This window comes from Trachemys scripta, chromosome 2 (assembly GCF_013100865.1).
Source record: "Trachemys scripta elegans isolate TJP31775 chromosome 2, CAS_Tse_1.0, whole genome shotgun sequence".
In the NCBI taxonomy this organism is placed as follows: domain Eukaryota; kingdom Metazoa; phylum Chordata; order Testudines; family Emydidae; genus Trachemys; species Trachemys scripta.
The window spans coordinates 206,779,917-206,852,005 of record NC_048299.1 but is presented as its reverse complement, the minus strand read 5'-3'; the positions used below and the strand labels follow the sequence as shown (position 1 = coordinate 206,852,005).

The 72,089-nt window shown below is 40.7% G+C and overlaps 1 pseudogene; it reads left to right on the top strand.

The window, feature by feature from the left end:
* Positions 1–15,244: 15,244 nt before the first annotated feature.
* Positions 15,245–42,824, top strand: LOC117871810 (annotated as a pseudogene).
* Positions 42,825–72,089: the final 29,265 nt, after the last annotated feature.

Genomic DNA, 72,089 nt, shown 5'->3' with positions numbered 1-72,089 from the left:
TAATGTATGATTTTCTGTTGCCCAGAGTAGTTTAGACAAGAGCTGTGAAAGCTTGGTAAAAATCTATCTGGCAAGCAAGCCTGCTCTTACAAAAAATTAATAAAGTTTGCCAAGCTCATGAGCATAGGGAGAATATCATTTCATTCTCTCTGATGCCCAAGGAAAAAAGAAAAAGCCCCTATACATAAGTCCTGCTTTGGCACACCCTACATTTATTTTTTTCATTTCATTCCCCTCCATGCCCTCCCTTTCATTTTTCTTCCCCTTGGCATCTCTGCTGCTTCTCGGAAATAAAAACATTCACAAGTGTCCTTCTAGGGCTCCATCCCGATTCTTTCCTAATCTTCTTGCCTCAGTCACTGGTGCCCTAACCCTTCTTGTAAACAACCCCCACACTTAATAAATAATCATGTTCCAGCTCTAATCACAACATGGCAATCATGTGCAGATTACTGCCCTGTGATCTCAGCAGCTCTGCCAGCTCTCATGCTTGGAAGAGTTTGATTTCTCTCTCTCCCTCTCTGCAGCAGCTTGCTCTATGTACTTTTTCCATCCTTCATGAACTTACTGGCAAAACAACCATAAAGTCATGAGTTTGGAGGGGGTTGGTTCGTCACAGTTCAGATCTCTGGCCAACCACTAATTGCAGATTTATTGGAGGAGGAGGCTCTATTTTATTAGTTTTTATGTTTTATTCTTTATTGAACATTCTAGCACTTCAACATTTTCTTTTCTGTATGGGTTAAAAATAATCTATCTATAACTTTTAATTACTGTCTCTATGGCATTAATCCCCTAGACTCTGGAGACAGAACTGTACTCATCTGGTGACTAACTATTAACATGAAGTGTTTCATCAAAGACTAGACTGGTCAGGGATCACACTCATAAAACAAAAGGTAGAGCCTAATAGAATGACATTGATTCTCTGTCCTCTCCCAAGATAGGCTACAAATTAAAAGCAATAAAATATAAGTTGCTGCATGTGACGTTTCATTTCTGGCTAGCTGGGGAGAGTAATACATGAGCCGCAGGCGCGTACAATAATCTCCCTAGCTAGTCAGATCTGAAACAGCATGTATAGCAGCACCTTGTTCTTTATTGCATTTCCATTCAAGCTTTCCTATAAAAAATTTTCATTAAATTACAGAAATTAAAAGGAAATTTTAGTAGTTTCAAAATGTTTGGTCAGTAAAGCATGTAAGCATTCTTCACACTAAATTTAAACATGCATATTTTCCTGCCCATGGGCAAAATTCTTTAGAACTTGATTCTGAAATTCTGTTCTCCCTACATACAAACAAGTCACATGGATCAAGGGACTTCTGCACAAGTAAGTGTGATGCAGCAGAGAGTGGGGAGTATTGACCTGGGAATGTTGCAGGGGAGTTTTACTGGGACTCTGTGTGGGATGGGAGACTTTCCTTGAGGGAAGATACCTGAGCATGTAACATGAGAGCCCAGGATGGGGGTTGGAGCCAGGTGACACCTTCTGCCTGGGAAACTAGACAAAGGCTGGAGGAGGAACCAGGGGGAGGGGGTGTGAGACGGCTGGAGAGGGTTTCAGTTTGGAGCTGGCTGGGGAAATGGAGAGAGCCCCAGGACTGGGATCTAAGCTCCCCGCCCCCCAAAAGGACTTGACTGGGGGGTCCTGGTTGTACCTACAAGCTCTGTTTGGGACTGTGTTCCTGTCATCCAATAAACCTTCCATTTTACTGGCTGGCTGAGAGTCACGGTGAATTGCAGGAAGTGGGGGTGCAGGGCCCTGATTCCCCCACACTCCGTGACAATAGGGAAAGCCAAATATCAGAGACAAGGGCCCTGTCATACCCTTTATTCTTGCACATGGGATAGGTGACATCGAGCCCTCTTTATACTCCCTGTGTTCTGGGGTATCAGTGTCCTTCTAAGCCACCACCATCAATTAGTGAAGCCTCAGGATAGCTCTAATTTACATTCTGATTCCTGTGAGCCCTGGGAAGCAGAGAATAGACAGAACAGTGTGATTCGGCTGTACCCCACTCTGCTTTTGGCTCTGGCCTCCAGCCACTTCTCTTGACCCAACAGCCTCCAGTGGAGGCTGGGAGCAGAACTGGGATGGGCCTGCTCCAGCAGCCCAATGCTGGCAGGGGTGGCCCACTATGCAAGGGATATTCTCAGGGCTCTATTCCCCCCTTCAGGTTGGCAAAGTAGTATCAAAAGTGTTATTTAGAATTGAGCCTAAGATTTGCTGCATGACTGTGGCAGGAGAATCTTGATCTGTGTTTTGTTTGATTTACCACTTAGAATATGGTGCTGTAAACATAGTGTATCAATGGCAACATGTTGTTGTTTTGCCAGCCAGTCAGAAAGGCAAAGAGAGCCATGGCACAGATTCTGTGCTGCATTGTGATGCCTTTGTGCTGCACCATATGTGTAACTGGACCCAGCATAGGGATATAGTGCCCCCCCCCATAAATTCACACATGCTTCATACTGTTAGTGTAGAGTGTATGAACAAGTAGAATGGGGGTTGTCCTGGGGTTTTTACACTACAGCAATCTCTTTCTGCTTTATAGAACCTAGAACCCATCGGGGGTAGGTGTAACTTAGAGCAACTTCCAAGCTACCCTAAATTATGCTAGGACTAGTCTCATACACAGCTGGCCACAGTCTTGGGAGCGGATAGATAAATTGTCTGCACTACACCCCACCTTCCTAAGCTATACTCCCTGCTCCTCAGCATAGCATTTAGCCCTATTTAAGGTGTTGACTATGGTTTCTAATGTGTTTAACCAAAAGATCACACAGAAGATTCCAGATCAAATAGCATCTAACCCAATCACTGCAATTTCTCTCTCTAACTACTGATAGCACATTTCTTCTTTTTAACATTCTAAACATGAACAGTCAAATCAAGCGAACTGACAGACAGAGAGAGAGAAAATGAGGAACTCAAAATATAAAACCCTAGCATATTCTAATACAGACCCAAAAATAGCCCTTCCATAAATTCAGCCTGGTTCAGCAACCAGTAATGAAGCAGAGACACCAAGAGAACCACTCGGTTTAGTTTTATGAGAGATCTTGTTGGGCCTAATTGGAATGGAGTAATTGGATGGCTTAGTTCATCTGTGGGCTGTTTGAACCTACATTTATAAAAGCCTCCATCTGGGAGGTTTGAAACAGGGGCAAAAGGAATTTGGGGTGTGAGAGAGGCTTCTTAGTGGTAGGCTAGACATCATTCCTAACCTCAAGTATAGGGTATGATACACATTTTTTTTTATGAGTTTTGAGGTCTATTTTTTTCCTATGACTTTTTACACATTTTTTGGCATGAAATAAACTCTTCAGCATAGACTGGGGTAGTAGAGGAGCTGCCTAATTTACCCCACTCCATAGGCAGTAACAGTCTCATGGCTGCACAGCCAAGATATTTTTCCTGGAAAGTACTGGGCATTCAATAATGGCTCAAAGTGCTCCTGATGTAATATGTAATCATTATATTTTGCATTTATATGCTACATGTCATTTCAAAGGATCCCAAAGGGATTTTAAATATATGTATACTATTGTAATTGACCCTGCTGCCAGGTGTCAGTCACTGTGAGGGTTGTGGGACACCCATCCTATCTGATGTCTGGTACCATGTGTGGTGTATCTTGAGCTTGGGAAAACTCTGTGTAACAAGCACTAGACTCTTCAGATTTAAACCCTCTGTGGATTCACCAAAATGCTTACACGCCTCAAGTAACTCGGAATTCCTTTATTGGGGCTTCTGAAATTAAAAATGCAAATATCCTAAGTGCAATGGCTTTAAAGGACTCAGAAATAATTTGTAGATGACCATACAAAAGACAGACAATATATCTGAAATAACTGTCTTGTTCTCTAGAATCTCAGCTTGCATTAAAAAAAAGGGTATATCTCTAGTTGGTATGGATGCAAAGAAAATCTTGAAAATATGAATTGAATGTAATTGATTCAGAGATGTCTATTTGAGCATGCAGAGAGCCTGGAACAGTAGCTCTAAGAGGTGTGAATTGTCCCATTCATCTCAATAGGTGTTAACTCAGATGTCCAGTGATAATTTAAAAATCAGCATCAGTATTGCTAACTTAAAGCTTTAAAAAATCATGAGTCAGCCCTCCTTCCATCATAATAGTGGTTTAAAAATTAAAACCACCACTGACAAATGTGGTTCTTTCTTTGCCTTGTGTATTTTGAGGCTTTAAAGTTCACTTCCCTTCACATTTTCAAGCTTTGCTCTATAACTGTGAAGACTACAATCTTTAGAAACTTACCTTTTTAACACTAAAGCTGAGATTCTCTTGCATCTCTTGATTCCTGCAGCTGGGGAGTCAAGAAAAACACCAGATATTCCAAGCCTCATGAGAAAATCACAAGAAAAAGCAACATTGTGAAGGATTTTATTTTTCATGTAAGAAAAGAGAGGGAGGTTCCCAGATCTGCATGAATAACTGTGAGTGGTCTCGTTTGGTACCACAGGTGGGTGGCGTTTGTGAGCTGACACTGCTTATTTCCCTCCCCTACCCCCAATCAAGAAGGAGCCAAGCCCGTGTGATCTAACAGAGACTATGGGCATATTGAAGACTCTCAAAAGGTGAGCACAACGCCTAGAGGATCAAATGGTGCACACAATCATATGTTGAATATCTGCACAAGCCACTGTGAGTGGTGACTCATTTTGGCAACTCTTGTAGATGGAGCTTATCTTGTGGGAGGATCTTACAGGAGTACCACCCAATTCAACCCCTGGTTACACCCAAAAGATAAACTAATATTTCTTAATTCAGGCCTATGGGTAACAGAGTCTTGGTGTTATTCCTCCTTATCATCTTGCTGCCTGCAAACTGCTGTCCTCCAGTCTCCCACATACAGCTACTGCTGTTCTCCTGCCAACAACAGAATGAATCTTGGCCCAATTCTCAACCTTGCAGTCCCAGTTCTTAGGCTGCTGCCTAGCTAGGCTTTCTTTCCACTTCCAGAAGGTGCTTGTGGCCTGTTCTCTTTGGTTATACGTCCCTTGCTTGTTGAGGGTTGTGGAACCCTCTTCTGGCTGGATGTTGGACTGGAGGTTCAAGACGTTGCCTAGTAATGAGCCCGCAGGTTCATTAAATATTTGTGTCGGAATCATTTCAATACCTCTGATATGCAGAAACACCCTTTTCTGTGACAATGATAAAGAATCACAGTGCTACTTGCTTCTAAAACTGAACAAAAAGTTTTATTAGAATAAGGAAAACACAGAAATCCTACGCAACTGTTTGGGGCAAGAACTGAAAGTGAATATCATGTCCAATTGAAACTGCAGAGGCAATCTATATATTTTAGGTGTAGCATCAGAACACCTCACAATCTTGAATGCATTTCTCCTCCTCAGAACAGCCCAGTAAGGTAGGGAGGTATTATCATCCCATTTACAGATGGGGAACTGAAGCAAAGAGAGATTACATGATTTGCTCTAGATTACACAGGAAGACTGCAGAAGATCAGGGGCTTAAACCCAGATCTCCCAAGTGCTAGGTTAGTGCTCTAACCAAAAAGACATCCAGAAGGTAATTCACCTTAGAATCTTGTCCTCATTCTAAATTGGGTAATGTCCCTACAGTTGCCATGGGGTCTTTAATGATTGCCGGGAGTCAGGACCTCCGTTTTACATCTTACCTTATAGGGTAACACATCAATCTATATCTTTAGTTTAGTACTGATTCAAAGGGAAGAGTTGGACCTACATTTCTTCCTGAAGAATATGGACATTTCTGGGGGCTGTCCTGTCCAAATACTGAATCAGCCTAACTAACCCAGCTTTGCTGATTATATCTAACATGATCACATCCCAAGATGGTATGACTGTAGGCATCTGCACTGTGGGTACTTATACAATCCTGTTTTGTGTTAGGGCTTAAATTCTCTCCCTTTCAAAAAAAAATGGGGAAAAATGTTATACATGTGTAATATTAAGTCATGAGCTCTTCTCCAGCTGTAACTGTCACTTTCTAACTGAAGTGCATCGGCAGAATCCACTACACAGATGTCTTAAGAAATCCCCTGCCGCTGAAATGGCTAAATTTGACATGCCGAATCAAAAGCCTCAACAAAATCAATGAAGGTGAAGAAGGCCATGTTCTTCTTTTTTACATCCCTTTCCCTATGATATTCCCAGGGTTAAACTCATGATATTAAGCTTCCCTTTTCTTTTTTCCAACCCTCCAGTTCCTTAGTTAAACCCTTTTTTACTTTGCCTCTACAGGATGACTTTGGGGATCCCTGAACAATATATGTTAATGTAAGGGTTGCACTGCCTTGTGCACTGTTTCTCTGCTGATTCATCTGCCACATATCAAGGGGTTTGGGTCTCTATGCTGCAACATATTAAACCAGTTAGCAGTAAAAAGATATTCTCCGCTCAAAAGCTTTTAAATTATAGCACATGGTGGGTGGTTGATAAGATTTTTTTCCCCCTAAAATGGAAACTCTTTTCTTCTTGTTATCTGGTCTGCTGTTCTATTTATCAAGTCACAAGGTTTCTGGTGGCTATTAACATTTTTCTGTGCTGGGGAAATTGTTTCCGATTTAGAGAATCTCACATTTTCAAATTTATTTCACCTGCACCTGCTAACTATAGACAAGTCAGGGTTACTCTTTTCTTGTCACACCATCACATAGTGAGAAAAACATAGGCCCTAAGCTTAAATGCATTGGGAAGTAGGATGAGTGAGGAAGAGTTTTTGGTGTTATTGTGGCTAAGACCATTAAGGTTATTTCTTTCTCCTCATACTCTTCTTTGGTACTGTTTGGGGAGGGAGATGGCAGTCTAGAGTTTTCTAGACCTGATATTCTGTGGGCATATTCCTGGACCTACCACCCTTAAAATCAGTACTGTTTCTTTTATCTGAAGCCTTTGTCAGTGACTGTCCATTTTAACAATTCCTGTATTCAGTTCAGGCCATCTTAAATAAAAGAATATTTAGTCTTGGCAGTAATACAGAAAGAGATAATATGACATATTGTAAAAGTCTGTTAAAACCACACACACAAACCAGGCTATTATCATGAAGAATCCTGCTGAGTGGAAAATCAGTTTGCAAAGTAAGAATGTTACCCATTGAACATGGATGGCAGAAAAATCACTGTGCATTGTTTTTGACCCACAGCCCACTGCACCACAGTCCCAGCAATCATCCTTCCCCCCCTTTTATGTATTGATAGACAGAGTACTGATGCCACATTCCCTGACCCCAGCATGGACTGAAATGATAATTTCCTTTTACTTTCAGTTTCAGATCACTGCTGGTTCTTTCTCACCCTTCCCTTCATTTTAATGTCCACCAGCAGTTCTTAACATGTCCACTTGTTTTGTAGTAACAGTTTGTGAATGAGTTAATTGGCCCGTTATTCAACGGACTCTGAAAATTTGCATATAGTTGTCAATTAACTCATTCCTTTCTAGGGATAACAACTGTAAACAACATTACGGATATTTCAGAAGGCTATAAAGATATATCTTTAAGACACATACCTAAAGAACACCATGGCCCTGATTTTTAAAATGTTCACAGCTTTGTCGCTGATTTTAGACTTGCAAATAATTGTGGCTGACATTTTACAGGCACATTATACAGCACTTATATTCTCAGGCCTGAATTGAGGCCCTTTGGCAAATCAGTGTCTTTGCATTAAAATAATGAATATTTATACAAAGGGTAAAATTCATATCGGGCGTGCTACTCAGGGTCTTTCATATACCACATCAAGCTACTTCAGCTGGGAAATCATCAAGATTATTATATCTTTTTGATTGAATATCAAATTACCATTAGCGATCTCATAGACCTGGGGTCCAACCAACATTATAGCATTACATTCTGCTTAACTTAATTTTCTCTGTTACTTTAACTGGATTTCATATCTTCTCCAGTTCCTGTCCTCACAACTGCCATATCTTGTGGATGGCATAGTTATGATTTCCAAATCCCAGGCTAGAAGTAACTGCACTTCGGTGGTGGATAAAGTGAAATGTTTCTTTATACATACATAGTTTGTAATTCTGTAGAGTTTTGAAGTTTGCAAAAGATACTATGAAAATCCATAACAATGTACTACTTTTCACAGTTCTTACCATGATCCTCACCTTAGACCTTAGTTCCTCCTGTGGTGCTGACACATCAGGCAGTCCACTTCTTCCACTGATTACAGACTGCCTAGCTAGTTGTGATACTTCTTTTCAGGTGATGCCAGCACATTCAATATTCTCTGTCACTGTCTTCTGCCAGTTTTTACATGGCCTTCCTCTCTTTCTCTTACTACACTCATGCTTGCTTAGTATGTCTCCCACCTTCTATATGGTGCACATGTCCCAGTCACCTGAGACTTCTTTCTTTGGTGATATTTTCTAACATGTCCTGCTCTATCAGCTTTTGTTATTTTGTCTTTCCATTTAAATATGTAGTATCTTCCTCAGCCATATGTGATGGGATGCCTCCAATCTCTTTTTGTTAGTCACTGTCAACAGCCAAGTCTCTGCCTCAGACAGTAGCATTGTCAGTATAATCGCATGGTATCATCTGGCCTTTAGTTTGATGTGGAAACTTCTGTTTGACCAGATGTTTTTCATCCTTCCCAAAGTGGTATTTGCTTTTCCTAACCCTGTACGAATATTTTTATTGCAGCCACCTTCAAATCTCATCTCACTCCCCAGATAGCAGAACCCTTCTACCTAGTCAATTTCTTTACCATCCATGTACACCTTTGCACCTGTTATTTAGTTTCCTACCTTCATAATCTTAGTTTTCTCTGCATTTACTTTTAATCCAATTTTTACTGTTTCCTGTTCTATCTCTGATGAAAGGACAATCATTCCATTCCACATCATACTTAGTAAAGCAATGTCAAGGTCATATAACTAACGCAATTTACACTGTCCACAAGGCCTTTTGCTGCCTGCTTCATCATTCAATCTATTGCTAATGCAAAGAGGATTGGTGATAACACACACCCTTGTCTAACTCTAGTCACAACATTGAACCACTCATCCAGGCCTGTATCTGATCGTACTTCATTTCTCACCTTCAAACCCCAAGTCTCTTGGAGTATTTGCTTGATGGATCAAAGAAAAAACCATCTATTTGGAAAGAGGTGCTCATTAACACTGCTAGCCAAAGAGGGCAAGAAGCAATGTTAAGGCTATGAATACACTACAGACCTTACAGCTGCACAGCTTTACTGCTGTAGCTGTGCTTCTATAAGATCTCCAGTGTAGCCGCTCGATGCTGGCAGGAAAGAGCTCTCCCAACAGCATAATTAAACCACCCTGATGAGCAGCAGTAGCTATGTCGGCAGGAGAGCATCTCCCACCAACATATTGCTATCTACAGTGATGCATTTGTCGGTGGTTTTTCACACCTCTGACCAAGAAAAGTTTACCGACAAAAGTGCTAGTGTAGACAAAGCCTAAAACAAGGGTGTTTCTCTACAGAAAGACTTTCATTGACTAGATTCTTATATATTGGTTTATTTCCCCAAGTAGAATTTGCAACATTTTGCTGAAAAATTTCCTAGTTATCATGATGAATAGTCTTTATATATTAAGAAATTGCATAATAACATAAGAACAGCCACATTGAGTCTGACCAAAGGTCTATCTAGCCCAGTATCCTGTCTTCCAACAATGGCCAATGCCAGGTGCCCCAGGGGGAATGAACAAAACAGGTAATCATTAAGTGATCCACCCCCTGTCACCCATTGCCAGCCTCTGGCAAACACCGGCAAGGGACACCATCCATGTTCATCCTGACTAATAGCCATTGATGGACCTATCCAGTTCTCTTTTGAACCCTGTTATAGCCTTGGCCTTCAGAACATTATCTGGCAAGGAGTTCCACAGGTTGACTGTGCATTGTATGAAAAAATATTTCCTTTTGTTTGTTTTAAATCTGATGCCTATTAATTTAATTTGGGAACCTCTAGTTTTTGTGTTATGAGAAGGAGTAAATAACACTTGCTTATTTACTTTCTCCACACCAGTCATGATTTTATAGACCTCTATCAGATCTCACCTTAGTCATCTCTTTTCCATATTGAAAAATCCCAATGTTATTAATTTCCCCTCATATGGCAGCCGTTCCATACCCCTAGTTATATTTGTTGCCCTTTTCCAATTCCAATGTATCTTTTTTTGAGATGGGGCGACCACACCTGCAGTATTCAAGATGTGGGCATACCGTGGATTTATATAGAGGCAATATGATATTTTCTGTCTTATTATCTATCCCTTTCTTAATGATTCCCAACATTCAGTTCACTTTTTTGACTGCCGCTGCACATTGAATGGGTGTTTTCAGAGAACTATCACGGCTCCAAGCTCTCTTTCTTGAGTGGTAACAGCTAATTTAGACCCCGTCATTTTGTATGTATACTTGGGATTATGTTTTCCAATATGCATTACTTTACTTTGCATTTATAAACATTGAATTTCATCTTTCATTTTATTGCCCAGTCACCCAGTTTTGTGAGATCCCTTTGTAAGTCTTCACAGTCTGCTTTGGAATTAGCTTTAAGTAGTTTTGTATCATCTGCAAATTTTGCCACCTCACTGATTACCCTTTTTTCCAGATCATTTATGAATATGTTGAATAGAACTGGTCCCAGTACAGACTCCTGTATTGCTAATTTCACTGTTGTGTAATGCTGCACTGTAAGGTTAGGTTTTGAGTCTTTCTCTTAACAATTGACCAGAGTCCACTGAGGACTTCAGAAACCTTTCAGTTAAAAATATTGTTCAAATCCATATGTTTCCATGAAACATTTTGGTTTTCATGACAAAAATCATTTCATCTAAAAATGTTGTGATCAATTCTAATAGTATATTTGGATAAGCCTTCATGCTCAGTACCAGAAAGTAGAATAATACCTAGACTACATTAAATAAAATGAAAGAACGGAAAAACTTGGGTGAATATCAGAAAAAAACATTCTGACATCAATAAGACTGTGGGCTTATCTCCCAAGGGAAGAGATGGAATCCCCATTGCTTGGGACTTTTAAAACCAAACTGCACAAAATATTAGTGATTATCGAATAGGGAACATTCTTGTCCTGAGAGGGAGATGACTACAAAACCTAAGAAGCCTTTTTTCCTCTCTCATTTATTTCCCCATGTTGTGGATCTAAAAAGCTCATGATGTTTTTTTTAATTTGAGATATCATCCTTTGCTAATGTAGCTTACATGTTATCAGCTCATAGTGAGAGAGATTAATCCTCACAGTCTAAAACCATAATTCTTATATTTTTTTCATTATAAACTGGAGTTTAAAAAAACACATTTTCTTTGTAAAACAGTGCAAAAAGTGTAAGTGTGGTGACTCTGTCTTCAAGGAATTGTCCTGAATTTCAAAATGTGTGAGTGTGTAACAGTGTAAAAAGCAAATGACATCCTTTTCAGAGAGGTATGTGGCTCATTTTGAGCAAAAATACATTTTTCACGTACCAACTCCCCTCTAACCACTCCCCGCTCACCCTTATTCTTTGTATCTTGCTCTGGAAGAGAGCAATGCAAGTGACATTGCAATGCACGTGACACTGCAATGCAAGAATGAACCATGTGTCACAGATGTTAGCCAGGGACAGTTGCTCAATGCACTATTGAAATGTGCTCAGATACTATGGTGCTGAGAGTGGTATGGGAATCTATATAGAATAGAATAGAAAGTGAGGATTACACTCAATTTTGAAGAATCCATTAGCCCAATCATTCCCCCAATATTATCAACATAACTGAGTTCACTGTGTGTTTATCTCCCCCTCTCAAATGGAGGGATGGGTTCAGCAGCATCAAGGCCACTGTCCCTCTGGAACTGAGAGGCCTCTCACTGATGGGGATCTGTGGCTAGGGAATGGTGGGAGAGGGTGGGCATACAGGGATGCACACTATTCCCCTTCTTGCCTCACCTTCTCCCTCCCTAGTCCCAGAAAACTGATGAAAACTTGACTCCATTAACTTTTGCATAGTGCTTGTCTAAGCCTGAGAACTCAACTTTACAGACAGTTGCTTGAGAGCACTGCCAGGTGAGAAAGCCGTTTCAGTGTTGCTCCAATCAATCTGCATTATCCGGAAGCCAATGCAGGGGCATAGGGTTGCTCCATAGATGGGTCTGGTCTCCTGCTGAAGGACTGAATTCCACTGGGTTGGAGGGATAGAACTACCATCTATTTCAGGTAAAGAGTGGCACAAAATTTTGCAGGAAATTGGGTAAAGTTTGCATTTTTTTAAATGTACTATTATCATTGAATTTGACATTCACTGGATGTGAATAGTCAATGCTCCCGCCATGCATGTAGCTGACTATGTAATTCCACTGAAATTTAGTCTAGATTGACTTACTAATGATCATTTAATGCAATATGTTTCTGGAAATTACAAGAAAAATTCATACTAATCTAATCTGTATGTATTTTCTCTCACCTTTTGTATATCCACATTATAAACTCTTCGGGACAGGAACTGTCCTTATTAAGAGTTTGTGTAGCAACTACCATTATGAGACCCAGAGCAGCTGAGGCCGTAGACACAATGGTAATACAAATAATAAAAATAATATGTGGCCTTACTAGTGATTTGTCTCCTTTTTTTAAAGCAGTCTAGAGTCACCCTTATTAGTCAGTCAAGAACTAAATATTTAGCATCAGTTCATAAGAAAGTTGCTTTGATCTTTGTGTAAATAAACAGGCTCTCTTTCTCCCATTGGACTCTTGCTTGAAAATTATTTCTTTCATCAAGTAGTTTGTCATTTCTCTGTGAACATCAATGCTGTTTTCTTCAGAACTTCAAACAAATATTTCCTGCATGTTTACAGGAAACGTACTAAACATTATAAATGATAACCTCGCTCACACCGGATTCAACGGTGAGAGAAACTTGGGCAACTGAGTAACACAGCTTGTGACATCCTACCAACTAGGTGAAATACATTTAACATCTCTCCTGTAGCCATGTCAATAAGCATCCACTCATTCATACAAGCACATAAAAACGTCAATTTTTCCTTCAGTCTACATTTTTGGGAGATTTTTAGTATACATGTTGTAATAATATTTTACTGTTAGATAACAGCCTCCATCCCAGAGGATCCCAAAGCACTTTGCAAGCTGTATGCTTACTATTAAAATGCAGACACCTTAGGGGCAGAAAGGTGGCATACACTGTAGTACAACGAAGTGGGAAGGGGGAAGGCACCAGGGTAAAACCTTAGCTTTATGAAAAGTGCAATGGAATTTTTTAACATCCATCCAGAACCGACAGTAAGGCCTAGGCACTGAGCTCTCATCTGAAAGAACAAACTGCAGGAAGCTATGTGGAACTCCTTTTATTACCCAACTCAGAAGAATAAATGGCTGAGCATATCTTGCTGAGATTTGAACCTATAGATCCAAGGAGTCTAATAACCTGATTCTTCTCTTAACACCAGTTTTACTCCATTGTCTTGAGAGAGTTTACTCCTAATTTATATTACTGCCAGTGAACACAGACTCAGGTCCGTGCTATTTTGAACATGATTCTTTGGACTGGATGGGGTGGCTTAGCATACTAGAGCTGGTTGGAAAATGGAGGCCATTTCTGAGGATATTTTTGACTTTTTCCATGGAAAATGGACAATTTCCACACACAAAAATTCATTTTGTTGAAAACCCAATTTTTCATCAAAAAATACTGTTGATGGAAAATTCTCAAGCCCACCTTCCCCCACATACATTCAGGCATAGTAGTCTTTGAACCTGAAAGCATCCTGATCTCCCCACAAGTACTGTAATACAGATATTTGTCTGTTGTTCCATAAGGTTATTCTCCCAATTGTCCTTAAAGGTGTCGTTTCTCTGTAGTCATTCTTCTATTTTTGCCCTGACCAGTGGCAAGTTCTTTCCGGTGACTAAAGGACACATCCATTCCCTCCATTGGCATGGGAAGTTCTCTACATTATAGATCTGTGTTTGAGTTTATAAGTCAGGCAGAGGCAAATCTCTAGTTCGTGTGTTTAAAAATGGTTAGTTAACAGGGGCAGGAAGGACTTTATATAGGAAATAACACAAAGAAATGAATAAAAAGAAAGAATGCCCCCGGAGGCCATGAGACTATTGACAGACACATAGTTTGGGAAGTTGAGTGGAAATAATTATATAAGAGAACATACAGGTTGATGGTTTTTTGTTTGTTTTTGGGGGAGGAAGGGAAGGTTGGTTGTTTTGTTTTAATTTGTGTTGTTTACAGACAGACGTCCTGGCAGGAAAGAAGCCAAGTCCTACTGAAAGAATTCAGAAAACAGGCTGGGCCTGAGGGAGGGACCTACACATTAGAAGAAAGAAAGGGGGGCCATCTGAGCCCTCACGGAGAGAAAGGGAGGGAGCTCCAGCAGTAGCAGTGCCTTATGCAAACAGCTCTGACTCTGAAATTAGTTCAAGTAGAGTTTGAGGAACAGATGAAGGTTCAGACTGGCTCTAATTTTTCCCATGCAGTTCACCAACTCTTAATTTGTATGGCTGTGTTTTTCACTTCCTAGAGGGCACTGCAACTTTTGGATTCTTGGCATACCATACAAGTCATTTTTGGAAGTTTTTCTGTGGGCCTATTGATTTCTTGCTGAACCAACCAGCCAGATGTGAAGCCAGTTTTCATGGCTTCAGTGGCCTTGAATGCCTTTTTTTGTACTTAGGAAGCTGTGAAATAATTTTAATTGAATTGAGCTGATGCATTATAATGTCTGGGAAATGTTGCAATATAATCTTTTCTCTCTTTACAGTATATACATATTAACCTGATAGTCCTCTTCAGGAGTCTGGTGCTAGAGTCCCATTTTGATAATGCTATTTGTGTTCAAGTTGCATGCTTTACAATCAGTCAAGGTCCCACTATATAATTCTGGCTGGTAAAGAGGTATGAATATTGAATAGCTACGTTTTATTATCTTTGAATGAAGAAATCCTCTATTATTCCCGTTTTAAGACTCCATTAATATTCCAAATAAATACACAGCTACCAAATAGGTACACAATTGCCCTTTAGTTAATCTTTAACCAAAAAAATTAGAAAAACTCAAGTCTGTTTGACCCTGCCATGAACTAGAATCTACAAACACTTTAAGAATGTTTACAGCTTTGTCATGCTAAAAGCAGCTTTCCAACAGCCTTCCATTTGTCACTGTCCAAAATGAAACCCTAGAACAAACTCACAGACAGAGAGGGGGAGACAGTATGGGTTTGTCCACACTTACAACACTAAATGTAGCGCTTAGTGAAGATGTTACTTATGCTGAAGGGAGAGCTTCTGATACAGGTACTCCACCTCCCTGAGAAGCAGTAGCTATATGACTGGGAGAAGCCCTTCCGTTAACATAACGCTGTCTACACCGGAGTTTAGGTTGGTATAACTATGTCGCGCAGGGGTGTGGATTTTCCATGACCCTGAGTGATGCAGTTTTGCCAGCATTAGTTGGTAGTATAGACCAGGGCTACGTGTAATGTATTAAAGCATGTACATGCCTAACCAAGGGAGCTTATATAAACCTCTTCCTTTTTTCTCAACTGTTCAGTGTAACTAACACTTGTTGTGTTATGGCTACCGTAATGGGTTCAGTGCTGGGACTCTGTCCACTTTACTGCTCTGTAAAGCCCACTTACTGCTTGGGCACCAAATGAATAATGATACATACTAGCATGGATAGATGTGATACACAAGAGAGCTGATGAGAGACAATTAAACTTGATTTCCTGGTCCCAGACACCTGACCTGGGTCAGGGTCACCAAGGTAAAGTGTGTGGGGGAAGGGCATGCCAATGTGTCACTGTGTTCTGGATGATTCCTGCCTGACACTGGAACATTTACAGCTAATGTAACTAGATGAGTGTGGGAGCAGAAAACAGTGTTTTTTTCCCCAAAGGATTGAGGCCCTAAACTGTGTGTGCATGTACAGCTCTGAAAATTTGGCCTGTTAATATTACTTACATAGACACCTTCCTTGCAGCTCTGCTGGATTTGTAACTATTCACCTGCTGAACTGCTTGCATTTTGAAGTGTGGGTTATAGTTTAATTTACCTTCCTCTGAAACATCAGCTCTAGGCTGTATCAGAGATAGGATATAGTATTAGTGGGACCTTTGGTTTGTTCCAGTTTAGTAACTCCCATCCTCCTGAAGCAGCATGATGTATTGTGTAGGTCTGTTATAATATATCACATTCAGACTACATAGTTTTGACTATGCAATAGAATGAGGGATTTTGAATGACTTCCTAGAGTCCAACTCCAAGGTTTTACTGAAGGAAATACCAGATTTTCTAGCACCCTTTCTTGAATTTTGTAAGCATGATGATAAACCTAAGCACTTGTGAATGTGTCCATCTGAAGTACTTGCTTCTAGAACTGATTTATTAACATATTAATTTGACACGTTTCATATATTAACCTGAACATTTTAGATATGCTCTCTGTTCTTCAAAGGAATTGTATTAAAAACATAAAAACGGCCATACTGGGTCTGACCAAAGGTCCATCTAGCCCAGTATCCTGTCTTCCAACAGTGGCCAATGCCAAGTGCTTCAGAGGGAATGAACAGAACAGGTAATCATCAAGTGATCTATCGTCGTCACCCATTCCCAGCTTCTGGCAAATAGAGGCTAGGTACATCATCTCTGCCCATCCTGGTTAATAGCCATTGATGGACCTATCCTCCATGAACTTATTTAGTTCTTTTTTGAATCCTGTTATAGTGTTGGCCTTCACAACATCCTCTGGCAAAGAGTTCCACAGGTTGACTGCGTTGTATGAAAAAATACTTCCTTTTGTTTGTTTTAAACCTGCTGCCTATTAATTTCATTTGATAACTCCATGTTCTTGTGTTATGAGAAGGAGTAAATAATACTTCTTATCTACTTTCTCCACACCAGTCATTATTTTATACACCTCTATTATATCCGCCCTTAGCCATCTCTTTTTCAAGTTGAAAAATCCCAGTCTTATTAATCTCCCCTCATATGGCATTTGTTCCATACCCCTAATTCTTTTTGTTGCCCTTTTCTGAACCTTTTCCAATTCCAGTATATCTTTTTTGAGATGGGGCAACCACATCTGCACGCAGTATTCAAGATGTGGGCATGCCATGGATTTGTATTAAGGGAGTATGATATTTTCTGTCTTAAAAAGCATGTTTTCACTATTTGCTCACTTTGAGAGCTGTGTATTAACTCTGTGACTGGAAGTGCATGCCATTGATACTGCTGAAATGTACACAAAGTTATTGTCACTGTTTGGATTTAGGCCAGTTTAAATTTGAGGGAGTATTTGGCAAATATTATGACTTAATTGTACATTCTTGTTACCCAAATGAATAATGTTTGTTTTAATTTGTTTCTTGTGGATCCGCAACTCCCACGGTTTTTCCTGAGCTTGCCCCTTATCTTTTCCGTGTATACACTGTCTTCCTTCTTCCCACTTAGCCCTCTGTGATGTATTTGAATTGGTTGTGTTGATCGTTGAACATCAGAGATGTCTTGTACAGTCCACCAATAAAATCTCTTGAAGTCTGTTTTTGTTTTTATTATTTGTTTTATTACAGTAAGTATAGTCTGTTTTATTGTAAAAGTGCTTTTCTTTTTGCAAAGGGCCTTGTAAGGATCTGAACCTCCAATTAACCTGTCTGCTCAGACCTAGTTTACCCAGTCCAATTAAAATTGATAGGCCAAAGTGTCTCTGGTGTAACTCCATTAAAGTCAGTATACTTACACCAGAGAATGAGATAAATCTTGGCAGATGCATTTATGGTGGATGTGGGTGTCTCTGCCATAATCATGAAACAATGCATCTCTCTCAAACACTCAGGATTCAGGGAGTGCAGAATGTTAACCTTGCTAAGGAATGAAGTGTGAGTGAAAACAAATTTCCTTCCATCCAGCCTCCCCCCTCTTGTCCTCCTTTCTCCTCCTCCCCTTTTATTTCTCAACACCGGAAACAAACTGGGTCAAGCTAGTGGGTCAGTGACCGTGCAGTATATATCCAGCCATGTGGTCAGCTAGTAGAACAGGATTACATGATTAGGAGTCTAAAACCCTATTTTATAGGTCCTAATAGAAATCTGTTCTCAATGAGTTTGTGAAATGAAATATGAATATGTGCATATTTCAAAGGTGAATCCACTTTTTGAATTAGTGGGTCTAAACAAGGTATTTGCAATGCTTTTAAACACCGTTCTGTTAAAGGACTATCAAACTGAGCATCTTTTGTTCACTCCTATTTAAAGAGGGACAAAACCCCCAAGTCCAGCCGCATAAATTGTAGCATCTTTATGGTACTAGGAGAGGAGATCAAATCTTTTACACACCATTTGGTATCAGTCACATCCTATTACGCTATGTAACATGACTGCCTTGTCACAACATAATGCACTGGAGAGAAATGAAATAAAAAATGGCATTTTTCTCAGCTACGTTTAAAGAAACCACAACATTTCAAATGTGAAGCTTTAATTTATTTATTTTTCTTAAAGGACCTGCTATAAGAACAGATGGAAAATTCACTCTCCTCCAGAGTGTGGAGGTCCACATGTTCTTCAGCATTCGTGCATTATTCATATGGACATGGCAAAATGTTTATACAAGAAAAAGATGGTTATATGTATATACATATGTTTTACACATTCATATATATATATACGATCTCTGTCTATACAAGCACACATACATACAATAGTTATATAGTATTCAGTTTAAGTATATAGTTTGACAGGGTCCTGATTCAAATGTATTTGAGTTTCTGCAACTTACTTGGTTTGTAGTCACACTGGAAAGAAGTTATAAGCCAGTAAACTCCATCTTGCAAGCACTCTTGTCATTTCACAAGCCCCTTCCTGTCTCCCTCCAGATGCCAGTTGACCTCATTTTTGTACCTCTCAGAAGCCCTCTTCTGTTTGACTGACACCAAACCTTTTTGCCCCTCCCCCACCAACTCCCTTACCAGCCTCTTGTGTGGTTCTCAGCTCTAACTTGGGCTCTGTTCCAGGAATTTTAAAGGCCTCAGTTATGGCCTTTGTGTTAATCCTGGCCGATACTTAATGCACAAAAATAAGAAGTTAGTATCATTGCTACCCTTGAGCGCACCAAAGCTCCACTGATCTTGCAGCTCTGTGATGTTCAATGTAACGTAACCAGATTATCCACCCACTTATTTGGTTTTTGTCACCTCTGATTTACCATCCCAATAATATCCTGTCCTTTGCCATGCTGAATTGCCATGTCTAGAAATATCATCTTCTCAAACATAGCAATGGGGGGAGGGAGAGCTCAGTGGTTTGAGCATTGGCCTGCTAAACCCAGGGTTGTGAGTTCAATCCTTGAGGAGGCCATTTAGGAATCTGGGGCAAAAATCTGTCTGGGGATTGGTCTTGCTTCAAGTAGGGGGTTGGACTAGATGACCTCCTGAGGTCCCTTCCAATCCTGATATTCTATGAGTTAGGGAAATAACACACCAGTGCCAATAATGGTGATAATAATTCACTGGTACTTAAAAATGTCAGTTCTAGAAATACTTACTCTTTTTTCTAAAGCTTGGGGGATTGTTGTTCATGTTACTCCAGAAATGAAGGGAAGAAAGAGAAGAAAATCTAATACTGACTCTTTTATTATACATGTGTCCCATTGAAACAACTGGTGTTCCCATCTAAATTCCCTTGTCTAAGGCCAAGAGAGTCTGAGTTGATCAGTAAACCCAATTTTGTTAACTAGGACTCTAACGTAATGATTCTGCGGGAAATAGTGTATAACTGATGGGCCACTCTCATGCATAGTTTTGCAGAAAGGCCTAAGGACATTGCAGCACTTTTAGTTATGCCTGCTAAATTTGACATGGTAATATGAAATTAGCACCTGCAATAGACACTGAATACACTGGACCTGATTCTACTCTGACTAATAATAATTTTACACTGAAGTCACTCCTGATTGATACTGGTGTAAGAGGAAAACCAGCCCCATTATGTAACTATGAGGTTTTTAACTGTCTCACTGCAGAAAAATTCACCATGAACCTTATGCTACAGTGATATGTGAATTTACCATTCCAAGGCCAAAACTTATGTAAAAGACCTTAATGCACGTCTCCCAATTTGATAACCAGGCAGAAATACTTCATTGTTCTTTATTCCTGCTTGAAGCTGGAGATGAGGGTGGAGGAAAGAACTTGATGTGAATAACCTTGGTTAAATACTAAATTGTTCCTTGTTTCCTACAAGGAAGCGTAGTTAGGATAGTGGAGATATATTTATAAATGGGGCTTTTTTCAAGCACTGTTTTATTCCAGTGCCACAGGAACACAACCAGTTTCTGTTTGGAGGACTCAGAATGTACTGCTACTGAAAATTAGAAACAATTCATTGCAATCCTTGACCTAAAACGATACTGCTCATTTTAACAAAGAAAAAATAAAGCAACATTCAAGAAATCACTGTCCTTGACTCCATTTTCTTAGCTTTAAAACAAACAAACAAACAAACAAGGATGTGAAAGCACCTCGTACCATGAAGCACAGTTTGCACTTGAGGGTCTGAACAATGGGGAAAAAAAAGACCCTAATGTGATTTTATTTTTCTTCCCAGAAGTCATTCGATAGCACCGAGAGGTTGTTTACAGGACCAAAGCTCATTGCTGTTGAAATAAATGATCCTGATAATGCAAGGTAAAACCTGCCCATTTATTTTATGTATTTCAATCCATTTAAATTGAGCTTTGGATTTCTTTCCTGGATAAATATTTGACACACTTCCATATTAGAAAAAAATGTTAAAAAAACAAGATTTTGTCTATGCTCCATTTTTCAACCTAAAGTAGACTGGTAAAAGTAAAAATATGGTACAAAAGGATGCCTCCTTATTCTTTTCTTTAACTGAAGGAGTGCGTGTGGGGAGGGGGAGAGACGGACAACTAAGTCAATACTTGGCTGGAGTCATGAGCAGCTTGTTGACTGAGTTAATCAGTCAGGAACCCTGCTCAGCCTCACCTCACTGATAAATGTCACAACTCACTGCTGCCAATAAGAATTACCAACAAAGGTTTCATAGAAACTGGGAATAACTAGAGGAGCCCTTTCCTCTGAATGAATTATTTTGTCCAAAACGATTCCAGGACTGGGTCAGAGTGAGTTGCTCTAATTGAGTGAGCAGTTATACAAACACATTCTAAAGGTCAAGCAACCCATGGATATTCACACGTTCCAGATTATGGAACACAGAAAGTTTTTGCAGGGAGTGTGTGTGTGTGTGTGTGTGTGTGTGTGTGTGTGTGTGTGTGTGTGTGTGTGTGAATCTATCTAATTCAGATTTGAAATGTTACTATTAGGAGCTGATGTTACTAAGTTGCCAGTGAGTTTGTTTTTGTTTCCTGTGCTGGGTAGTGTATCTTAGGAGACATGAGCTTCCCAGTATAAATGAAAGCCGCAGAATAATGTTTGAAGTTACCCGGAAAAGAGTCCTCATTCTGATTCATTCAATAAGCATTGTGCAGTTACTATGGGATTCTTAGCAGGAGGAGGCCTGCAGAGCTCCCTCTCTGCAGCCTGTCATGCATAACCTGCAAAGTACCAGCAAGAGGCTACCACTGATCATAGGACTGTTAAGATGCCCCTTTGAGAAAGATTGAGAACAACTGAAAATGAACAATAAAACAAAATTAGTTTCAGTCACAGCAAACAAGAAGCATCCACTGGTGTGTGAGGAGTACAGTCCATGAGTTCTTCATGGCGCTGGTTACCTGAAATAACAGAGCTGTCTGCAAATAGCAAAGAGAGTGAAATAATGTAATGTGGCACAACAGATGTAAACTGGCACACAACAATGTAATGGAGAAGATGTTTAATTTTGAGTGCTAATTTTGCTAACCCAATATATTTGAGGTTACTGCTCCATGTTTTGTAAGTACTTACTAGAACTGGTCAGAAAATGGAATTTCTCTTCTGTGATAAATTGATATTTCTGAATCAAAATTAAAAGTCAAAATTTTGAAATTTCCCATAAGAGGAAAATTCAGAAAAAACAACAACCCTATTCGAAACCATTGGAATATTTCATTTCTATCATATCAAATTATTTTATTTCAGTAAGGTTAAAACTAGAACAGTGCAGTGGAAGTGTTGAGCAAGAAGTTTCATGGAAGTTCCATGTTGTGGAAGTTCCTTGTTGAGAATGGAAGTTCCATGTTGTGCAAGAATTTGAGATTTCAGAATTTGTTTTCATTTTGATTCAGAATGGAATCCAAAATTTTCAAAATTCTCTATGTAAGAAAAGTCAAAAGGAAATTGTTTTGGTGTAATCAAAATGTTTAATTTTGACAAAACCATTTAGAGTAGCAGCCGTGTTAGTCTGTATCCGCAAAAAGAACAGGAGTACTTGTGGCACCTTAGAGACTAACAAATTTATTTGAGCATAAGGTTTCGTGGGCTACAGCCCACTTCTTCAGATGCATAGAATGGAACATATATTGAGGATATATATATACATATACAGAGAGCATGAAAAGGTGGGAGTTGTTTTACCAACTCTGAGAGGCCAATTAAGTAAGAGAAAAAAACTTTTGAAGTGATAATCAAGATAGGCCAGTACAGACAGTTTGATATAGGGTTACCATATGTAACAAATAAAAAAAGAGGACCCTCCACGGGGCCCTGGCCCCACCCATTTCCCATCCCCAGCCCACCCCCGCCCCGCCCCAGCCCCGCCCTAACTCCCCCCCCTCCTCCCTCCCACTCCCAGCCACGCGAAAAGGGCTGCCCGAGCACTACCAGCTTCATGGTTTGCCGGGCAGCCCCCAGACCCTGCGCCCCTGGCCGGCGCTTCCCCAGCGCAGCTGGAGCCCGGGAGGGGAAACGCCCAGCTGGGGGCGCAGGGTCTGGAGGCTGCCCAGCAAACCGTGAAACCGGCAGTGCTACCGGCTTCGGGCAGCCCCCCTTGCCTCTGGACCCCAGCCACCAGCCGGGCACTTCTCCTTGATGGCTCCAGCTGCTCTGCTCCGGCGGCTGGGGTCCGGAGGCAAGGGGGGCTGCCCAAAGCCGGTAGCACTGGCTCGGGCAGCTTGGCTCTTAAACAGAGCCGAAGTCTGAGAGGGGAGGACTCGCAGAGCAGCCGCAGGAGGGGAAGTACCCGGACGGTATTTTTCCCGGACATGTTCGGCTTTTTGGCAATTCCCCCCGGACGGGGGTTTGATTGCCGAAAAGCCGGATATGTCTGGGAAAAACTGGACGTATGGTAACCCTATTTGATAAGAAGTGTGAGAATACTTACACGGGGAGATAGAGTCAATGTTTGTAATGGCTCAGCCGTTCCCAGTCCCTATTCAAGTCTAAGTTGATTGTATCTAGTTTGCATATCAATTCCAGCTCAGCAGTTGCTCGTTGGAGTCTGGTTTTGAAGCATTTCTATTGCAAAATTGCCACCCGCAAGTCTGTCATTGAATGACCAGACAGGTTAAAGTGTTCTCCTACTGGTTTTTGAGTGTTATGATTCCTGATGTCAGAACCATTTAGTTTGACTATTTAAAATGTAATATTATAACATAATATATAATTTAAAAAAATTCAAAAGGAGAACTCATTTGAAAGGAAAAATTGAAACCTTTTGTTCAAAAAATGTTCAAATGGGACTTTGGACACAGTAGGAACTTATTTTTTCTCTTCTTTCTCTGAAATGAAATCTCTGTGAAATAAACATAATTTTGCAAAGCATTCTGATTTGGCTAGAACAGCATTTTCTGATAAAAAGAATTATTCTGTCAAAGTTTTTCTGACCAGTTTTAGTAAAAATGTTTTGTTTTTTGATAATGTTGAAACATTACTAAATATAATAGAGTTGAAACAAAATGAATTGAAACAATAAAGTTGAAATGAAACATTTTTACTTTATCAAAATAAAATATTTTGACATTACCAAACTGAAATGAGAAAAATAAAAATATTCATTTAGACCTTTTCCTATTAACAAGTTCATTAAAATCAATGTTATCACAAATGTTTCAGTTTTGATGAAACTGCAATTTCTGACTGAAAAAAAACTGTTCCATCAAGCATTTTTCAACTAGCTGCAGTAGTTACTATTGCTCAACTTACTTTACTCCTAGGAAGCAAGTATCCTATAGTTACTAAAACCATCTAGCTACCTTCTTGTTATCCTCTGAGTTTGCACAAAGAACAACCAGGGGAAAAAAGCTAGATAAATATAGAACCTACAAACTTGTGCTTCAGGTCTTATGGAAATCCTTACTGTTTTGACATGGAAATTGCAGGCCAGATTTACCAAAACACTCTGGCTGCTTAGTGCCTTTCCAGTGATGCAAAGCAGCTAGAAAGTCTAAATTTAATTAGCTGATTAAGCTATGGTTATTATGGATGCATTTTGTCATTTGGCCAAAATAACCAGAGCATATCACTGAATTTGGCCCAGTATTTTCTCATCTGTGTGAAAGATAAATTGGAGATCACCTAGACTAGTGGCATATATCCAAGAATGAATTGGATCAGATGTGCATATGGGAATGTTGGAATTGACTGGCAACTTAGAGAGACAAGGTGGGTGAGTTAATATCTTTTATTGGACCAACTTATGTTGGTGGAAAGAGAGAAGCTTTCAAGCCGCACAGAGCTCTTCTTCTGTGAAAGACAACCACCTTGTCTCACTAATATCCTACAACTGACATGGCTTCAACTTCATATAGCATCTTGTAGTTACAGCAGATACTTTGACACCTGCACTACTAATGACTATCACCAGAACTCAATGTTTATCTGTCATTCTTGAAAGCATAACCTGCAGAGGTCAGGAAAGGTAACCAGTGACATATTTCCCTCTATACTGAATGGGCTATATCTCAGGACAATAGTATACAAAGAGACACAAACAATGAACAATAGAGAGATTAGGGATCCACAAAAGCTTTTCATAAAATGTTTCCATTTCCATCTTCATTTGGTTCAGTTGTATTAAATTATTCTTGTTTGGTGAATTTTGCACCAGTGGCCTAGGTAGCCAGTAGGGAGTAGCAGAGTGGATACAGCGTATTTAACCTTGGGCCAACACAGCGGAATCTAAGCATGTGGCATGTCAGTGGCAATGCTGACATTACTGGGCTGCTCCAAGAAAGAAACAGACAATAGTAGGTATTAAAATTCCCCTGTCTCTGGGTATTTGAACTCTAATACTGAAGCCCAATAAGAATTAATCATTTTTGAAAAGATGAAAAAGGACTAATACTTTAACAAAAGTAGAAGGAGGAGTTACCCAGTGTAATGTGTATGCAATTCTGTACAATTGAGGACATATTTCACAAATATAGGCCCAAATCCTGAAATCTTTACTTAGTTTTTACTGAGTTCTTACTCAGTCAAAACTTCCATTCACAGCAATAGAATTTTTGCCTGTGAAAGGACAAATTGTCTGGTCCTGGATATCCTCACTCAAGCAACTAGCCTTGTAGTGAGCTCACCAGGACTACTTGTATTAATAAGCATTTGTAGGGTCAGATCCTAGTAGCCTCCACATTTGTCCAGAAGTCAAGACAGAAGCAAACTTCCTTGATTTGTAAAGACACATGTTTTTTAGGTGCCAGATTTTTATTTTTATTCTTTTTTTTTTAACGTGAAGCACTTTAATTTCATTTTTGCCTTTATGCTCATGGAAGTCAATGCAGAATCTCTAAAAGATATGATTACGTCTTGGGAAAATGTATTCTCAGAAAATATTTTCCTTGTATTCTATTTAAATTACATAATTGTATTTTTCCATTTGTTTCTTTAAAAATTCCAGTTCGTATAGCCAATTAAAAAGACAAGGAAATTAAATTAAAAAAAAAACCACCCTGAATTAACAGATTATCTGTCAAATAATAAACCACATATATGAAGTCAGTTATCAAATGCTGCCTGTGATAGTTATTATTAGAGCTTTCTGAATATATTACCACTAATAACTGGGTAAAGCAATGGCTTTCATCATTATTTCTGTTTGCAAATTTTTGACAACCAGTATACAAAATTCTCAGATTTACTTATTTTCCTAAATAGTTTAAAATCTCTTTGATGTATAATCCAGGGTCTGCAAATGAATCACAATAATTGTATTGCAAATACCCTTAATTCACAACATGCACAGAGTTGGTTAGTTGTATAAGCTACAGGGCTTTGTCTCTGTTCCCAAGTGGATAATTTATATAACTGAATAGATCAGCATTAGTTGCTAGTTGTACAATTAAATGCCCAATTCAAAATATGATATGGACAAAAAATTACAGTTTAAAGTTAAGAATTCACTTTCCATGATTATTCCCCATAAAACTATTAGGTTCTGGCTCATATTTACACATTTGTAAAAAAAAAATTTATATAATTTTTACCCTCTCTCTCTTTCAAACACAAAGAAAAGAGAAAGAGAGAGAGAGAAAAAAAATTGGTCACAGTCTCATAACCTCATTAATGAAGGTTCCTTTTTCACTCAGGGGAGATCACTGTGGAAAGCTTCTTCCTCCAGGTTTGTCGTATTTTAGTGTTTGGGTTTAGATATTGGCTGCCTGCAAGGCAAACTGGGTGAGGCAATATCTTTTATTTAGGGCTGTCAATTAATTGCAGTTAACTCACACAATTAACTCAACAACAAAAAATCACCTCACACAAGTACCGCAGTGCAATCTTTTTTTGTTACACAACTACACTCAAAAACAAAACAATGTAAAACTTCAGAGCCTACAAATCCACTCAGTTCTACTTCTTGTTCAGCCAATCGCTAAAACAAACAAGTTTGGTTACATTTACAGGAGATAATGTTGCTCTCTTCCCTCTTACACTAGAAAGTGAGAACAGGCATTTGCATAGCACTTTTGTAGCCAGGATTTCAAGGTATTTATATACCAGATATGCTAAACATTCATATGCCCCTTCATGCTTCGGTCACCATTCCAGAGGACATGAGTTAATTAAATTTGTGACTGAACTCCTTGGAGGAGAATTGTATGTCCCCTGCTCTGTTTTACCAGCGATCTGAATATTTCACGTTATAGCAGTCTCAGATGATGACCCAGCACATGTTGTTCATTTTAAGAACACTTTCACTGCAGATTTGACAAAAGGAAAAGAAGATACCAATGTGAGATTTCTAAAGATAGCTACAGCACTTGACCCAAGGTTTAAGAATCTGAAGTGCCGCCCAAAATCTGAGAGGGTTGAAGTGTGGAGCATGCTTTCAGAAGTCTTAGAAGAGCAACACTCCAATGTGGAAACTATAGAACTCGAACCACCAAAAAAGAAAATCAACCTTCTGCTGGTGGCATCTGACTCAGATAATGAAAATGAACATGCATCCGTCTGCACTGCTTTGGATTGTTGTCGAGAAGAACCCATCAACAGCATGGATGCAAGTCCCCTGGAATGGTGATTTAAGCATAAAGGGACATATGAATCTTTAGTGCATCTGGCATGTAAATATCTTGCTATGCCGGCTACAACAGTGCCATGCAAATGCCTGTTCTCACTTTCAGGTGACATTGTAAACAAGAAGCAGGCAGCATTATCTCCTGCAAATGTGAACAAACTTGTTTGTCTGAGTGATAGGCTGTACAAGAAGTAGAACTGAGTGGACTTGCAGGCTCTAAAATTTTACATTTTTATTTTTGAATGCAGGTTTTTTTGTACATAATTCTACATTTGTAAGTTCAACTTTCATGATAAAGAGATTGCACTACAGTACTTGTATTACGTGAATTGAAAAAACTATTTCTTTTTTTTTTACAGTGCAAATACTTGTAATCAAAAATAAATATAAAGTGAACACTGTAAACTTTGTATTCTGTAGTAACTGAAATCAATGTATTTGAAAATGTAGAAAACATCCAAAAATATTTAAATAAATGGTATTCTATTATTGTTTAACAGTGCAATTAATCATGATTAATTTTTTTAATTGCTTGACAGCCCTATTTTAATTGTCTCTCTCACCAACAGAAGTTGGTCCAATAAAATACACTACCTCACTTAGCTTGTCTCTCTAATATTCTGGTACTGGCATGACTGCAACACTTCATAGGTTCAGGCAACTCCTACTTGGTCTGGTAGTGGTAGTGTTTGGTTATTAGGAGCAGAAAAGAAGGTATAAATTCAACAGGAGATAAATACAAGATTGTCTCATTCATCTTCTTGTTGGTATTTTCACAAAGAACTTGACTGGAAAATTATGATCACGTACAGCAGTCTGTGAAAGCCTAAATATAGGCCATTCTTGCAAATTTCAAAGTAACACTGTATATATCAAATTGAAGTTTTGCCCTTATGCAACATCATTCATCTGGTGATCTCATAGTGCCATAGAAATGCAACCCATTATTGAGAGTAAGAAGTTTGAATCCACAAAGCTTTAGTGAGAGAATGATGAGGCAGAAATCCCAGTACTCCTGAGCAATAGACTCCTGAGGGGTGGCCCTTACACAGAATAGGCAAATCATGGCCCCACCTCCTCCCATTCCCTTTCTGCGGTGGCCTGTGTCCCTGGAGGAGTAGAGGGGAGCAGAATTTGAGATGGTCAGATGTACTTTATGCTACTGCACACCCAATTAAAGTGCAGGCAGAATCTGTCCCTAATTAATTTAGCCTCACATATTTCTCTATTGTAGGATACTATTATTATAGTCATTTTACAAACAGATAGAGATGTTAATGATTTGCCTCATAATCACACAATAAGTCAGTGGCAGAGTCCAAACTAAAGCCCAAAAGTCCTCTGCTCTTATCTTCCCGCAACACTTCCTACCCACATCCCAAAATATCCTTTCCCAGCATGCACTGGATCTAGTATAAAACTTGGAGATGGCATAGTTAGGGGATGTCTTTCTTTTCTTCAGTTGCTCCAGAGTCCTGGTTCAGAAAACAGAGGGGATATTTTCAGAGCATTACATTATTACTGTAATCAGTGCATTGTTAGGGGAATAGGGTTTTTTTCCCCTCTCTTTTGAGAGCTACAGCATGGTGATGTGCCAAATTAGCACTGTTAATGTTTCCAAGGACTCATAAATACTAAATACCAAACATCATTGTTTTGTGCATGTGCAAAATGAGTAGAGATATTTAAATAAACGACTTGCAGTTAGTTACCTTTGACATTGTAAAATGAATCTCCATTTATTTTAACGTCCAAGACCTGCAGGAATTAAAATCTCAGTGTAAGAAAAATATCCCATAAGCATGCTTCATAAATTTCACTTACTCATTATGTCTTATTAAATCTTTATGGAATATTATCTTGACACACAGAGGGCAAGGTTAGAGAAAAGCCAGAGTCAAAATATCCACTCTTCATAGATATCTGCACTGTGCATAGTAATCTCTCCATTAGCTATCTAGACAAATTCATATTCATCCCCAATGGGTCATATTAAGAACCAGGTGTTTGGTGGTGACTCTAGGAAAGAACTCTTAAAAGGAAATCAGAGAAAACAAATGTGGTGAGTTGTAGATTTATTTTTTTCTTTTATGGGCCCCTCTTCCTGCTTAACCCTAAGTGAGACCATTGCTGGAAGACACATACCTCCACTTGAGCAGCCAAAATAAACATACACCTGGCACATAGATGTTTGAATTGTATTATTTGTCTGCTACAGTAGAGACTTTTTTCACCCACTGTGGATTAGTCATAGCTGTAGTCTATTAATCCTCTTTACTCTGTCACTTATCTACCTCCTCTTTTGAGTTACAAGGGTAAATATATAATTTTGGGGAGTTGCACATTTTTTAAGAAAGTGATCTAGATTCTCACTACTTAGACTAAAAATCTTGCCTGGTATATCATAATGCCTCCAGCTACATTTATGATAGATAAGTAGTAGAGCACAACATGGTGGACAACTCAGGGAGAAATTGGAGAAGGATAAACTTACTCAATTTTTTTCTTTTTGTTTTGCTGCTGATATAAAGGTAGCTGATAGTATTCTAGTATTTGTAGTGTTGTTGTAGTTGTAGTTGTAGTTGTGTTGGTTCCAGGATATGAGAGAGACAAGACCAGTGGTTCTCAAACTTTTGTATTGGTGACCCCTTTCACACAGCAAGCCTCTGAGTGTGACTTTCCCTTATACAGTAACAACATTTTTTTATATATTTAACACTATTATAAATGATGGAGGTGAAGCAGGCTGAAAGCTCACGACCCCCCACGTAATAACCTCGTGACCCCCTGAGAGGTCATGACCCCCAGTTTGAGAACCCCTGGACAAGATGGACCAACTTCTGTCAGTGAAAAAAACGAGAATTGCTCTGTGGAGTTCAACAGCTTGTCTCTTTAAACATAAGTTGATCCAGTTAAAGATATTACATCATCCACAATATTCTACTAATCCCTTTTGCACTCAGGGATATTCTAGACAATATGGTACCTTCAGTCTCATGAAAAAAAAAATTTCTGGAAACTAAAGGGAATATAGAGAGGCCATTGTTTTCAGAATTTTGCCTATATATGGGATTGTAATAAAATGTTAGATAAAGAGGGTTTTCTGCTGACAGATCCTACTGACCAGAGGAAGACTCCTATTTAGCTCACATGGTAGAGCTTCCGCCAATGAATCATGGTTTTAGTTGCAACTGCAGTAACATGCAATATGCACATACAGCCAGTGAATGAACAGAGGACTCTGTTAATAGGTTAAAACTGCCCTTGTATCTTTCCACCAATTCTGTCTTTGACTGCTCGACATCTCACTGTTGCCATGATTTGCTTTCTGAAATATTTCACTTGTTGTGGAACAGGTAGATTATTTAAGAGTTATGTTTTCTATGAAGTGTAGTTTCATATTCATAGGCCAAACTCTGCATCCCTTACTCACATGAGAACGCCCATTGCCATCAGTGCAATTCCTTGTGTGAGCAGGATTTAGCCATATGTTTATATCTATCTACAAGCAAGAAGCACATCTATTTTTTGACTGGTTTATACATACATTATCATGGCCACCTGCACTCTTGTTTTCATGGCCCTTTTCCTCCTGAGCCAAAGTTTTCCTTTCTAAATGGCATGACGACATTGTTGTCCTTAGGTGTCCACCCTTTCGCTCCTTTGATATTTTTAGGGCAGTTTGTGCAAATGCCTCAACAAGGATTTACTGCTTCAGGTATAAAACTGTCCCACAGCTGATTTCTTTGTCTTGGTGCTTCTGGAATCAATGGCCGCTTAGGGAGAGTGACTGAAAATAATACTGATTCAAATTTTCTGGACTCTTTGGATGACTTTGAAGTTAGCTTACTCCCTTTGTACTTCTTGGCACACTTTCTGTCTTGCTACTTTATTTTGCCAGAGACAGCGATTAATGGATTTCATCACCAATCACCGCTTCCTATTCCCTTCCATCAAACTCTCTGATGATCTCCCCCACATATTTGCTGCCTTAGCCATTATTTACACTCGCCTCCTTGAGTCTGAACTACCAGCAGAATTACTGTCCTATCTGATAACTAGATGTAGCATTCCTTCCTACTACAAATACCAGTCTTTGGATACCAGAATTCTCACTGACTTCATTATGGAGTAAATAAGACTGTGGATAGTATTTTGATTCAAATATAAGTAGCCTGAACTTGGCTGTTTTAAAAATAATGGCTAGATTGTGACTCATATTTCATGCTCATGCAAGGCAGTAAGGAGGCATAAGAACACACGCACAAATGCACACGCTCGCACTTACACATCTATGAAGGCTACCCAGAATTTGGGTCTGGACACAAAGGAATCAGAGAGTGATGTGTATGTACTTTCTCCCCATATAATATGTGGATAGGGAGGGATAGGACTGGTGTAACTTTAGCTCCACCACCTAATGAACCAGTCAGCATGGGAGGTATCATCATTTGCTGCTGGTACAGAAAAGCATCAAATTACTACCTCTCTCTTAGAACAGAGGCAAACAGGGAGGGACCATCTTTCCTGCAGTGGTGCAATTTGTGCAGCATCTCTTGCTTTGCCTAAATGAATCATCAAGCCCCAAATAAATAGTGGGCACACTTAATATTTGGCTGCAAACAAGAATATAAACAGAATGAAATCCAAGAAGAAAGGCAGACTCCCTTTGTATTTAATGTGATTAAGTTGTGTTGATATGGCTTTCAATGCTGTTTCTGAGAGGGTGCATCAAAAAAAGTTATATGTTTGGCAGCAGAGAAGAATTATACAAAAAGCACGATAGAAGACTTACCTTCTTTTGTGCTTTTTTTTATAATTCGTCTCTTCTTCCAAACATACAACACTATTGCAGAAAGGAAGGGGTGTTTGGAAAGAGAAAATACTGCAGAGACCACAAAGAAAGAGAATGAAAACAATTTAAAATTCAGCTGTTACCAGTGATATTTATATTGCAATCTGATTTTTGACAAAAAAACTACAAATACATGCCATCCTCTATGCTTAGCCTTCCTATCCAGTTCCATAGCTTTACCCATCTAGCAAACCACTTGAAAAATATGAGATATTGAATAAACTGAATTGAATAAAAACACCACTAATAGAAATGAGTGAGACCTCATAACCTCTGACTGCATGTGATGTATGTATATGCCATTGCACATTGTTGAAGTATAAGAAACTCCAAGATTAATGGTCTGGTATCTTTTCTGTAAGATTTATTTTCATACAGTTTATTGCTAAATTGACAGCACTAAAAATTGAAATCTTTTAACTAAGATAGTGAAAAATGGCATGGCCAGCTTCCTCAGACTTCTCCTCCAGTGTCTTTCAGCCCTAACCTTTAGGGACCACATGTAGGGGTGAGAGAACAGTTCACTCTCCAGGCTTTTCAGATCTTGGCTTCTCTGCTGAGACTGATCACATTAAAACAGGTTTTGTGATGTGTGCAACTGGCCATTACAAACTGGACAGAGTCTACCACCTCATCCCACATGAGCCAGGGAACACCCAGCAAATAATAATAACAAGAGAAGGGCTAAAACTTCCAATTCAAGCCACTATAAATTTAAAGGGAATGAAAAACCTCCTAATTTAATCCCTGCATCTGAACCCATCCCCACTGTTGTGGTTCCAGATTAACTGGTAAACCAATTTGAACATGGATGGAAGTTGATAAGAATGGCTGATCTCAAATACCTGATGGCAGAAATCTTTCAAGATCATTTGAATTCATAAGATTTTCACCATACTGGGCCAAATCACACAAGAACACTTCCAGTGTTTTCAGTGTCATCAAATTCTTAACTGAATCTTGGCCCTGAAACTTAGTCCAGGTACAATCCTTGGCATGGCTATAGTAACAACTTTCAGACACTGCCGTTGTGAGTCAAAACTGAGTCAGTGACGCAGATCGGAAAACTGTTAGAGATGCCACAGTTAAATCCCATTCTGTCAGCTGTTACCCCTTGTGAGAGCTTTATAACTCCACTACCAACTTTATATGGTTCTTTATACACTCTCATTTTCACCAGCACATATAAAATCTATATTGCCTGTTTATAATTGTGTTAAATATAAATACAGAAACACAGGAATAGAAGTAAATAAAAAAGCACAGATGGTACTAGGAAAAATCTTCCAATAGAACTTGTGCCAGACAATATTCCTGTATGTTTTATATTGCAGACATGTGCAGTAACTGTAGACCATCACACTGCACAGATGGAAGCATGAGTTTGAGGGCTATTGAGCATGTGGATTTTCCCAGTGTGTCACAATTATGGAAACATCTGTGCTAAATAACTTCACGGTGAAAATTGGCAATGTTCAATAACTCTCAATACCCGTTTGTCCCCTGTGGTGAGATGGCCTGGTGATTGCAAGTTGGACTGCAGCATAAAGCATGTAGCTGTATTAGTTCACGGTCTCTTAAGAGATTTCTCCTATGGTGCGTCATGTACAACATCCATATGCTTTTCTTTATTTATCTACATAAGGCTGATTTTCAGAGATATTGTGTCCTGCAGATTTCATCGACTTCCACTGGAATTGTGAATACAAAGGGTCTCTGAAAATCTAGCCCTATGTGGGTATTATATCTTTGATTTTGTATTGGCATTGAGAAGAAAAACAAATCCAGGCATTTTACAAATGAATGGGATAATTTTAAGAGCACATAATGGAAGGAGAAACTAGAAACAGAGAAAGTTCATTTGTTGGAACAAAGATCAAGTGTGATCACCATAGTCTTGTAAGTATTTCTAGTGGTTTGATATGTAATTACTTTACACATGATATGTAATACTGGTAGATACAGCAGAATCCAAGATCACTGTTCCATAGCTCCCTGCACTACCACAAGTGCACTATTGAATTGTCATTGGTGTATTGGTTCTTTGTGCTTAATCATAAAATCATAGGTCAAAGCTTGCTGTCCTTACAAATATTAATTGGAATTTTGTTCCAGTAAGGTCAACAGGATTTGGCCTTCCTATTAGAGATAGAAAGACCTATTGCATGCTCTAGTTTACCTCCTGACAGTGCATGATTGTTCCCTAAAGTATATTTTGTACTCTGCATTGTCCAGTCCCATTTATAATGATTCAATGAGGCATTCACCATTCCCCTTAGATAAAAATGACTATTCTACAATCTAATAGGTTTCACTATAGGAGATTTTTTTTAACTTAGATTTTTCTTTCCTTCATTTCATCCCAATTCCTCCCAAGGATATCTTTGACTATCCTAAACATTTCATCCTATTTCTGACATTCATACTCTTCAAATATTTCTAGACAGTTATCATACCTCTTTTTAGTAACCATTCAGCCAATGTGTACAAATTTAGTTTTTTAACCTTTCATTACACTGCTCTACAGCCAAAATGCTTCTGAAATAAATGTAGTCAAACTTTACTAATTCTGGGTCACTGAGAACAAAAATGATGCTTAAAATTGTTGATTGGCACTAGTTTTCAAGATATGCTATTGAGTCTGTATATACGACCCTTGACTTGGGAATGGCGGCGGATAAGTGAGTTATAAAGGGAAGGGATCTCAACTTAAACCAGAAATGACTAAAATACATCTTTGACTGGATCTATGAATAAATCTATGACTGGGTTTGGACAGTACTTGCTTTTTAGGCAAAACAATGAATGATGCAATCTGAAGCTGGTATTGCGTCATACATGATATGAATTGTATCATGTTATTCCTAGAAGTCATGGATGATGCAATCATAACGAAGCTTACATCACTCTGCTGAACAAATTGCCCTATATCAGCTCTAGAAATCATACAGTGTGGTGCTCTCTTATTTGTCAGTGTTTGATTTTGCAAAGGGACACATTTCTGTTTAGCCAAAGTGAGCAGAGATGCCTCGTACTTGTGTGAACAGTGCAGATAACTTCTGCTATGTTTGTGATGAAGTGACTTTTGAATCACAAAAGCACAGTATAACCACTATGGTTAAGAAAGCCTATCACCTATATTTTGGCTGCAAAATTGGAGATCAGGACAAGAGGTGGGCCCCACACATTTGCTGCAACACTTGTGCAACAAATCTTCGCCAGTGGTTGAACAGGAAAAGGAAATCTATGCCTTTTGCAGTGCCAATGATTTGGAGAGAGCCAACAGATCATACCAGCAATTGTTACTTCTGCATGGTGCCTCCAGTTGGGAAAGGTGTGTCAAAGAAGAAAAAGTGGACTGTGCATTATCCAAACATTCCATCAGCTATATGCTCAGTACCCCATGGAGAAGGACTGCCGGTTCCTGATGCACCAGAATCATTCTCACTTGAGTCAGACGAGGAAGAGGATGAAACTTCTGCTCCTGAACCATCAATGCCACAGGACCCACATTTTCTCCCATCCTCCTCCTCTGAACCACACCTCATAACACAAGGTGAAATGAATGACCTTGTCAGGGATTTGGAACTACCCAAGAGTAAGGCAGAGCTGTTGGGCTCCAGACTACAGCAGTGGAATCTCCTGGCAGGTGATGTTAGGGTTTCCATGTTCTGTGACCGTCAAAAGGATCTTGTCCCATTCTTCTTCATGGAAGGTGATCTTGTAGCCTGCAACAACATCGATGGTGTGATGGCAGCCCTCAACATCGTTCACGATCCAGATGAGTGGAGACTGTTCATTGATTCATCGAAGATGAGTCTTAAAGCTATTTTACTGCATAATGGCAATGTTTTGCCATCAATTCCAGTTGGTCATGCAGTCCATATGAAGGAAACCTATGACAACATGAAACAACTTTTGAGGTGCATAAACTATGACCAACATCAGTGGCAGCTTTGTGGCGATTTGAAGGTTGTTGCTCTCTTGCTTGGTCTGCAGACTGGATACACAAAGTACTGCTGTTTTCTCTGCGAATGGGATAGTCATGCAAGAGATTCCCACTACATCAAGAAAGATTGGCCACTCCGACAGTCATTGGAGCCCGGGAGGAAAAGTGTTCAGCATCCACCACTTGTTGAATCAAGGAAGATTTTGTTACCACCCTTACACATCAAGCTGGGTCTGATGAAGAACTTTGTCAAGGCCATTGACAAAACACAAGCAGCTTTCAAGTACCTCTGTGGAAAATTTCCAAGTGAAGCTAAGATAAAGGAAGGTGTCTTTGTTGGTCCTCAGATTCGTGAACTTCTTCGATATAATGCATTTGACCATGCACTGCGTGGCAAGGAAAAGACGGCATGGAAAGCCTTCCAGTTAGTGGCAATACATTTTCTCTGAAACAACAAGGCAGACAACTACAGGTTGTTGGTGGAAAACCTCCTCAAGGCATACAAAAGCCTTGGTTGCAACATGTCACTAAAGATACATTTTTTGCACACTCATCTAGATTTTTTTCCACCGAACTGCAGAGCAATGAGCAACGAGCATGGCGAGCGATTTCACCAGGACATAGCAACAATAGAGAATCGCTATCAGGCCAAATGGAGCCCATCAATGCTTGCAGACTATTGCTGGACAGTGACAAGAGATGCTCCATTTAATGAATACAAGAGACAAGCCAAGAAGCGCCGAGTAGACACTGAACAGGAATAAACTATGTACATAATAGTTTTTTGCCTTTTGTTTCATAAAACATTTTATTTATATAACCCTTTTGCTGATTTTTAAAGTGTTACATAAACAGGACAGGTGAAATATTATCATGTAAAGCAACCATAAACACATGAAAAGACCTAGGTTTACAATTTATGATTAAAACTCTACTATCTACACAATATACAGATACATAAAATGTAAAAACGTAAATATCTTAGAAGCAGTAGCCAATCAGTTGTTTTAATTGTCATATTTGAATTCAGCACATCAAAATACATAATGAATAGCACATTTTATCTCTGAAGCAGACGACTTCTCAAAAATTGTAGACCAGTGTTATAAACCAGTCCCTCCAGCTTTTGATCACATTTGTTACTCTTCTCTGAGTTCCCTACAGTTTGTCCACAACTTTCTATGTCCTGAGATGCAGTGGATATAATATTATAGCTACAGTATCATCAAAGTGATTTAGAAAGGGACAGGAGTACTTGTGGCACCTTAGAGACTAACAAATTTATTAAAGCATAAGCTTTCGTGGACTACAGCCCACTTCTTCGGATGCATATAGAGTGGAACATATATTGAGGAGAGCATGAACAGGTGGGAGTTGTCTTACCAACTCTGAGAGGCCAATTAAGTAAGTAATCTCCTCAATATATGTTCCACTTATATGCATCTGAAGAAGTGGGCTGTAGTCCACGAAAGCCTATGCTCTAATAAATTTGTTAGTCTCTAAGGTGCCACAAGTACTCCTGTTCTTTTTGCGGATACAGACTAACACGGCTGCTACTCTGAAACCTGTTAGGATAGGACAGGGAAGTGATAGTCCCTTTCTAAGACATCTCTTAGTTGGGGGCATGGATCAGCATTCACGTCACACTTTCCATCAGTACCTGGCCCGGGCCAGGGAAGTTAATGATCCAACCAGCGGACCAAATTCGGTGGTGAATCCTGGTCACATGCCATTTGAGGAACATTGTGTATACGCTAACAAGTGACCAACCAAAACTCACATTGGCTTTTTCAGCTTCCATATCTCATTGCCATCTCTGCTACACTGTGCTGTCTACTGCATATCCATCCCAAAATGCATTTGTGAATCCATTATTATATGTGTCGATAGGGCTGTCTTTCCTACTAGTTTCATAGTTTCACTTCTGAGCCAGTATAGTGTACCAAAAAGACCATATGTGAAGGAGAGATTGTGAGTTGAAAAGAAAGATATTTTTCATTTTTTAAATTTTCTGAACCATTTCATCTATCCCTAGTGCACATCCACCTGAAATTATTCAACAGTCCCTGTCGCTGAGTTTCTCTCTTTGCCAGTGTAACAACTGCCAAGTTATCAAATGCTGCTGCTATTGTGTCCCCATAGCAACAAGCTCCCTGGCTTAAGTGACAGTATTTCCATATTGTCAACTGGAAAATGTCCCAAATAACTCTAAAAGCACCTGGAATTCTCTTTCAATGCAAACATCTTTTAAAAAATCCTCACATATTAAATGGAGGTTATTTATACTCATTATAATGGGTGGTAGGATGACAGCTGAATGTTTGCAATTTTCTACAAAATTCTGCAAATCTGGCTTTTTGGTGGATTTTATGTTCCATTTGAAACAGCTGTGCATTTTAATGTCATCTTTAAAATAAAATAAAATACTGGTAAGTAACACAGATCTTGATAACCGAACAGAGTAAATATGTAGTGTGTTATGTGACAAGTTTGTGATGCCATTAAAGTTAAAGAGAACGTACAAAACGTGTAGAAGAACAGGTGAAAATAATTCAAATAGCCATCAGTACTCATGTCTAATATTTCCAGAAATTATTTTCATTTTACACCATTTGAGAATCTGGCCCTGAGTCATAGACATAAAGCTTTCTAGTTTTAACTATTTCTTTTGTTCGATTCTGCTATCCAACTTTGTCCAATGAACATAGTTAGATATGAGCCTACAACCAGATCTTGTACTGTGTTCTTAGTTGATCTCACAAGTTAAGCAGGGAATAACTGGATGTTGTGGGAAGCATTAGTGATTCATTAGGTGCTGCCTTTCCCGATATGATGACAGGAGACACTGGTGTAACTCCGCTGACTTCAGTGAAGTCACTTCTAATTTATACTGGTGTAGCTAAGAGCAGAATTAGGGCTATTGTCTTCTGGATGAGATGTAAAACCAGATTCCTGTAAAATCTAAGGTCCCATAGCACCTTTTTTTTTTTTTTTTTTTTTTTTTGTAAGAGCAAAGATGTTAACCTCATTATCCTGGCCAAACTCCAACTCAATTAATTACTCAGATTCCCCCTACAATTTCAGTGAGACATAGAATTCTTCTTCTAAACTGTTGTGTATTGTTGTGTGCTTGTAAACGGCCGCTTCGCTCTGCTCCAAAGGTGCCTGCATTTCAGAAGTGAGTGATACAATAGCTACATATTCCTATTTTGTGCGGCTTAAGGGTGTTTTGAAGCTTAATTAGTAAGTCATTGTAAAATGCTTCAAGGGGCTTTAATGAAAAGTGTCTTACACATGCAAATATATTGGCATGATTAACGTGAACCCACAAGTTGGAGGTCATTTTTGAAAATCAGCCCCTAGATGTTCTATAGATATAAAATGAGGATAGAAGCAATAATATCTGGTAAATGTGTTGTGAACAGTGACGATTAGTGATTTATGTGAATTATCATCTTCATATTAATCATACTGAATATAGGGAGGAGAGAAATGAGTAAAGTTTATTTCCAGTAGACACTACCTCTTGTTGGCAAATACCTATGAAAAATATAGTTATCTCGAAGGGCAGTTTTGTATACCCTGGATAATAAGCCAAAACTCTTACAGTCGGTTTCATTGGTACACTCTGACTGTTTTGAACTGCCAGTTAAGATGGGTTTATAGAAGGGCTTTTAGCGATTAAGCTCCCATTACTGGAGAGAGGGCAGTGCAACTGGAGCATACTCCTGAGCCTGTCCTACCGATGAGCAACTAACCAAAAGTGCTTTCCTGCCAATTAGGTACAGAACACCCTATCCTCCAGTAGGCCAGCTGAAGAGGATGGGAGGTCAACACACGTTCAGTGAAAATGTTTTATTTATTAAAACCCATCTCTTGTGTGATACAAATTAGAGAGCTCTCCAAAAGTCATACAGGGTGCCGCATCAAATGCTGTGATGAATTAAGTAAGCTAGGCCTTCCTTGCACAGAAGTTATATTTGTGCTGTATATTTATTATTCCTTTTACAGGCACTGTCTTTCTGTTCCCTATTCCTCACAGTGTATAGAATACAATAATTTTTAATGAATAAAATCAGTTATTTTAAATAGAATATGGGCTGCTGCCATATATTGGACTATACTTTCTAAACCATCGGTTCCCAAACTGGGGGGCTGCCCCCCGAGGGGGCCTGAAGAAATTCCAAGGGGACGCATAAAAAAATATGTTTTATTTATTTAATAGACCAACAGACAATAAATTATACATATTCTGTATACATAATAATAACTATTCATAAAATTGTCCAATTACCAGCCTATATTACTTAACTACAATAAAGTATTGACAATCTTCTCGTTTTTGATTATTAATATAAGTAGACAAGAATAAAGGTATAACAAAGTACAATAATAATAAAAATACAACTATAAATAGAAGTATATAACTGCAATGTTTTCAAATTTCATACCACAAAATGTGAATTTTTTTTATTTTTTTGCCTTTTGATGTGTAGGAGTGCCATTTTGGTCGGTGGGGAGGCCGAAGAATGATGTAGAAAGCAATGGAACTTTTTAACACTTCCTAGCTCACTTGCAAGAGTGTTCGAGACTGTTCTCTCATGGGAGTGGTTTCCTCCACCACTCACCGTGCAAGACCGGCTACTTGCCAGACTGGTGGTGGGGTATATATAGGGCAGTACGCGTCCGTATGTAATAGTAGTAGTAAGTAAATGTTCACAATAACTCAAATTAACTTGCGTCCATTATTATTCATGAATCATGAAAAATATTTTTATAGATTTTTTTTTATTAGTATATTATGGCCACAATTAAGAAAAGGAAGTACGATGAAGACTACATTAAATATGGTTTCACCGTCATGCAAAAAAACAGGATCAATCATCCTCAATGCGTAGTATGCCACACACTTCTCAGCAATGATGCCTTGAGACCCAGTCATCTTGAGCAACACTTGACAAAGAAATCCCGCTTTGAAAGACAAACCAAAAGAGTTTTTTGCTGATTAACTTCAAAATTTAAAATGCATGAAGCTGGACACTACTGGAGCTTTTCATCAAGCGTTGCCCAAAGTGGTATAAGCATCTTATGAACTGTCGTTGCTCATCGCTAAAGCCAAGAAAGCACACATAATAGGAGAAACTCTTGTGAAGCCTTGCTTGTTGAAAGCAGCTGATGATATTGTGCTTGGTGCTGAAAGCAAGAAAAAATATCGGAAATTTCGCTTTCTGACAATTCCGTGAAACTTCGAATCAATGCCATGGCGAAAGATCTAAAACTTCAAGTTGTGGAGGCAGTGAAAGCTTCTCCTTTTTTGCAATTCAGTGTGACAATACCACTGATGTAGCACAATGCTGTCAGTTTCTTATCTACGTTCAATTCATTAATGATGGAATTGTAAAAGAAGAACTGCTTTTTTCGAAGGAATTGATGATCACATCAAAGGCTTCTGATGTTATGAAAACGGTTTCCGACTTTTTTTAAGAAAATGGACTTTCATGGGAAAATCTGGTTGGTGTCTGCACAGACGGTGCTCCAGCGATGCTTGGCTCTCGCTCTGGATTTGTGACATTGGTGAAAGAAAAAAATCCATCTGTAACTACGACTCACTGCATCATATACAGACAAGCATTGGTTGCTAAAACCCTTCCAGATGACTTACATGACTCGTTGATTTGGCCATCAAAGTTGTCAATTTTGTGAAGAACAGAGCTTTAAATACAAGACTTTTTGCAGCTCTTTGTGTGGATTTGGGAGTGGATCATAAAATTATTTTGTTTCACACAGAGGTACAACGGCTTTCCAAAGGGAACATACTTTTGAGATTATTCGAACTGAAAGACGAAGTGGAAATTTTCCTCAAGCAACAATAAAAAGAAGAGTTTTGTAATGCGTTTATGAACCAAATGTTTCAACTTTCATTGGCATACCTCGTGGACATTTTTGAATCTTTGAACAATCTCAATTTGAAGCTGCAAGGAAACAACGCTGTAAATACTATAGTGCACCACGATGCCATCAAAGAGTTTACAGAAAAAATAAAGCTTTGGAAATGTCTAATGCAAGCTCAGACGCATAACTTTTCGTCTTTTCTAACATTTTCATCACTTGCTGAACTTTGTAAAGAGGATCCGAAGAACAACATTTTGTTTCATCTGGACTGCCTTGCTGACGAATTCATCTGCTATTTTCCAGACAACTTTTCTGGCAACCCCATTCGTAAATTAGCACGTAATCTGTTCAACATTGATATCAATTCATTGCCAGAAGTATTGCACGAACAAGCACTTGAAATGAAATACGATTCAAGTGCGAAAGATATTTTTGAAAACTTAAGCCTGGAGGAATTTTGGATAAAATATTTCCCAATTTACCCAAAAGATGGAGAAGAAGTGCTACATATTATTCTTCCGTTTTCGTCGAAGTACCTCTGTGAAAAAAGCTTTTCAAGTTTAGTCAGAATAAAAACAAAACAAAGGAATCGACTGGATGTCAAAAAAGATTTGCATTATACATTTTCATCTTTCAAACTTAGGATTTCCCAACTCATGAAGAAAATGCAGCAACATCCTTCACATTAAATTTGTTTCGTTCATGCTATTTCTTATTTTAAATTACATTTTTATTAAATTTTTATGCCAAGAAAAACTATGTTTATTTTTAATTTTAAATTACAAATTACATTTGTTAAAAGGGGGTTGGGTGATGGTAAAGGAGAGGTGGGGGGGCGTGAAGGTTTCTCAAAAATTAAAAAGGGGGCGTGATGCCAAAAAGTTTTGGAACCAATGTTCTAAACGGACTCCTATATTGTCCTCTTCTTTATATATCACTCAGCCTCATCCCACACCACCCCATGGTGATTGCTCATTGATGAATATGTGTGGACCAAAGCTATCCATGATTTGATTTTTTTGCACTATAAATGAATGCACCAGAAATTCCATTGGGCTTCAGGTACCAATGGTTCATTAAAATACCCCCAAATGTACCTAATGCGCTGGATTAAAGCTCTCCAACAGCCATGTTAGCTTTACTCTTTCACCTCCACTGATTAACTGTGGATTCTCTGAACTCCCATCTTTTTTCCATTCTTAACTTTCATCCATCTCTCCTGCCTCAAAGAGCATTACAGAATCTTAGAACTTATAGGCAGAAAAGAAATTATTCTTCATATTCCTCCAATTTAAAAATGATCAACAGGCATCTTTTATTTCTTTATAACACACTATGATTTATGCCTCTTCTCTCTTGCCAATATATCCATGAATTAGAGATGGGGTACAAAGTAGTATATTACACTGGAATTTATAGCGAAAAGCCTGTAAATAAGGGTTCACAGCAGTGGTAGAAAAAAGAATTGGGTAAACTAACCTAAAGTAAACTCCATATTCCCCAAATAAGAAGAGGGTAAACTCTGTTTACCCTTGACTACACTAGTGGTTCACAATTAGAGACAATTATCCAACCCAAACACCCTACATCTATCTATCTATCTATCTATCTATCAATCAAGTGCCCAGTTCCTGTGTTAGCTAGATGCCAAGAGCATAAATGTAATCTGGCAACAAATTCATTTTTGTTGCTATGGCCTCGCTAGACAATGTTTTCTCGTTACATAAATGTGTTTTAATAAAAGGTTTGATAATGTTGATATATTTAACAGGATTCACTCATTCTCTGATCCATTAAAATTTCCTTTTGGGCCATAGTTGGAGAAGAGTCATTGTCATTGCATCTGTAATGATCTCTCTCCTGTCACACAGGGTGTTCATTCAGAAGATACACTTGTTGGGGGAGCTATTTAAGTAATCAAAAGGTTAAGTTGAGAAAATCCATTCAGTTTCATTTCTTTGTTCTCCAGTATGCTTATAAAGTTTCAGTAACTATGAATAGGTGCTCTAGAGATAAGCCACACCATTTGCTGGAACGGATTATACTCATTATGCGTCTAGTTTGGTATGGCAACAGTTTGAGAAAGACATTTATAAAGATGACATTCCCAAATTTAAACTCACATGTAAGAACACTGCTTCTTTGGTTGATGACTCTTATTGCCATGCCTGGTACTGAACATCCCGCTGTGCTAGTTTTGTTCCTGCTATGATGGGACAAGTTCTTGCCTGTAGGCGAGACTGAACCTCCAGAATGATTGTGTTATTCTGTGGCTAGTGGTGGAAGTCATGAGGTTTCAAACTGAGGAGTCTGGAGTGCTGCAAAGATTTAATATCTGGAATTAATCTCCTCTTAGACTTCCACTCTGCAACTGGTCAATCATCCCTTTTCAGCTACTGTATTGTGTTTATATGTTAGGAATTTTTGAATATGTCTGTATTAAAGGACTATTTCAGCAATGATTGAATTCATGCCTTATGATGGGTAGTAATTTATGCTTGTTATCATTGTTCCTGTAAACAAAATGCATGTCGGAGTTGTAGCCAGGGGAATGGTGGCAAGACCAGGGAGCTTCAACCTCTGGCCAATGAGGATAATCTGCTGGCAGGCCATCAGACAATTTGTTTACATTGACTGTCCGCAGATACGGCCACCCACAGTTCCCAGTGGCCGCAGTTTATGATTCCCAGCCAATGGGAGCTCCAGGAAGCGGCAGCCAGCACATCCCTGTGTGAACCGCAGCCACTGGGAGCTGCGGGCGGCTGTGCCTGTGGACAGTCAATGTAAACAAACTGTCTCATAGCCCACCAGCGGATTACCCTGACAGGCCGCGTGTGGCCCACGAGCTGCAGGTTGTCTACCGCTGCCATAGAGCCATAGGTTGGTGAGTTGGCTCTATTTTGTGCCAGGAGCCAGCCCAGCATGCAGCATCCCTGGTATTAAGATGATTCCAATGTAGCTGCATGCTACTGCTTCACTCTCCTCCTTGCCCCACAACTGCAGAAAAGCGCCCTGCCCCCCCTTCTGCCCCCAAATATAAGCCCAGTTTTGCTCCATTCATTTTCAATGGTTCTCAAACTAGGGCCGCCGCTTGTTCAGCGAAAGTCCCTGGTAGGCCAGGCCGGTTTGTTTACCGAGGGATGTGCTATCCGCCGCTTCCCGCAGATCCCATTGGCCTGGAGCGGCGAACCACAGCCAGTGGGAGCCGCGATCGGCCGAACCTGCGGCAGGACGCGGCAGGTAAACAAACCGGCCCGGCCTGGCCTGCCAGGGGCTTTCCCTGAACAAGCAGCAGCCCTAGTTTGAGAACCACTGTTCTAGATGATCAGCTTTAAAGAAAACAAGATGATTGCTGAATAACTCCATACAAAAGATCATTGGGGATTTTGATTATTTTACCAACCTTTAATGACAACTGTTATCCTTGGGATAGCTCCAACTAGCACTCTGGCTGAATCTGCAACATTCTGTTTTATAGAAATCATCCTTTCAAACAGTGACTTACTTCCATTGTTTCAGAATACCTGTAGGTTAAGAATGTAGTTCAGTGGTACCAATGAGCATCCAGGCAAGAAGGATATCTGTGCTGTGGCATATCCCTATTCAGAATGTGCTTTTTGTGCTTTTATGTAATTTTTGGAGAATTGGTCAGAAATCAACAAGATGAAATTCAATAAAGACAAGCACAAAGTCCTTTTAAGAAGGAAAAAATCAAATACACAACTACAAGATGGGGAATAACTGGCTAGGAGGTAGTACTGCTGGAAAGGATCTGGGAGTTATAATCACAGTAAAATCACAAATTGAAAATGAGTTAACAGGGTGATGCAGTTGCAAAAAAGATTAATATCATTCCAGGTTGAATTAATAGGAGTGTCCTCTGTAAGACAAAGGAAGTAATTGTCCTGCTTTAATCAGCACTAGTCAGGCCCCAGCTGGAGTACTGTGACCAATTCTGGGTGCTACACCTCAAGAAACATGTGGACAAACTGGAGAGAGTCCTGAGGAGAGCAATAAAAATAATAAAATGTTTACCCTGAGTTATGAGGAAAGATTTAAAAAAAATGGGCTGTCTGCAAATATGTTAAGGACTGTTATAAAGAGGACGATGATCACTTGTTCTCCATGTCCCCTGAAGGTGGGACAAGAAGTAATTTGCATAATCTGCACACAGGAGATTTTGTTTAGAAATTAGGAAAAACTTTCTAACTATAAGGATAATTAAGCACTGGAATAGGCTTCCAAAGGAGGTTGTAGAATCCCCATCATTGGAGGTTTTTAAAAACAGGTTGGACAAATACCTGTCAGGAATGGACTAAGTATACTTGGTCCTGCCTCAGAACAGAGATGCTGTCTCTCCAAATCAGAGGTGAAAGTGGGCAGGTACAGGCCGCTGCAGCGCTTTAACGTTGCCACTTTTGCCACCTCCTGTCGGCGGCCCTGCGGGTAGGGACCCTACCAGTAGGACCGCCAAGAGCAGGGGGCAGTCCAAAGGGGCAGTTGGCCCGGGGCCCGGTCATTTAAAAGGGCCCATGGCTCCCAGCCGCTGCCACTACCGTGGCAGTGACCAGAGGCCTACGTTCTTTAAATTGGAAGGGCTGACCCCCCCCCAGCCCCGCCCCTTCTGCCCAAAGCCCCGCCCCTTCCGGGGGCCAGGAGCCGGGCCCCCGTACTGGTAACTCTTTTATGTTACTTTCATCCCTGGTCCAAATGGTCCTAGACTAAGTGACCCCTCAGCCCTGCATTTCTATGATTTTTTGCACTCCCACAGTGGTGCAAAAGGCCAGTTTCTCGGCCCTGATACTGGCCAACTGTCTTCAAATACTCCTGAAATATTAGTGCCACTATCAGTCCACTGTGTACGCAATTATTCACCCAATTGTGTCACTTTTTAAATTGGTGCTCTTATTTTCCCTGGCAAGCTGAGACCTATCTGAGCTTTTTGTTTTGTTTTATCGTTCCATTTTTCAGTTGTGCATTATGAAAGGATGAAGGTAAAGCAAACCAATAAATGGAGATCTAATATCTGACTCCTAGTCCAGACATCAGTAGATAGATGTGCATCCTTCTCCCTTTTTTTGTCCCCTTGTCTCTTCCTTTGAGGGTACACCTAAGGCTTGATAATTTCCAGACAGAGGGCCAGAAAAAAAAACTGTTGCTTTCCACCACCCCAGTGATGCAAGGCAGCCATAAACCCAGTTTAACCAGCACCTTAAGTCAGATTTATAGCTGATTTTTGTCACCAGAATGGTGGAAGACAGTTTGAGCATACCAATATATCCATCCCTATATCTCCTGGCATAAAGTTTCTCCTCCAGAAAATGGAAGAGTTATTACTATGGTTCTAAAACTATTGCTAAATAAAGAGTTTAGCATATGGGCGCCAATCTGGGCGGTGGTCTACAGCTTTGCCCTCAACTTTGATCGCCAGAGGATTTCACCTGTATAAAAGGATACTTCAATAGTGCAGAGACATCATATGGTATACTTTCTCCCTTCCAGGGTCACAGTTTAGTGGCTGGAATTTGGGGAAGGGCAAAGGCCACGTCTCCCCTCTCTCTCCATGATTTTCAGCTACTGTAAAAAACCCTTGAAGCTTTGGGCAGCTTGTGAAGGGTGCCTTCCTTCTTCAGCTGCACCAATCATAGCACCATTGCAGCTAAGGATCTAGCCCACTTTTCTATCTTTTTCTTATTGAATTATTCATTGCTGCTATTTAAACAATCTGGCTTTTGGATCATTTGGAGAGACAGCATCAGCATGACACTCTCAGCAGATGCAGCAGAAGTAGAAGCACTTGAGTTAAATATGGTGGAGGCACTACTATCTCCAGAAATGGCCAGAGCTAAAATATCACATTCAGAACCAGATGGTGCTGTCAGACAATGTGGAATGACAGCTTTTAGATGATGCATAAAGGCTGATGTTCCTAAGCAAGCAGGGAACTCTACCTCTACATATGCATTTTTTTAACTTGAGTTACAGATGGCACAACAAGGATCAGTTCTGGAGAAAAAGCAAGCATACTCCATGGCAGATTTTAACCTTTAAAGTATTTTAAGGTACTTCTGGGGCTATTAATAAGGAAAATAAGGCACCAGGACCATTGTTCCTATTGACCACTTGTGGGCACCATGTAGAGGTGCTTGGAAATTTTTCAGTGAAACTTTTTTTTTTTTTTAATGCCAATTTGTTGAAACTGAAACCTTTTTGTGGGAAAGGATCAAATTCAACAAATTTCCTGATTTGAAAATGAAAGTTCTGAAATTGTCAGAATGTCCCATTTCAACGTTTTTAAGCCAAAAATTCAATTGTTTTGCTTTGAAAAGCCTTTTCATTTCAAAATTTAAGTTAGTTAACTTCCCCCACCCAAAAAAAATTAAAAGTCAAATATGAAGCTAAACTTTTTGAAATGATCAAAATGAAATATTTTGATTGACCTCAGCTGATTTTGATTTTTGGCTCAAGAACATTTCTGAGATACAATTTTATGTCCTATTTTGGGACAGAGACTTTAAAAAAAATAATTTTTTTTTTGCCAGACAGGAAAACCATTACCCATCGATCCCTACTTCCTCTACTGTTATACAAACCTAAGACCAGAAGAACCTAAGAGCAAGGTCTGCTTGTATGCTATTTGTTACAGACCTCTCTCCTAGATATCTTATCTTCATGTCCATTCAGCAGTCACCCATTTGATGCAGGTAGGAAATTTAATGGATGACCAGATTCATTCCAAAAGCCATATGGCCCCTCTATTTTGTCTTAAATTTAAAATGATGGGACATGTTATGTGCTGAGGCCACATTTCAAGCAATCTCCTCTTTGTTCAGGCTAATGAAGACTAAGAGATCCATCCATAAAGACTAAGGTATCCATCCATACCCTCAACCACAGTGCAGTCAAAAGGATTAGTGATATGATATAATATTTATTTTACACTATTCATGATAGCAAGGCACAAGAGAGGGAAGGTGATGATAAAATGGATTATTATGTAGAATCAGCAATGCGGCATGTAAAACTAATTGATAGATTGGTAATGCTAACAGAACATTTATATTACAAAGGAACAAGATATACTTAATAAACGTATCTTAGTAAAAGTACAACTTCTTTCCATGTATAAAGGTGGAAGTGTGCTGGAAACTCAAATATGAGTGGTTTGATTTAGCTTCCTGCCATAGTCAAATCACGCTAAAATTAGCTTTAAGTGAGACACTTTCAGTGTAAAGTGCATGGATCCATTACTGCTGTGGGGAAAATGTCATTTTTCACAGCAAACAAGACACAATTTTACAAATGTAGGACTATATTCTCTCTTTTACCAACATACAGAGAGACAGGATACTGCCAGTAGATGGGAAAGACCATGTTCCTGGCAGTGACACAATGGGCCTCTACTCACTAAGTCCCTTGATCTCAACATGTTTCTCAAGGTCCATACAGCACATCGGTAAATGGAAGGTTGATGCCCAGTCCACTAAAGTACAAACACAATTCATGAATGCAATGGTTAGGATGACATTCCATGACTGTTACTGGGATACGTGCCTAGTTCTAGTGTCCACAATTCAAAAAAGATATTAGAAAAACTGGAAGGGGGTACAGAAAAGAACTACAAGAATGATCCAAGCTCTGGAAACTCTGCCTTACAGTGACCAATTAAAGAAGTTCAGTCTATTAGTTTATCTAAGAGACTGTTAAGAGGTGATTTGATCACAGTCTACAAGTATCTACATGAGGAGATTTCTGATGATAGAGGGCTTTTTAATCTAGCAGACAAAGCTGTAACTAGATCCAGTGCTGGAAGCAGAAACTAGACTAATTCAGACAAGAAATGTGGCACAAATTGTTTAACAGTGAGGATAATTACCATTGGAATAATTTACCTGGGGATGTGGCAGATTTCGCTGTTACTTGAAGTCTTTAAATCAAGATTCAATGTCTTTCTAAAATATATGCTCTAGCTAAAACAGAAGTTATGGGTTTGATGCAGAAATCACTTGATGACATGCTATGGCTTGTTTTATGCAGAAGGTTAGATGACCATAATGTCTCTTCTGGCCTTAAAATCTATAATCCATGAAACTCACAGAGCTTCCTCTGGCACTTAATAAGGGGAAAGCTGCCTAATTCATGTCCAGTAGTATGCAATAGAGCAGTGAATGGATTATGAGATTCAGTTTCAGAGCTCATGCAACTAAACCAATGAAATGCACCAGTGGTATTGGCTTCAGATAAGGGCTATGGAAAAAAAACCTGTAAATCTGTTTAAACAAATGGGGAGGCAGCATGGTCTGGAGGAAAGAGCACAACACTGAGAGTCAGGAAATCGAGAACTCCAATCCCAGTTCTGGCACTGAACTAACGCAGAGTTCTGTGCTGTAACCTCAACACTCATGAATCTATAAAATAGGGATAATGACATTTGCCTTCCTAGTGGGGTGTTTATGAGGATTTATTAGTTAATATTTGCACAGAGCTTTTAACCTATATGTAATAACTAAATATTAAATTATCTGCTGGTATTTTTAGGAATGAACATTCTTCATCCCAGAGGGAGAGTACACTCATGAATTTATTGGCATTTCCCTTGTTTATGACAAAGAAATGCAAACATTTGGTATGATCTTCATTTAACTTATTTTATTCTGTCTATAATGTACTTTTGAAACTTTCACCGCATAACTACATTTGATGAATCATAACAATGTTACAGGGACAGCCATGCCTAATGTATTCTCATTTTAACATGTAATGAAATTCTATTTGGAAGCTCAATTATATTGTATGCAGCATAATGTTTTGTTTGTGTATGAGAAATATAGTGCACAGGTCACTGATAATGTGTCACTGTCTCTTCCCTCCCTCCTTTTTTTTATTGTCCTTTAACTCTCTGTTGTTGCTGTTGTTTTTCTTTACTTCCTGCAAATTTTTCCCCATGCTGCATTTATTTTTATCATAAATAACCTGCCAAATATTTTGCTTTCCATTTGGATTGACTTGTAAAGATTGATTGCCAGAGAAAAATGTTTCATATTGAATAACTTGTTAGAGCAAATTGACAGCCCTATCTACAGTATGTTATCATCGTCATCATTATTATTTCTCGATGAGCATTGTTTCTTACAGCTTCCCATACTTTCCTCCAGTGAAGGGCACTCTGGAAAAAGAATCTGCCACTGCTTACTTGGATAATTAATTCTACACTGGCATGTACAAATAACATAACAATAAATGTGCACACACATGCAAGCATTGTAGGTGGCAAGGAAGTTGTCAATTATGAGCTATGTTGTGGCTTTAGCCACAGGCCACAATAAGGGGCCATGCAGATCTGCCCCAGACCAGGAAAACTGAAGGCGCCCTGGATCAGAGAGGCTGAGTTTTCCTGAGCTCCCTTGTCATGTTCAGAAGTACAATCTGTCACTCTCCTTTATGGAAAGCAGCATACGCCACATACAATGGCCATCTTGTAGGTTGGGTTTTAATGGCTCTGCCCATCCCGTCTCTTTCAGGTGAATTGCTTCCAGAGGGGAAGCATCTCAGCAGCAGCTCATGAGCAAGGGCTATAATTCTGGCCAATCCTTATGTTGGGTATGCAAGGGGAGCTGGCTACTCTCCACTGTATGACCATTTAAGGACTGACCACAGTCTAGCCCTGATACCTCTGCACATGGCCTGTTTATCTTCTCTCTCTCTCACTCGCTTTGTTATCTTTTTATTTAACACGGTCACAATGACTTAAGGTCATATTCTGCCAACTTCAAGCAAATTTCAAGGGGACGAATCAACATCAGGAAGGTTGACAGAATCTGGCCGGTCAATGAGTGGCCATCTCTGGACACTCCCTGTTGGCCTCAGGGCAGCCCTGATAATGACCCCTCACCTCAGTTTTCCCTACTGGATTGCTCAAGAAACTCCACACTCCTTTTTGTGGCCAAAAACATCCCTTCTTGGGGTCTGGGTTTATTAAGATAAAAGTGAATTCCAAGTCCAACCAAAATACACACAAAATAAAAGTTCCTCTTCCTACTCCCAGTCCCAGGCCTTCCTGTCTGGGGCCTTTCATGCTTTGGATAGCCAATCTGAGGCCCTACTTGGCTCGAGTCTCAGTCCCAACTCCCAGAACTCACTGCTAGCGCCTGCTCACTCCTAGCAGTTTCTGAACTCTGTGTATCGCCCAGCCTCTTCCTCCTCCCAACTGCTGTTATGTTTTACAGGGAAATCACCTGATCTCTCTCAGGTGTGGCTCCTTAGTAATCAGGGTTGGCTGGCCTCTGGCCTCCAGCCCTTCGGGAGCAAGACAACTTGTTACATGGCCCTTAATATGCACTGCAGCGTTTACAGAACACTGAACTGAAACTTGTTTTTCAAGCCTGCAGAACTTAGCTATGAATGTAAATATGTGGCATTTTTCAAATCACAATTCAGGGGATTTGCATCATCCTTATTAAACTGAAAATCCTTCCCAGTCTATAACAGAGCAAGTAACAAATGGGAACGATTGAAAGAATGTCTATATATAATGCATCTAAGACATATCTTTCTGTCATGCTGAGACTTGATTACAACGTAAGTGCTGTTAGAAGGGCCATATGTTCCATTCACAATATGGCTCAGCTCTCTGCAGGCACAGCAGGAGTGGGTTGTGGCTTGGCAATTTGTCCAATGCACATCATAAATTGACTTAGATAAAGAGATTATGGTCCTGATTCTCCACTGCCTTGCATCTTGTGCAGTCACTTAGAAGAGTGCAGAGTGGGTGTAAAGTGTTACCTTCCTGACATGGTGGTAGTTTACGCCCACTTTGTACAGGGGCAAATGACTACAGAAGCAACAGAAAATCACTATCCTTAACTCCTGCCCCATAGGATGTGTTCTCATAATTGTTTTGTAGCTTGATTCAGTTCCAACAGGTATCTGTGAAACAAAGAGAAAGAGGGGAAAACATGAAGTAGGTTCCTGCATTCAAAGTCCATTTTCAGGTTTGGAATTTAGTGATGATGAATAAAAGGGGGGGAATCTCATTTAGATTATATCCCCAATACATTGGTGAGTTGATATATGGAAAGTTTACATTAGTGATGTCCATTCTGTATCTCTTCGCATAATTCAAATCCCTCCTCAAGCACCACTTCTGACAGAATGCCTGCAAGAAAGCAGCCAGTTTAAAATCACAAATTAAGGAGCTCATCCAGTGATAATTTATGTATGAAAAATAATAAATTAAATAAATAAAGCCACCACACAAACAAACAAAAAATATAGCCCAGACAATACATGTGCCATCTATCAGCCTGATCCCTCTGCTAGTAATGTGTAAGAATCTGCAGGGCTGGAACCACGGGAGATCTGGGTTGCTGACACCTCTGCAGGCTTAGGCTGGGCTCCCATGGGAGGACTCTGTGAGATTGGGCTCAGCAAGACCTGAGTGGAGGCCCCTCACAGGCCACTGATTGACTAGTACCAGTACTTAAGTAGGAAGCCATGACAGGGAGCTGTCTGAGCTACAATAGAGACTGCCTGCCCATCTCTGCTCCAGACCCTACTCACGATAGACCCTAGACTCCGGTTTCCGACCTTGGTTTGTCCTTGACTTTGCTCTTCAATTGTTGTCCGTAACCTGGGACTGACCCTGATCTCCTGGTAACCTAACCTTGCCTGCCTCCTAATGACTGATTCTCGGTTTGCCCTCTGGCCTGTCTCAGACTCTGACCTCCCAGTAACCTGAACCAGCCTGTCTCCTGATGCCTGAAGCTCAGTCTGCCCTCTGGCCTGTCTCAGACCTCCTGGTACCTGATTTGGCCCAACTCAGGGGTGAAAGAAGGTCGGTATGGGCCACTATGGCGTAATGGTAAGAAGCCAGTACTGGCACGTACGCAGCCGAAGTTAAAGCACTGCTCCCTCCCCATCCCACCGCCGTTTGACAGCCCTGCTGGTAGGGTCCCTACCGTCAGGGCCGTGGGGGGGGGGAGGGACACCAACGTTAAAGGACCCTCCTCAAAGTCGCTGCCCCTTCCCCCCTCCCCCATTGGCAGCCAATGTGGGGGAGGGGCAAAAGGGGTAGTTGCCCTGGGACCGTGATTTAAAACGGCAGCACAGGCCAGGCAGCGCGGATGGGCTGGCTGGGGGATGCTGACCCTCCAGCCTCATCCCTTCTGCCCGAGGCCCTGCCCCTTCTAGGAGCCCAGAGCCGGGCCCCCGTACCAGTAAGAGTTTAATTTTACTTTCACCCCGGCCCAACTCCTGCTCCGACCACTATGTCTGACTGCCCTTGTCCTGGTCAGGACAGTATGATGTATCCTTTCTCACCCTCATTTTCTTTCTCCCCATTAGTCTGTAAATGTAACATTTTCAGAAACACCTAGGTTACTTAGGCATCTTTGAAGCAGGACTTAGCTCCCAAATATAACTAGGGAAAATTTTTCTGCCTAATTTTTTTTTTTTTTTTCGGAAAAAAAGTGCAGATTTGGGGACACCAAAACATTTTGTGAATTCATGCTGGTTTTGCTGAATTCATGCTAGTTTTGCTAAATTGCTGTTATAAAAAAAAGCCAAAAGTCAAAACATTTCATTTCAACATTTAAAAAAAAAATTATTTTTCATTTCAAAATGACTTTTCATTTTGAAATTTCCTTCTATTATACTTTTTATACTTTAAAATTAAAAAACACACAAAATTGAAAAGAAACATTTTGTTCAGCCTGAAATGAACTTTTTTCAACTTTTTGGTTTGACAAAAATTGTGAAAACATTTCATTTTGGGTCAATCTGAATTTTTTTTTTCAATTTTTCAGAACTGCCAATGAACTGAAAAATCAGTTGTTTGCACTGCTCTACACCTAAATTGCTCTTAGGGGCAGACTACTGCCCAGCCTGTCCTAGCCACAGGGTAATATGAAATGTGGCTTTGAGATGCCCTGAGGGAATCTTTACCATAATTTAGGATCCAGATCCAAAATATTACATATTAGGCACTTCACTGATTTCCTTTCTCCTAAGCAGAAAAAAAGGAATAAATATTAGACCAATGGAAAACCCAGCAGATTCATTTCACACAGGCTTTTCTGAATATTTCCTTCAACTTTAAAATTCAAGGATTACAGCCCCTAAACTTTGATTTGAGTTTGGGACTCACACCCAGTATTAAAAAAATCCATTATACGATTATATTTAATCTGAAACATTGACTTTCTCATGATTTCATTGCCAAACCATGATAAACCATGAGTATTTTCATGCAATTTAATAAATCGGTCGAAAAAAGGCAGGATTGCAAAGTAGTAACAAAACCACAAACCAGGCAATTTTACTTGGTTTGAGGTTTGGTTATGAATTTTTCACACAGCTGGTCCTGTAATAGTAGGAAAAACACTGTGGTTTGAAACATGTTTTTTTATGATTCACATGAAAGATAAGTATACTCAGTACATTACCTATGTCTCAGATTTAAAAAAAAAAAAAAAAAAAAGGAAATGTCAGTCTCCGCTTGATTTTCACTCCCAAAGAAAATGAACATAAACATGTTCCCCTGACTCACAGGGTATGAATCAGAGTTTCACAAGTTCTCGTAGTAATTGGCACTACTCTTGCTTTTCCAGAAGTACTCAGAAATCAATACAGACAGGACAAAGGGAAGAAAATTGATATGGGGCTACTGCATTAAGCTCCATTTTAGATAAATGGGCCAGGTGCACTAAAGGTAGTCAACTTAGGTATGAATTATGCCTAGCATCAAGTGAGGGGAGATTCAGTCTGAGACCTTGGCTACACTACAAAGGCTTACAGCTATACTGGCAAAAACTACAGGAGTTCTTTTGCCAGTGTAGCTTAGACACACCCCTCTCCCACCCCTCCCAGATGGAATAAGGTCTCCCTGTAATGTATCTACACTAAAGCCTTTTTGTCATAGCTATGTCTGTTAGGGGGGTGATTTTTTCACACACACACCCTAACCAGCACAGCTGTGTTGACAAAATGTGTAAGTGTAGGCCAGGCCTGAGAGAGGGCAGATGGTCAAATTGGTTAAACAACAAAAGAATGTGCTGGAGCATTGAGGTTCTGCAGTGCCCCCTGGATGGACATAGTATGGGGCTTTTAAGTTTAATCCTGGCAGGGGTTTTCATAGTCAGCTCACAGAAGCACTCACAGATCAGAAATAAATGTAGTTGAGCATAGTTATGTTCAAAGCCTTAAAAAGACTTTGTGCTATTTTTGGGGAGGGGGGACGGCGGGGAGAAGAAAGGGAGGTTGATGTCTATAAACCAAGAGAGGAAGTGCTAGGGACAGAAGTGCCCTTTTATACTGTTTTCTTTGTTTGTTTGTTAGATTTTTAAGGGGAGAGCATTTAAGACCTTATCCTGCATACACCATTTGCGTGTGTTTAACTTTAAACCCATGACTAGTTCCACTGAAATCAGTGTTTGCAGGATGGGGGCATAAGTGTTTAAAACATGTGAAGGGAGCATAGCCAGCGCGTGTTAGGATTGGGTTTTCTTTGTTGCTTTAGTTGCATAAAACCTCTTTAAAATAAACCTGAAATAGCAGAAGATTCGTTCTCCCCACATAATCTGGATTTTCTGTCCAATTTTTCTGTAGACACACAGATTGTGGCCCTAACACAGAAATAAATTCAATTGTTTTGCAATTTCTTTGCTAATATTTCACACACACAAGGGAAATTAAACAGATTTTTTTACTGGCTATTTGCTCAGTTCTAAGGTTAACCATAGAATTCTAACCCTTGTCTTGACTGTTTGGCTGTGCTCTATGCCATTTCCTTTCACTCCTAATTATAGCTGTGTGAGACAGAGTTGGAGTGGGCTCTTTTGGCCTGTAATATCCTCAATTCCCTCCCCCTGCAAGTATGCTTCAGTGAATTTCAAAGGTGTTCTGGGAAGGATCTATTTTGAAGACCGATTTCTTTTTTCCTTCGTGGTCTAGTGTACATAAATGACAAACAAGCTTTGGAAAGGGGCCATGTTCACAGAGCATGGAGCCTTTTATAAAGCTCCATTATAAGACTAGGTTTCAAACCTATTCTGTTCAAGCGAGTTAGAAATGCACTCAAACACAGTCTTTTCCTATCACTCATACAGTAGGGTAGAAGGTGAGACAGATCAGGTTCAGAGGAAAGGTATTACCAGTCCATTTCACAATAAAGTGAGACTGGTTTGGTCAATTATTTTATTGTGCTCCCATGAAGAAAATGACTCTTCGGTAAATGTTATTTTTAATTAAGTTTTTGAAGTGGAACTTCAGAAGTGCTGGAAGTATGGCTGAGAAAAGCCAGTCTTTTCTTTATAGTTTTAAAAAGATGCATGTCTTCAATGGAACTTACAAATGCAGAAAGGAAAATATTATCAGAATTTGGGACCTGAATATACATGCCTACCTAATTCCTGTTTACCAAACATAGATTTTAAGGCGAGAACGGATCATGATGATCATCTAGTCTGTCCTCCTGCACATTGCAGACCACAGAACCTCTCCCACCCACTCCTGTAGTAGACCCCTAACCTCTGCTTGAGTTACTGAAGTCCTCAAATCTTTAATTACAGACTTCAAGTTACAGAGAATCCACCATTTACTCTAGTTCAAACCAGCAAGTGACTCATGCAACCGTGCTGCAGAGGAAGGCGGCCCCTCCCCCCCTCCAATCTGATGTGGGGAGGGATTCCTTCACAACCCCAAAAATTGTGACCAGTTAGTTAGACCCTGAGCATGTGGGAAAGACCCAGCAGCCAGACACCTGGGAAAGAATTCTCCATAGTAACTCAGAGCCTTCCCCTTCTAGTGACCCATCTATGGCTGTTGGAGATATTTGCAAATAACAATCATGGATGGACCATGTACCATTGTAGACAATCTCATCATATCATCTCCTCCATAAACTCATCAAGTTCGGTCTTAAAACAAGTTAGGCTTTTTGCCCCACTATTCCCTTTGGAAGTCTGTTCTAGAACTTCGTTCTTTGGTTAGAACCCTTCATCTAATTTCAAGCCTAAACTTATTGATGGCAAGTGTATATCCACTTGTCTTGTGCCAACATTAGCCCTTAACTTAAATAACTCCTCTCCCTCCCTGGTGTTTATCCCTCTAATATATTTATAGAGAGCAATAATATCTCCCCTCATCTTTCATTTTGTTGAGCTAAACAAGCCAAATTCCTTAAGTGTCCTCTCATAAGGTAGGTTCTCCAGTCCTCTGATCAGAAAACTATAACCAACAATATTTGCCCTGATCTGTTCTTAAAATAGATTTCACTCAATACCCGTCTTACCTTTGGATGAAAATAAATTCAATATCAATATTCAGACAAGGTGTGAAATTATTATTGAATAATGATAGTTAAATCCACTTTAACTGATGTGACTAATGAAACAAATTCACAGCAAAATGAGGACTTGGTTTGGAAAAATAGCCAAATTTTATCCAAAGTCTGCATATCTAAGGTAAAGTCTCATAATAACAGGCTGTTTCATGAGATTTCTGGTGCTTCCTCTTATGTGGAAAAGAATATATGTAATTTATAAGTGAATGTCATATAAGTAGCCTAGGATTTTCATAGTGGACTTGTGTGAGAAGAATGCTGATTCATTTATGACAAATAGGAAAGTGGACCCTTAAAGACAACACACCTTTGTATCATACTAAAACAATGATGTACCATTTGTTTATATATTTTTTACTTGTACTGTTTCTGATGAGACAGAAAAAAACATTAATACAGACTCTGTCATGATATTCTGTCACTTCCAACTTGACTAGACCTTGTGGGGCAAACATCAACCTCAGTCATGTGGACAGAGGTCCCGGTGACACCAGAAGAATTGTAACTGTATAGCTAAGGGCATAACTGGGCCCAGTATATGTGAAGTTGCCAAAAATGGGAGAGAACATATGGGAAAGGTCCTAGGTGCTTCTTATGTATACATAGTAAGGTTATTTCTTAATTACATTATATATTTCTATGTGTGGGTTGTAAATTAACATATGAATGGGGCTAATTTCATATTGGTTCCTACAGTTTATGAGTCAATATATGATCTTGTATATGTCTAATATGTAAAACCTATAGTGTCTGTGCAGCATTTAAATGTTAGAATTTTTTTTTCTGCATGTAAAATTAGCCAAACTAATTTGAATTGAAAATGAAGATTTTGTTCGGGTTTGGTTCAGGGGATGGGCAAAAATCATTATTTGGTCCATGCAGTGTAGCTGTAGCCATGTCGGTCCCAGGATATTAGAGAGAAACAATACAGTCCAGACCATCTCACCCATCCCTAGTCCTGAGGTAATACTTCACACAGTAAATTATAAAACCTTCCTCCTATATTTTTAACCGCCTATAAAGAGATTATGGAAATAAGAAGAAATAAGCATCTTGTCCAGCCCCTTTCCAGTGCAGCATTATTCCCAACATTATTTCCTTAAGTTTTTGGCCTATACTAATTTTAAATTACTCAAACACTGGGGCTTCCATCACCTTCCTTAGGAGACTATTCCACATCCTAATGGATGCCACTGTTAAGAATATAGTGATAACTTCTATACCCATGTCCTTAGAGTATCAGACCAATATCTTTAGTTTACAACATAGTATTTTCTTTCCATCATTAAACTCAGCCTTGAAGGTTCTTCACAACTCTGGTCCTCTCTACTTAATCACTCTTGCCTCTTATCAAATTGTCTCCCCACCTCCTCAACTCCTTCAATAATGCTAGCCATGTGGGCTTGCTTGTCAGCTTCTCATTTCTATACCTTCTTCCACACTATCCCTTACAAACACTGTCTGTGAACTAATGTCTCCTCCCCTACCCTTCACTTCTTTAAATCTCTTTTTAAGACCCACCTTTGCGGTGATGCCTATAAGAAATCAACTAGTTTCATGATGACTAAAATGAGGGACAGATGGGGAAATTTGATACTTATTATAAATAGAATAACAAAGCAAAAAATAGCAAATGTTTATACGTATGAATAATTAGTTCTATCCCTCTCCCCTCACCCTCCATATGACACATAGCATCTAAGCCCTCAGGCCTGCTATTGACAGTGCATGGGCAGATAGACAGCTGCATCTGCACAGAGCCCCACTGAAGTAAATTGCATGATCAAGCCCAGAGGTTGTCAACTGCAGATCAGAGCCTAAGACAGTCAGCTGTTTGAGGCACATACATATGGGTTTGTGTAGTGCCTAGTTCCAAGGGCCCCAATCCTGTCTGAGGCTTCTCAGTGCCAATGTAATATAATTATTAAATAATGATAAATATTAAATAGTTAATGTGAGCAGTTTGAGAATAGCAGGCTAAATGTGTTCACATAAAGTATTTTTCCAAATAGTTTAAAATGCACTAATTAAATAAACAAACTACCTTTGTTCATGGATAATCAACATGCCTAGAATGAGGAAAAATTCATCAAATAATTTTTTTGCCATAAACAGTTCAGCCAGCTCTACTGATTGCTCAGGAAAAACTCCCTGTTCAGTTGATAGGAATCTTAGCTGAATAAAAGTTGTGGGACTGGGTCTGCAGACTTTAGGGTGAAAGTATATTATTCCTCTCAATAGCTGTGCCTGATGATAGTTCTGCATTAACCTGATCACATGATCTTAATGGTGGCTGGCCAAAATAGTTGTTCCCTTCCCTCTGTGACTTTAAAATTTCCTCATGAAGAAAAACTGAGTAGAAAGAATTCTAATAAAATGAACAGAAAACTAAAGAGCCTGAAGAAATTCCTTAGAGTTCCTTTAAAGAGGGACAGAGAGCAAATTTTGAAAAACAAACCCAGAAACAAACAAAAAAACCCACACACAACACATTTATATAAAAAGCAATTTACTTAACTAGCAATGTTCTTTATTCCCCCTGCTATTATTAAAGATGGTAGTGTTTGAAGAGCTTTGTCCCTCAAAACCCAGCTTATTTTTCTTTTTTCTTCTTGTGCTTAGAGAAGATACCATCCTGTGTCTATGACATATCAAGCTGTTTCTACGGAAACAATTGCAGTGCCACCGGTACAGAAGAGATACCAGAAGACAAAGAATTTCTAATATATTAAACACTCATCCTAATTTTAAAGGTCATGTTTTCAAATTAGATGTATTCTGACTTCTAATTTTACACAATCAAAATCACATGCTTACCTTTCTGAGTGCACAATTTGGGGCACATGTGTTTCTCAGCCCTCAAATGATTGTGGATGCAAACTGGAGGTTAGATCATGATCCTGAAAGGTGATGAAAGGCTCTTGAGGGGTTCTGAGTACCTTCTCACCCTATCAGTTTCATCAGCTCCAACAGAATACTGAATTCAATGGGAGCACAGAGGACCCAGCACATCCCAAGACTTGGCCAGCATATCTGGTAACTGATTTGCTCAGGCAGATGTTGCTTGCACCCAGAATGGCAAGGTTTTGTTGGAGTGCCCAGAAATGTATACTCACAAGTTTGAATTTGCACATTAATAGGCCTCTTTTGAAGATACACTCACTATAAAACAGTGCTACAATATATTTGTGTCACAATGTGATGTAACAACAGTGATTCTAATGACAAGAAGAATGCAAAATCAAGCATTGCTACATTGTTCTCCAACAACTTTATCTCAAAGGATGAAGTCCGAACATCCTGACTCTTCTACCTAAACCTCATGTGGTATGAGGAAGTGTAGTTTTAAAATATCTTATTATTCTTGTTATCTTGTTTAACACTCATGTAGCACTTTACATTTCCAAAGTATTAGAGAAACATTAACTAACGTATCCTCACAAACTCACAAGGTAAATGTTACATTATCCTTGGTTTATAGGTGAGGAAAATGAGACAGAGAGGATTTAAGGGTGAAATTTGTTCCTACACAAAGTCAATGCAACACTTAAGTTCCATTTAAGCCTTATTTTGCAGATGTAAGTGCTGTATAAATATTACCATTAAGCAATGCAGATGTTACTAATTTAAGCAAAGCAGAGGCCTGGTTCTGGCCCTATGCACAAGGATGAAATTCATCCTAAGGATGAAATTGGGCCTTTAAGCTCAGCCTTCACTATGGTACAGTACATAGCTACAATGCCCCAGAAGGAGCTCCAGGAAGAAACTGTCTCTCTGTAAGCCATAATTCTGCCTGTGGTGGAGAAGTGGGATAAATTTGCTTCACCTCCTTTTTGGGTTCAAACTGCTTTCCTCCCGCCCCATGTCTAGCTGACTTGGCTAACTGGGCTGATCAGGTGGGGGACCCAAGGGCTGTGGAGAGAGCCATGGTTCTGTCCACTTTCTGCTCTTCCCAGCTCACTTTCTTGCATGGAGATTATCAGGTGCACAGACTCTGCTTTTCCACATGCCCCTGAGCTGTGATGTGAGGAGCCCTAACACTGATATGCAGAGAGAAGGATGGGACCAAATAACTCACCCTAAGTCCACCGTGCAGTCATGTTAGGGGTTAATACAAAGGCTCATAGTAAATCACTGGCAGACCTTCAACTCAAATTCAGATGTTCCTGGTGATTTCTATTCTGCTATGCAGTTTGGCCATTCTATCAAGGAAGACAACTAGTAAGACATTATTTGTTTTTTTCTAAGGAGCAAAATCGGGTAGGTAAATTATGGAATATAACTGAGTTTCTGCATCACTGAGAAGTACGCTATTTTTAAGTTTTCCCCAGTGTAATAATGTGTCTTTAAAAGTATGGAATAGTTTCTATGGTAATTTTCTAATTTTAAAGAAGGGTATGGAATAGTTATTTGTTAATGTATAGAAATGGTGATTTAAGTAGAATGAGTTTTTAACTAATTTCACTGGGCCATATCTCCTGCATATATGGAGAAAACCACAGACAGGTAGGGAGAAGGGAGCTATTTCTATTGGAGGCAGAGTGGGGGCAAAGTTTGCCCCTCCCCCCTTAGAAAAGGAACAGTATTTGGACTACTAAATCCCAATATGTAGCGAGGCCCATTCATATCACCAGACACCTTAAGAGGTTCTGGGAAACTATACAGTGGACCCGTCTCTTCTGGCTCCATGACAACTATTGGTCTCCCCAAAATTTTGTCTCAAGTTATTTTTCACTCAGCAGACGGTTTCTGATTAGCTCATGCAGGAAATCTCAGAAGGTGAAGAATGGACTGTGCTGCAAAAAGAAGCATTCCACGCTGTCTCTATCTATCTCTGCCCACTCTTGCCCACATATATCCCAGTTCCCATGATGTAATTGTAGGCGGGCTTTGATGCAATCAGAAGAAGGGGGAACCTGGCACAGAACAAGTACTTATCCCTTTGGTACTCCCTCATCCCAAATCTACCTGCTCTAGGTCCCCTCTGCTTCTGCAAGCCAAAAGGACAAGAAGTCTCAGTGACATTATTTTTTTAACTAAATTAAGTAGAACTATCTCAACTCCCACCTGTTTATGCTCTCTGTATGTGTGTATATATATCTCCTCAATATTTATTCCACTCTGTATGCATCCGAAGAAGTGGGCTGTAGTCCACGAAAGCTTATGCTCTAATAAATTTGTTAGTCTCTAAGGTGCCACAAGTACTCCTGTTCTTTTTGTAGAACTATCTAGGTGCTGGGTTTTGGGTTATCTAAGTGATCGGTTAGCAATATTTGCCAGATAGTCCTGATTTGGAGAGACAGTCTGATATCTCACCCAATTTAATTGAAACTAGTGTTTGCCCCCATTTCAGTAAACCCTCAGCATATCTGATCACCTGCAGTGCTGTCTGCATCCTTAAAATAGTGCTGTTGTGCTGCAAATACAGCATTGTCTCCTCTAATCACAACCAGACAGCTGGTCCTCCCAGCACAACCGCCAACACTAAACTGATCAGCCGCTTGGATAAAGAAAGAGGATGGCACACTGGGACCTCTAGTTTCCATGGGTAGCACTTTCACGTTAAAGAGGGATGTTGCCACAATCTGCTCCATGTGAAGCAAGCCTGGGGTGGCACTGAGTATTGGCAAAATGCCAATGCAGACCTCATTTCAGCCAAGGTTGGGGGGGGGGGTGTTTTATTGCATTTCTCCTTTGATCACCCATGCTTTTTTTCCTTTGCTACAGTCTAAAGGAAAAAGTAGATATAATCTCTTATATCAGATCCCAAGCTTTTTCTGAATCCATATGATATCACTGGAACTGTTTATGTATTTATTTTTAGTTATTTATTTATTTTACAACACATTTTACAGGTTCCTTTGGAGTCAAGGTTTTGTTGTTTAGTGTTTTAAATAAGCTGCTTAATCTTTATAAATTAAAAGCCACTAAGTCAATCAATTTCAAATTTCATTTTAAAAATAACAACTCCCACGCAGGCTGAAAACTTCTGTGGCAGTTTAATCCCAAAGCTAATTTGTATGGCTGAGACTAAATAAAGGGCTCAGCATTAACTTCAGATAGACTTTGAGCATTTTGAATTCAAATTATCCTAAATGAGTTAAATGTTCTGAACACCTGTGAAATTTTCACTAGGGTGAAAGCTACTTATCAAACATAACACACAGAGAAGACTATGCACAAAGCTTTATAGGTGCCAATTATCTATAAGACTGAAAAAAACTCAGACTTTTAAAAAGATTTACACTACCCTTAAATCCCTTGCAGTTTATATCATAGACACAGGCGTGTGCACGGGGTGTGCCAGGTATGCCCGTGCACATTCTAATGCAGGGCAGTCAGAGCTGTGGGGCGCGGGGCTGCGTGCTCCCTCGGGGCTGTGTGTATGGCTCCGCGCTGAGCCAGACGCTGCTAGGAGCCTGAGGGGGGTCGGACAAGGGGCCGGGGCAGTCGGGGGACAGGGAGCGGGGTGGGTTGGGCCAGGGGGTGGGGTGCTCTCACCTCAGGGGCAGCTCCCCCTCCCCAGCGTCCCTTCATGCAGGGAGAGTCTCAGCAGAGGCAACACTGCCCGCTGCCTCCCTCCCAGCGCTGACCCGGTTCCCAGCCCATTGGCCAGGAACCGCAGCCAATGAGAGCTCTGTGTGTGTGGCGGGGGGTGCTAGAGCTCCCTGACTGCGCCTCCCCAGCAGGGACGGGAAGGGATCTGCTCCAGCTCCTCTTGCTCAGCCTGCCCCGCCTCCTGGGGCTGAGCCGCCTGGGACCAGTGCAGGGGCCGGCTCATTCTCAGCCAGCATGGGGGGAGGGCTCGTCTGGGCCCCAGGCAAGGGGGTTATGAGGGGGCAGGCCCCCTCCCACTCTGATTTCCCCCCCAACCCCAGCTGTGATGCTGGCTCAGCCCAGGCAAGGCAAATAGCCCCCGCCCAGCAGGCCAGTGAGTGTGGCTGTGGGGCAGGCAGGCAGGGGCACTGGGTCTCTGGGGATGGTGCTGGGCAGTGGGGGTCTGTGTGGGGTATTCCTGGGCCCCAGGGGGAATGAAAACAGCCCAGGTCCCCCTCCTGCAGCGTTCTTTGCTTCTCTGCAGAAAGTGAAGGAGAAACAGGGGTGTGTGATTGGGAATGTTCGTGGCACAGTTTAGGGGCATTACCCCCCAAATAGAGATGAGGGGTGGTGGGGCCACATGGGATGCAAGGTCACGCCACTGCCCCCCGCCCCCATTTCTGTGAACACAGAGTTGCTGCAGCCCCACTGAAAAAAGAAGGTACTGCACAACTTCCTGGACTTTGCAGCTGGACACCACCTTCTGCGTCCTAGGGCTGGTTGAGCTCCCTTCTGTGTGCTGGGAGCCATCCTTCATTTTGTAGAACAGTGAGTTGTGGGGCGGGACAGGGGAAAAGAGGCGGGGGGGGGAAGAAGGGGGTGGGATGGGGAGGAGATGGAGTGGTGGGGAAGGGGCATGGGATGGGAAAGAGAAGGGGATGGGGGAAATGGGAGCAGGGGGGAAGGAAGGTGGTGGGATGGGAAGGAGATGGAGCTGTGGGAAAGACGCATGGGATGGGGAAGAGAAGAGGATAGGGGAAGCGGGGGCAGGGGGAAAGAGGCAGTTTGGAAGGAAGGGGGTGGGTTGCGGAGGAGATGGAGCGGAGGGGAAGGGGCATGGAATGGGGAAGAGGATAGGGGAAGCGGGGACAGGGAGAAAGAGGCAGTTTGGTAAGGAAGGGGGTGGGATGCAGAGGAGATGGAATGGTGGGGAAGGGGTATGGAATGGGGAAGAGAAGAGGATGGGGAAGCGGGGGCAGGGGGAAAAGAAGAGGAGAGGGGAAGCAGGGGCAGGGGGAAAGAGGCAGTTTGGAAAGGAAGGAGATGGGATGCGGAAGAGATGTAACGGTGGGGAAGGGGCATGGGATGGGGAAGAGAAGGGGATAGGGGAAGTGGGAGCCCAGCATACAGATCCCCTTGGCAGCAGCTGGGGCTCCCCTGTTAAGCAGGCCCCTCAAACCCTCAGTCTGACAAGCCCCACCTCCCCTGCATCTGTACCACCCTGATGAGCCCCCCCAGACACCCTCCCCACTGAGCCCCAACCACCTACACCCAGACCCCCACCCAAATGAACCCCACCTCCCCTGCACCCAGACCCCCCACCCCGCTGAGTTCCAACCACTTTCACTTGGTCCCTTGCAGACTCCCATTACCCCTGCACCTGGAATCACCCTGTACATCCATATCCCCCACTGAGCTGCCTGCACCCAGACTGCCCCACACAGAACCCTCTTACCACCACCCAACCAATCACCACCTCCCCAGTGCTACACATGACCTTTGTTGACTTACATCAGACATAGCGCTCTTCCACCACTGCGCTCCAGCTTGGTTGGTGCTCTCTGTGCCCGCCCTGTAAGTGCCATCATGCCATTGCTCAAGGAGATGTCCAGGGGGTGGGATTTGGTGGGGACTCTGTTCTGAGCTGCGGCGTGGTAAGGGGGCTGGGCCGGGCAGGTTGGATATGGGCCAGAGGGTCTCGGGGGCAGTCAGGGGACGGGGAGCGGTTGGATAGGCATGGGAGTCCTGGGGGTCTGTCTGGGGGCAGAGGTGTGGTTAAGGGTCGGGGCAGTCAGAGGACAGGTAGCGGGTAGGATCCTAGGAAGGCAGTTACAGTGGGGGGGTCTTAGGAGGGGGCAGTCAGGGGACAAGGAGCAGGGGGGTTGGGAGTTTTGAGGGTGGCAGTCGGGGGCGGGAAGTAGGAGGGAGTGGATGGGGCGGGGCTAGGGTAGGGCGGAGGCGGGGCTAGGGTGGGGCTCCCTGGGTGCTCACCCTAACTGAATGTGCTGCGCACGCCTATGATCATAGGGGCAATTCTTCTGGGGTTGGGGTGGAGATAGCCCTTCAAGAGAGATGGGCTCAGCCCCCACCTGTGACTAATTAGCTGCAGCAGGGATGATGTGTCTGAGGCCAGGGATTAGGTGAGGGGATCTGGTTTATCTATTTCGATTTGTGTTAATTTTGGATTTGACAAATAAACCCATTCTTTGGGGATGGCCCATGTCCCTGCACTCCTGAGCATTCCGTCCGTGGCAGGTGGAGGGTCCAGGGTTCCACACAGCAGCCCGAGGTCCCCAGATAGCTCTTATTATTGCCCAGCCCCACCTTCTGGCCTTGGCCTCCAATTTAGACCCACTCACCAGGAAGAGACTGTCACCACCCCGAGCCTTAGGCAGGCACAGAGTGATGCCGCAGGAAATCTGGGACAAACACTGTCGTAGAGTCATTCAGCTCGGGACCAGGACTTGAAATGTACATTTTGGGACTGTCCTGCCCAATTAGGGATGGGTGGCCAACCAACACCCAGGGCAGGTGGAGGGTCCGAGCTTCCCACACTAGCCTGGACTGACCCACTCTGTCCCAGACTCCTTGGCAGTGGGGAACTGAGGAGCAACTGCAGTCCTGGGGCCCCAAGCTCCAGCAGCAGGAGGAGACAGGGGAGTACCATAGCCACCTGTATCATGGCACCAGCCACCCCGCAGGGCCCAGCTCCAGCTTCTGGCCACTGACCTGGCCATGGGGCAGAGTCTTATGGGGGGAGACAAGGAGGTGGGGCTAGCATTTACCTGAAGAGGATTAGGGGGTGGGGCTTTGTGGTGAGGGAGGGCACAACCCCCTCTCCCCCCAATTTTTTCTCTAGCCCACCTCAGACCCCTCCACACACACACACACACACACACACACCAGGAAGAAGCTGGCACTGACCCTGCCATCCTTTAAGAAAGGGATCGAAATTCTGCTGCTGCTGGGAATTTTATCTGACACACTGACTAGTGAGATGACCCACAAGCTTACCCCAACATTTTTAGTTCAGGTTAAACAAAGCCCTCATTTTTCTGGATGTAAACCATTGTGAATGTAAAACTGTGGGAGCAAAAATTGAAAGCCGGTTTAGAAAACCTGGCCTCAATATGAACAGAATAGTAGATGACATATAACACTATCCTGGCTAGTGGGAATGATCCAAATAGACCCGGGGAAATAGTAAAATGCCTTTTCACGACACAAGAACATCTGAAGCAATTTTATTTTGTATATGTGTTTCTTCAGACCCAGAATTCACTTTCACTCTTAGCAGGATCAAGATTTGAAGTCGGTAAAAAGCTAAACTTCCAATCTTTCTTAATCCTACCTGTAGGGCACAAAAACAACATTTACAAAGTAAACACCTAACCAACCTCTCAAGATATAGTTATTACCTTCTTCTGTTTGTGGGCGTAGCGAGGTGGTTGGCTACCCCACAGCCCCACTGAGGGCCAAACCTCCCCTACTACCAACGTGGGCAGAGCCACCAGGTCCAGCGCCCGCCCCTCCGAGGTCACAGCCCTGACCCAGAAGTATAAAAGCCCACCTGCAGAGCTCAGTGGAGCCCAGGCTGGCAGAGAGAGCAGATGTCCCTGGCTGAGCTCCCGCTTGGGAAACAGCCACAGGCCGCGAGCAGCCTGCTGACTCACCAGGCCAGTCAAGCCTACCTCTCGCCAGGTACCTCGAGGAGGACTGGCCAAGCCTGCCCCGTGCCAGCTAGCCCGAGGAGGAGCCGAGCCTGTCCTTCGCTACTACCCCGAGGTGCCCATGCTGGTGGAGAGCACCGACAACACTAAGACGGCCCAGGTACCATATGAGGGGGAGTGTGGAAGTAGCCCGGGGGCAGCCGACCCCAGTCTGGCTGCTGCACTGCCAGAGCTGATGTCAGTGTGTTGCAGCCAGGATCCCCACTGACAGTGGTGAACGTCTGTAGCTGCTAGGGCCCCGGGCTGGGACGCAGTGGAGTGGGAGGGCCTGCGTCCCCCCTGCCACCCACCCTCCCCCTTTTTCCCCTGGCCTAGAGAGGCTGGGTATTTGCCTGACTATTGGATTATTGCCCCGCCCTGACCTAGGGCCTGGGCTGCTACAAACTCTGACCTAGCCCCTGCTTAAGGGCCTGGGTATTTACCTGACTGTGTGATTACTGCCCCGCCCTGATTGAGGGCTCGGGGCTCTTTTCTGACTGTAGCGAGGCGGTGGGCTACCCCACAGCCCCGCTGAGGGCCGAACCGCGGTCCAAAACTACTACAGTGGGCAATCGTTATAGTTAATCCACCTTTAAAATATTCAGGCAACTTGGAGGATCTCTTCGCTACCAATTAGGGAGTGTTTTGTTTCTTGCTGTTTCCCGAAGACATCTTGCAAGATTAGATAGTGGAAATGGCCAGTCAAAATTAAAGATCTTTTCTTAACATTTATTATGCTGTTAATCTTATTCATCATTAGTAAGTCTTGAAACTGGACAGAACATTTAAATACAATGAAATGAAAAAGTTTAAATCACAACTGAAGCCTCTTGAAGAAAATGAACAAAAATTCCCGAAATTTAACGGAGCTAAAGTGACCAAGACCTGTTGATGAAAAGATCTGAAGGCGAAAAATCAATTGCCAGTAAAATTCTTCAATATTAGTATTTCAAGTGTTTTTGTTAAGAAAAAATGAAAGTAAGTTAAAATGTAGCTAGATAAAAGCACAGAACTGGAGTCTGCACGTCTGGGTTCTCTTCTCAACTCTTCCATTGCCTTGCTGAGTGATTTTTGTGTAAGACATTTCACTGTTCATTTGTAATGTGTGGCTAATAATACTTAAATACATTGCATGTTAATTCAGTAAGGTTTGTAAAGCCATTCATTTGCTATACACAGCTAGGAAGTGCCATACTAGTTAAAGTAATGATGATAGTAGTAGTAGACAAACGGAAATATTTATAGGATAGAAATCAGCCTCTCTTTCGGAATATAGTGTCTTCCATTGGTATCCATTCTTAATCCCTCTTCCTTCTGAGTCTAAAATCCTTTTCCCTCTTCACAAGAAGTGCTGGCATGATCATTTAGAAACTAAGGCTGTTTTTTTTTGTTTTGTTTGTTTGTTTTTTTAGAATAACTCATTTTTCACTTAACTCTGTTCCTTTCAAAGTCAATGAGAGTTTTATCATTGACTTCAGTGGCAAGAGAATGTTTGAAAATTCCATCCCAAACCCTTTTGTTTATTCACAGAGGAAGAAATTGCATAAAGTCAGTCCAAAATTTAAGTTCCACTTAAGTGCAGTTTTGAAGGCTTAACTGGGACATTAGTGTTCATTTGGCTTTGTGCTGGGCCTTTGTATAGGGATAAAATTCACTTAGGCCGGGAAGACAGAAGAAATGTTAAATTTCCTATAGTAATCCTCACTAATATTTCTCAATTCTGATCTGGAGTGACCATGTCTAGTGGTGAAAAATTAATTCATGCTCCTTGCCTCCTTAGTCCGTGAGCTCTACTGAGACTGTCATAAAGAATGCCAAAAAGAACAGGAGTACTTGTGGCACCTTAGAGACTAACAAATTTATTAGAGCATAAGCTTTTGTGGACTACAGCCCACTTCATGCATCCGAAGAAGTGGGCTGTAGTCCACGAAAGCTTATGCTCTAATAAATTTGTTACTCTAAGGTGCCACAAGTACTCCTGTTCTTTTTGCGGATACAGACTAACACGGCTGCTACTCTGAAACTTGTCATAAAGAATGCCAGTTAGTGCCAACTATTGTGAAAAAATGTAGGGAGAGAGGGAGAAACAGCCCAAACCCTATATTTGCATCTAGTAAATTGTGTATGTTTGTATAGTAGAAAGGATTCCTTACTGATCCCTACAGGAGATCACATTATGCTCTGAAATAATGATATTTGATCACCCATTATTTATTATTATGTCTGCATATTTACAGATGTTAATTTATCTAGCCTCTTTAAGATCCACCCACTTATATCAATTACTTCCAGCTGCAGTGAACAGAGCTGAATGGGAATATTTCAGCTAAACCATTTTTTGTCAGAAAATGGCGATTTGTTAGGAAGATTTCTCAGGTCATGAAAGGAATCCGTGGTCAAAATGAGAGCAAGCAATAGCAAACTATAGTTAATAGCTTGTGGTTAGGGCCCTCACCTGGGATATGGGAGACTGAGATTCCAGTCTGTGGTAGGTCTGTGTGTGTATCTCTCTGGCTTTTCTGCACGATCTCAGTATCATCCAAATGCAGAACAGAAAAAGATCAGATACACTGGTATAGGGTGCTCTAAGCATTGTGAGGACCAGAGCAGGCCCTCAGAATCAGAGAGCTATACTTGGTTCCTTACGGCCTGCCCCATCCCAACCCTCTCCTTTTCCTGCACTGATCAGAGCTCTTGGATGTAGGGGGGAAGGGGGAGTGTGGGATATGCCTTTCTTATGGAACGTTTCATTATAAGTTCAATGATTTTTCAGCAAAAAGAGTCTTATTTAATATGTTATAATTTTTAAACCTAAAGCATTTAACGGATTCCTGTCAAATGAAATTACTTTAGTGTCAGTGTGCAGATGACATTGGTAGATGCCTTTAAAGCTGGTCTTGAAATGGTAGTGAAATTAGTACCATTTCCAGTCTCCAGTGCACATTGATTTTCAGGCCACTTTTATTAATCATAAATACAAATGTTTTATATTGATTACTAGGATTCTCCGTGTATGGCTCAGACTGAGTAGCATTATCTGTCTCAAAGCTGCATACCAGAAATGGCCCACCATTGCTTTGGGAAAGCAG